This window comes from Triticum dicoccoides, chromosome 3A (genome assembly GCF_002162155.2).
Source record: "Triticum dicoccoides isolate Atlit2015 ecotype Zavitan chromosome 3A, WEW_v2.0, whole genome shotgun sequence".
Lineage (NCBI taxonomy): Eukaryota > Viridiplantae > Streptophyta > Magnoliopsida > Poales > Poaceae > Triticum > Triticum dicoccoides.
The window spans coordinates 217026101-217098189 of NC_041384.1; the positions used below are offsets into that span (position 1 = coordinate 217026101).

The 72089-nt window shown below is 43.4% G+C and overlaps 3 protein-coding genes across 4 annotated transcripts; 2 read left to right on the top strand and 1 right to left on the bottom strand.

Moving 5' to 3' along the window:
* Nucleotides 1–31755: 31755 nt before the first annotated feature.
* On the top strand, nt 31756–33719 carry LOC119267902 (TLC domain-containing protein 5-like). Of its 2 annotated transcripts, XR_005132739.1 has the most exons (5): nt 31967–32185; nt 32311–32571; nt 32706–32801; nt 33004–33211; nt 33417–33719. XR_005132739.1 is itself a non-coding variant. In XM_037549353.1 (4 exons), the coding sequence occupies exons 1-4, from the start codon at nt 31967–31969 to the stop codon at nt 33124–33126; spliced, it is 699 nt and encodes a 232-aa protein (XP_037405250.1). In that variant the 5' UTR covers nt 31756–31966; the 3' UTR covers nt 33127–33719. The 2 variants fall into 2 exon arrangements, 1 of the variants encoding a protein (XP_037405250.1); XM_037549353.1 differs by having other exon boundaries at nt 31756–32185; nt 33004–33719.
* Nucleotides 33720–44551: 10832 nt separating this feature from the next.
* LOC119267904 (TLC domain-containing protein 5-like) lies at nt 44552–47563 on the top strand. Its single transcript, XM_037549355.1, has 5 exons — nt 44552–45007; nt 46575–46715; nt 46844–46963; nt 47078–47173; nt 47273–47563. The coding sequence occupies exons 1-5, from the start codon at nt 44783–44785 to the stop codon at nt 47393–47395; spliced, it is 705 nt and encodes a 234-aa protein (XP_037405252.1). The 5' UTR covers nt 44552–44782; the 3' UTR covers nt 47396–47563.
* Nucleotides 47564–48013: 450 nt separating this feature from the next.
* Nucleotides 48014–53190, bottom strand: LOC119267903. The gene is made up of 7 exons (XM_037549354.1): nt 52869–53190; nt 52324–52466; nt 51386–51657; nt 50938–51092; nt 50561–50823; nt 49044–49106; nt 48014–48693 (listed from the first exon to the last, which is right to left on the bottom strand). Exons 1-7 carry the CDS (start codon nt 53143–53145, stop codon nt 48436–48438), a joined length of 1431 nt encoding a protein of 476 aa, XP_037405251.1. The 5' UTR covers nt 53146–53190; the 3' UTR covers nt 48014–48435.
* Between the last annotated feature and the right edge of the window lie 18899 nt (nt 53191–72089).

Below are 72089 nucleotides of genomic sequence, written 5' to 3' on the forward strand. Positions count from 1 at the left end.
AAGAGATGGCAAAGGAAAGAATGTGGGTGATTCAACAACACCACTTATCTTCAAACCATTTGAATTTTAAGTTCTCAAGAATGAGCTTGTGCTCTAATGCATCAAAAGCCTTTTCAAAGTCAAGTTTGAGAGCAACAATGTCTTTCCTTGATTTTTGACATGTGCGCTGCTACCTCTTGAGCATGCATTGGTTTTCCCTTGAAGAGGAAAGGGTGATGCAGCAAAGTAGTGTAAGTATTTCTCTCAGTTTTTAAGAACCAAGGTATCAATCCAATAGGAGACTACACGCAAGTCGCCTAGTACCTGCACATACAATCAAGAACCTTGCAACCAATGCGATAAAGGGTTGTCAATCCCTTCATGCCACTTGCAAAAGTGAGATCTGATAAAGATAATAACATAAATATTTTTGGTATTTTTGTTGTATAGATTGTAAAATAAAGATTGCAAGATAGTAAACTAGAATTATAGACTGGAAACTTATAAGATGTAAAGTAGACCCGGGGGCCATAGGTTCCACTAGTGGCTTCTCTCATGATAGCATGTATTACGGTGGGTGAACAAATTACTGCCAAGCAATTGATAGAAAAGCGCATAGTTATGAAGATATCTAAGGCAATGATCATGAATATAGGCATCACGTCCGTGTCAAGTAGACCGAAACGATTCTACATCTACTACTATTACTCCACACATCAACCGCTATCCAGCGCGCATCTAGAGTATTAAGTTCATAAGAACAAAGTAATGCATTAGGCAAGATGACATGATGTAGAGGGATAAACTCAAGCAATATGATATAAACCCCATCTTTTTATCCTCGATGGCAACAATACAATACGTGCCTTGCTGCCCCTGCTGTCACTGGGAAAGGACACCGCAAGATTGAACCCAAAGCTAAGCACTTCTCCCATTGCAAGAATGATCAATTTAGTAGGCAAAACTAAACTAATAATTCGAAGAGACTTGCAAAGATATCAAATCATGCATGTAAGAATTTAGAGAAGAACCAAACAATATTCATAGATAATCAAATTCATAAACCCACAATTCATCGGATCTCGGCAAACACACCACAAAAGAGTATTACATCGAATAGATCTCCAAGAACATCGAGGACAACTTTGTATTGAGAACCAAAGAGAGAGAAGAAGTCATCTAGCTAATAACTATGGACCCGAAGGTCTGTGTAAACTACTCACACATCATCGGAGAGGCTATGGCGTTGATGTAGAAGCCCTCCGTGATCGATTCCCCCTCCGGCAGATCGCCGGAAAAGGCCCCCAGATGGGATCTCATGGGTACAGAAGGTTGCTGTGGTGGAAAAGTAGTTTCATGGCTCTCCTGGATGTTTTCAGGGTATAAGAGTATATATAGGCGAAAGAAGTTGGTCGGTGGAGCTCCGTGGGGCCCACGAGGGTAGGGGAGCGCCTACCCCCCTAGGTGCGCCCCCTTGCCTCGTGGAAGCTTCGCAGACTTCCAGACTTGTAATCCAAGTCTCCTGGGTTGCATTTGTTCCAAGAAAGATCCTCGCGAAGGTTTCGTTCCATTTGGATTCCGTTTGATATTCCTTTTCTGTGAAACACTGAAATAGGCAAAAAACTGCAATTTCCACTGGGCCTTCGGTTAATAGGTTAGTCCCAAAAATAATATAAAAGTGCATATTAAAGCCCACTAAACATCCAAAACAGATAATATAATAGCATGGAACAATCAAAAATTATAGATACGTTGAAGACGTATCAAGCATCCCCAAGCTTAATTCCTGCTCGTCCTTGAGTAGGTAAATGATAAAAATAGAATTTTTGATGTGGAATGCTACCTAGCATAATTTTCAATGTAATTCTCTTTATTGTGGCATGAATAATCAGATCCAAAAGATTCAAGACAAAAGTTTAATATTGACATAAAAATAATAATACTTCAAGCATACTAACAAAGTAATCATGTCTTCTCAAAATAACATGGCCAAAGAAAGCTATCCCTACAAAATCATATAGTCTGTCTATGCTCTATCTTCATCACACAAAATATTTAAATCATGCACAACCCTGATGACAAGCCAAGCAATTGTTTCATACTTTTGATGTTCTCAAATATTTTCAATCTTCACGCAATACATGAGCGCGAGCCATGAACATAGCACTATAGGTGGAATAGAATGGTGGTTGTGGAGAAGACAAAAAGGAAAAGATAGTCCCACATCAACTAGGCATATCAACGGGCTATGGAGATGCCCATCAATAGATATTAATGTGAGTGAGTAGGGATTGCCATGCAACAGATGCACTATAGCTATAAGTGTATGAAAGCTCAAAAATAAACTCAGTGGGTGTGCATCCAACTCACTTGCTCACAAAGACCTAGGGCATTTTGAGGAACCCCGTCATTGGAATATACAAGCCAAGTTCTGTAATGAAAAATTCCCACTAGTATATGAAAGTGACAAAATAGGAGACTCTCTATCATGAAGATCATGGCGCTACTTTGAAGCACAATGTGGAAAAAGGATAGTAGCATTGCCCCTTCTCTCTTTTTCTCTCATTTTTTATTTGGGCCTTTTCTCTTTTTTTATGGCCTCTTTTTTTCTTTTATTTTTTTATTTTTCGTCCGGAGTCTCATTCTGACTTGTGGGGGAATCATAGTCTTCATCATCCTTTCCTCACATGGGACAATGCTCTAATAATGATGATCTTCACACTTTTATTTATTTACAACTCAAAAATTACAACTCGATACTTAGAACAAAATATGACTCTATGTGAATGCCTCTGGCAGTGTACCGGGATGTGCAATGATTCAAGAGTGACATGTATGAAATTATGAATTGTGGCTTTGCCACAAATACGATGCCAACTACATGGTCATGCAAAGCAATATGACAATGATGGAGCGTGTCATAATAAATGGAACGATGGAAAGTTGCATGGCAATATATCTCGGAATGGCTATGGAAATGCCATAATAGGTAGGTATGGTGGCTATTTTGAGGAAGGTAAATGGTGGGTTTATGGTACCGGCGAAAGTTGCGCGGTACTAGAGAGGCTAGCAATGGTGGAAGGGTGAGAGTGCCTATAATCCATGGACTCAACATTAGCCATAAAGAACTCACATACTTATTGCAAAATTCTATGAGTTACCGAAACGAAGTACTACGCGCATGCTCCTAGGGGGATAGATTGGTAGAAAAGATCATCGCTCGTCCCCGGCCGCCACTCATAAGGAAGACAATCAAAAATAAATCACGATCCGACTTCATCACATAACGGTTCACCATACGTGCATGCTACAGAAATCACAAACTTTAACACAAGTATCTCTAAAATTCACAACTACTCAACTAGCATGACTCTAATATCGCCATGCTCATATCTCAAAATAATCATCAAGTATCAAACTTCTCATAGAATTCAATGCACTTTATATGAAAGTTTTTATTATACCCATCTTGGATGCCTATCATATTAGGACTAATTTCATAACCCAAGCAAATTACCATGCCATTCTAAAAGACTCTCAAAATAATATAAGTGAAGCATGAGAGATCAATAATTTCTATAACATAAAATCACCACCGTGCTCTAGAAAGATATAAGTGAAGCACTAGAGCAAAATTATCTAGCTCAAAAGATATAAGTGAAGCACATAGAGTATTCTAATAAATTCTGATTCATGTGTGTCTCTCCCAAAAGGTGTGTATAGCAAGTATGATTGTGGTAAACTAAAAGGCAAATACTCAAATCATACAAGACGCTCCAAGCAAAACACATATCATGTGGTGAATAAAAATATAGCCTCAAGTAAAGTTACCGATAGACGAGGACGAAAGAGGGGATGCCTTCCGGGGCATCCCCAAGCTTAGGCTTTTGGTTGTCCTTGAATTTTACCTTGGGGTGCCATGGGCATCCCAAAGCTTAGGCTCTTGCCACTCCTTGTTCCAAAATCCATCAAATCTTTACCCAAAAACTCTTCACAACACAAAACTTAAACAGAAAATCTCATGAGCTCCGTTAGTATAAGAAAATAAATCACCACTTCAAGGTACTGTAATGAATTCATTCTTATTTATATTGGTGTTAAACCTACCATATTCCAACTTCTCTATGGTTCATACCCCCCGATACTAGCCATAGATTCATCAAAATAAGCAAACAACACACGAAAAACAGAATATGTCAAAAATAGAACAGTATGTAGCAATCTGGAAGTTTCGAATACTTCTGGAACTCCACAAATTCTGAAAAATTAGGATGACTTAAATAATTTGTATATTGATCTACTGCAGTTGGAATTCGTATTTTATCGCTCTCTGGTAAAAAATGAAAATTATTCTCGTGAGCACATACTTTTCGTTTTTCAGCAAGATCAAACAACAATCACCCAAGGAGATCCTAAAGGCTTTACTTGGCACAAACACTAACTAAAACATAAAAACACAATCATAACAGAGGATAGATGAATTATTTATTACTAAACAGGAACAAAAAGCAAGGAACAAAAATAAAATTGGGTTGCCTCCCAACAAGCGCTATCGTTTAACGCCCCTAGCTAGGCATAAAAGCAAGAATAGATCTAGGTATTATCATCTTTGATATGAAATTCTTCAATTGAACACTTATAACCCTTAGGAGGTTCTTTATTTTTGCTAATGATCAAACTCCTAGGTAAGAAATCAAGAAATTCATTTGTAGCAAAAGGTTCCTTAATGATATTTAAGAGGTTGGGGTGAACACTTATTGATTTGAGATCTTCATTTTTCTTACTAGAAGATTCACCCTTATTTTTAGGAACATAGATAAATTTGGCAACTTTGGTAGGAGGAGATTTTGAGGTATTTTTAACAGCAGAGAAAGCGGACCCCAAGTTGGTAATAATATCTTCGAGTTTATCAATTCTAGTAGAATCTTGATCTATCTTCTCATTAACTATAGGTTCCTTTTCCTTAAGATTTTTTAGAGTAACTCCTACCTTAGATCCATATTGGGAAATTTGGTTGTGGATCTTTTTATCAAAATTTTCAATTAACTCAACAGTGGCAATTTTATTTTCAATAATATCAAGCCTTTGCATCACATGTTCCAAAGTTAAAATAGTTCCATTGACCAAAAGAGGTGGTGGGCCTAACAAATCTATCATACATTATAAGAATCAAGAGTATGGCTACCCAAGAAATTCCCTCCGGTAATGGTATCAAGAACATATCTATACCAAGGAGTGATGCCTGCGTAAAAATTGCGAAGAAGAACGGAAGTAGATTGCTTTTTAGTAGATCTGTTTTGAGCATTGCAAATTCTATACCAAGCATCTTTTAGATTTTCTCCCTCCCTTTGTTTAAAATTAAGAACTTCATTATCGGGAGTGTTAACAATGATAGGAGAACTACCCATGAGGGCAAATAAACGATCTAACACATGGACACACAAGAGGCAAGCGAAAAGAGGAGAACGGAAAAGGGCGAATAAAATGGCAAAGGTGAAGTGGGGGAGAGGAAAACGAGAGGCAAATGGCAAATAATGTAATGCGAGGGATAAGAGTTTGTGATGGGTACTTGGTATGTCTTGACTTGAGCATAGATCTCCCCGGAAACGGCGCCAGAAATCCTTCTTGCTACCTCTTGAGCATGCGTTGGTTTTCCCTTGAAGAGGAGAGGGTAATGCAGCAAAATAGCGTAAGTATTTCCCTCGGTTTTTGAGAACCAAGGTATCCATCCAGTAGGAGACTACACTCAAGTCGCCTAGTACCTACACAAACAATCAAAAACCATGCAACCAACGCGATAAAGGGGTTGTCAATCCCTTCACGGCCACTTGCAAAAGTGAGACCTGTAAAGATAATAAGATAAATATTTTTGGTATTTTTTGTATAGATTGGAAAATAAAGATTGCAAGATAGTACTCCCTCCGTCCGGGTTTATTAGGCCTAAAGACAACTTCTCTAGACCAAGACACATAGTAATTTGCTCACATTAATTCTTCCATTCCACTCCCAATGCACTCTCTCACATGCATGCAGCCAATGAAAAAGCACACATGAAGTGTATTAACTTTTCAGCCATGGCACCAACAACAATAGCTTTCAATACAACCAATGAAATGGTTGCATGCATGCACCTTTCCAACGCGGGTACTTATAAAAGGGGAGATGCTTGTGATGCTGAGAGGCCTAATAAACCCGGACGGAGGGAGTAAACTAGAATTATAGATTGGAAACTTATAAGATGTAAAGTAGACCCGGGGGCCATAGGTTTCACTAGTGGCTTCTCTCATGATAGCATGTATTATGGTGGGTGAACAAATTACTGCCGAGCAATTGATAGAAAAGAGCATAGTTATGATGATATCTAAGGCAATGATCATGAATATAGGCATCATGTCCGTGTCAAGTAGACCGAAACGATTATGTATCTACTACTATTACTCCACACATCGACCGCTATCCAGCATGAATCTAGAGTATTAAGTTCATAAGAACAGAGTAACGCATTAGGCAAGATGACATGATGTAGAGGGATAAACTCAAGCAATATGATATAAACCCCATCTTTTTATCCTCGATGGCAACAATACAATACGTGCCTTGCTGCCCCTGCTGTCACTGGGAAAGGACACCGCAAGATTGAACCCAAAGCTAAGCACTTCTCCCATTGCAAGAATGATCAATCTAGTAGGCCAAACTAAACCGATAATTCGAAGAGACTTGCAAAGATATCAAATCATGCATATAAGAATTCAGAGAAGAACCAAATAATATTCATAGATAATCAAATTCATAAACCCACAATTCATCGGATCTCGGCAAACACACCGCAAAAGAGTATTACATCAAATAGATCTCCAAGAACATCGAGGAGAACTTTGTATTGAGAACCAAAGAGAGAGAAGAAGCCATCTAGCTAATAACTATGGACCCGAAGGTCTGTGGTAAACTACTCACACATCATCGGAGAGGCTATGGTGTTGATGTAAAAGCCCTCTGTGATCGATTCCCCCTCCGACAAATCGCCGGAAAAGGCCCCCAGATGGGATCTCACGGGTATAGAAGGTTGCGGCGGTGGAAAAGTGGTTTCGTGGCTTACCTGGATGTTTTCAGGGTATAAGAGTATATATAGGCGAAAGAAGTAGGTCGGTGGAGCTCCATGGGGCCCACGAGGGTGGGGGCGCGCCTGTCCCCCTGGGCGCGCCCCTGCCTCATGGAAGCTTCGCGGACTTCTGGACTTGTACTACAAGTCTCCTGGGTTGCGTTCGATCCAAGAAAGATCCTCATGCAGGTTTCGTTCCATTTGGATTCCGTTTGATATTCCTTTTCTACGAAACACTAAAATAGGCAAAAAAAAACAACAATTTGCACTAGGCCTTCGGTTAATAGGTTAGTCCCAAAAATAATATAAAATTGCATATTAAAGCACATTAAACATCCAAAACAGATAATATAATAGTATGGAACAATCAAAAATTATAGATACGTTGGAGACGTATCATGCGCAAGAATTCATAAGTCCATGCAAGATACTCTTGAATATTCCTAGTTTTTTGTAAATCCATATTGGGGTGTGAACCAGGTCCTTAACGATAGATTGCAACCTATTAGCAAGCAACTTAGTGACAAGCTTTAGAGTGCAATTAAGCAAGGAGAAGGTCTATAGGTCTATAATCATTAATTTTAGTAGTAGCATCTTTTGGGGGGATCAATGTAATAAAAAATTGATTATGGTTTGAAGGCATGATGTTCCACTTTGAAATTGGGCACACAAGTCATAAAAATATTTTTTAGGGTATGCCAACATTTCTTGAGGAATTTAATGTTGGAACCAACTGATCCGGGTAATTTTTTACTTGGCAACTCAGCAACAACAACGTCTATTTCCTGCTTCATGAAAGGACTCTCCAAAATATCGAGACCAAGCAACCTTTGAATAATTATAGACATGTCAAAATTATTAGAAGTGGAATTATATTGTCCCAAACTTTTCTTATAACCATCAAGAAAAAGCAAAATAGTAGACTAATATTATCCCAAACTTTTCTTATAACCACCATTAGAAGTGGCCTTGTCCTCATGTTTGGAGTGAATAGCACCATTCATGGGTGAAGGAGGCAGTTGATTTTCTTCCATTTCAAATAGTAGCATTAGAATGGAGAAATATTGTAATTTCACCGCCTAGGGTGACCCACTTAATATTTTCACTTCGTCTCCAGTACATTATTTGTTTTTTAAGCAGAGCTGCAAGATGACCTTTCAAGTCCTTTCTAAAACTGGTCTCCAAGTTGGTCAGAGCCTGGTGTTTCCAATGGCACCAAGGAGAGAAATGACAGCCTTTATGTCCTGAATTTGTATCATTCATACCAGACAGCTTCATCGAACAAGATTTAATGGTTTTCCTAAGAATTTTAAAACTAGCAGTGATTATGTTAGTTTCGTCGGCATAGTGATATGTCTCCAACGTATCTACTTTTCCAAACACTTTTGCCCTTGTTTTGGACTCTAACTTGCATGATTTGAATGGAACTAACCCGGACTGACGATGTTTTCAGCTGAATTGCCATGGTGCTATTTTTGTGCAGAAATAAAAGTTCTTGGAATAACCTGAAAATCCACGGAGACATGTTTTGGAATTAATAAAAAATACTGGCGAAAGAATCAGCATCACGGGGCCCACACCCTGTCCATGAGGGTGCGGGGAGCCCCCCTGGGGCGCCCCCTGTCTCGTGGGCCCCCTGAGACTCCACCAACCTCAACCCCAACTCCATATATTCACTTTCGGGGAGAAAAAACCCAGGAAGAAGGAGTCATCGCGTTTTATGATACGGAGCCGCCGCCAAGCCCTAATCTTCATCGGGAGGGCTGATCTCGAGTCCGTTCGGGGCTCCGGAGAGGGGTATCCGTCGCCATCGTCATCATCAACCTTAATCCATCACCAATTTCATGATGCTCACCGCCGTGTGTGAGTAATCTCACCGTAGGCTTGCTGGACGGTGATGGGTTGGATGAGATTTACCACGTAATCGAGTTAGTTTTGTTAGGGTTTGATCCCTAGTATCCATTATGTTCTAAGATTGATGTTGCTATGACTTTGCTATGCTTAATGCTTGTCACTAGGGCCCGAGTGCCATGATTTCAGATCTGAACCTATTATGTTTTCATGAATATATGTGAGTTCTTGATCCTATCTTGCAAGTCAATGGTCACCTACTATGTGTTACGATCCGGCAACCTTGAAGTGACAATAATCGGGACCACTCCCGGTGATGACAGTAGTTTGAGGAGTTTATGTATTCACTAAGTGTTAATGCTTTGGTCTGGTACTCTATTAAAAGGAGGCCTTAATATCCCTTAGTTTCCAATAGGACGCCGTTGACATGGGATGGTAGGACAAAAGATGTCATGCAAGTTCTTTTACATAAGCATGTATGACTATATTCAGAATACATGCCTACATTACATTAATGAACTGGAGCTAGTTCTGTGTCACCCTATGTTATAATTGTTGCATGAGGAATCGCATCCGACATAGTTATCCATCATTGATCCATTGCCTACGAGCTTTTCACATATTGATCTTTGCTTAGTTACTTTTCTGTTGCCACTGTTAAGATTGCTACAAAAACTACTACTGTTACTTTTGCCACCGTTACCGTTACTTCCATACTACTTTGCTACTAAATACTTTGCTACAGATATTAAGTCTTTCAGGTGTGGTTGAATTGACAACTCAACTGCTAATACTTGAGAATATTCTTTGGCTCCCTTGTGTCGAATCAATAAATTTGGGTTGAATACTCTACCCTCGAAAATTGTTGTCATCCCCTATACTTGTGGGTTATCAATATTATTTTCTGGCGCCATTGCTGGGGAGCATAGCTCTATTCTTTGAGTCACTTGGGAATTATATCTGTTGATCACTGTGAGGAACATGAAAGATGAAAGAACCAAGATTTTTCCCTCAACTATGATAGGAGGTAAGGAACTGCCATCTAGCTCTGCACTTGATTCACGTTCTGTTATGAGTAAATTTGTGACACCTACGCCTGTTATTGATTTTGATATGTCGCATGTTATTGATGATGCCACTTCTGCTATGCATGATGCTTAAAATGAAACTACTTCTATGCTTGATATATTGTGTCATTAGGTGGATTTCTTGATGAACAACTTGCTAGGGTTAGAGAGAATGAAATTATTGAAACATATAATATTGATGAAAGTGATGATGAAGATTCTCCCCCTATATATGAATTTCCTGATGTGCCTGAGGTTTTTTTTATGATCTTAAGAAACTGTTAGCTAAGCTGAAAGAAAATTCTTTGAATGCTAGAATGAAATATGACCCTGCTTTTGCTACTTAACCTATCTGTATTTCTGATAAGGATTATGATTTCTCTGTCAATCCTGAGTTAATTACTTTGGTTGAATCTAATCCTTTTTATGGCTATGAATCTGAAACTGTTGTGGCACATCTTACTAAATTGAATGATATAGCCACCCTATTCACTCATGAGGAAAAAATTCATTACTACTATATCCTTAAGTTATTTCCGTTCTCATTAAAGGGTGATGATAAAACATGGTTTAATTCTCTTGCTCCTGGTTGTGTGTGTAGTCGCCAGGATATGATTTATTACTTCTCTGCTAAATATTTCCCCGCTCATAAGAAACAAGCTGCCTTAAGGGAAATATATTATTTTGTGCAAGTTGAAGAAGAGAGTCTCCCACAAGCTTGGGGGAGGCTTCTTCGATTACTTAATGCTTTGCCTGATCATCCTCTCAAGAAAAATGAAATACTTGATATCTTTCATAATGGACTAACTGATGCTTCCAGAGACCACCTGGATAGTTGTGCTGGTTGTGTTTTTAGGGAAAGAACTGTTGAGCAAGCTGAATTGCTATTGAATAATATATTGAGTAATGATAATGATTGGACACTTCCCGAACCAACTCCTAAGCCAACTACGAAGAAAAGGGGTATTCTATTTCTCAGTCCTGAAGATATGCAAGAGGCAAAGAAATCTATGAAATAAAAGGGTATTAAAGCTGAAGATGTTAAGAATTTACCACCTATTGAAGAAATACGTGGTCTTAATAACCCGACACAGGTAGTAAAGGCAAATTCTCTCTATAGATTTGATGAAGGTGATATTCCTCGTAATAAGTCTGCTAGCCAATGCTTGGGTGAGTTTGATAATTTTATTGTTAAACAAGAAAACTTCAATGCTTATGTTGGTAGACAATTGAAACGTAATGCTTATATGATTGAACACTTGAGTGATTATATGTCTAGAGTTAAAGGTGACCTTAAACTTATTAGTAAACATGCTTCTATGGTTACCACTTAGGTAGAACAAGTGCTTAAAGCGCAAGATGATTTGCTTAATGAATTAAATAATAAGAAAAATGATAATGATGTTAGAGTTATGACTAGAGAGGGTAAAATGACTCAGGAACCTTTATATCCTGAGGGCCACCCTAAGAGAGTTGAGCAAGATTCTTAGAGAACTAATGTTGATGCACCTAGTCCTTCTAAGAAGAAGAAAAAGAAAAATGATAGGACTTCGCATGCTTCTAGTGAACCTGTTGTTGACACACCCGAGAATCCCAATGATGTTTGTATTTCTGATGCTGAAACACAATCTGGTAATGAACATGAACCTAGTGATAATTTTAATGATGATGTTCATGTTGATGCTCAACCTAGCAATAACAATGATGTAGATATTGGACCTGCTGTTGATCTTGATAACCCACAATCAAGGAATCAATGTTATGATAATAGAGACTTCATTGCTAGGAAGCATGGTAAAGGAAGAGAACCATGGGTTTAGAAACACATGCCTTTTCCTCCTAAACCATCCAAGAAAAATGATGATGAGGATTTTGAGCACTTTGCTTAAATGATTAGACCTATCTTTTTGCGTATGCGTTTGACTGATATGCTTAAAATGAATCCTTATGCTAAGTGTATGAAAGATATTGTTACAAATAAAAGAAAGATACCGGAAGCTAAAATTTCCACCATGGTTGCCAATTATACTTTTAAAGGTGAAATACCTAAGAAACTAGGAGATCCAGGAGTACCAACTATACCATGCTCCATTAAAAGAAACTATGTTAAAACTGCTTTATGTGATCTTGGAGCCGGTGTTAGTGCTATGCCTCTCTCTTTATATCGTAGACTTGATTTGAATAAGTTGTCATCTACTGAAATATCTTTGCAAATGGCTGATAAATCAACTGCTATACCTGTCGGTATTTGTGAGGATGTGCCTGTTGTGGTTGCAAACGTTATTATTTTAATGGACTTTGTTATTCTTGATATTCCCGAGGATGATAGTATGTCGGTTATCCTTGGTAGACCCTTTTTGAATACTGCAGGGGCTGTTATTGATTGCAACAAAGGCAATGTCACTTTTCATGTTAATGGTAATGATCATACGGTACACTTTCCGAGGAAACAACCTCAAGTCCGCAGTATCAATTCTATTGGAAAAATTTTAACGATTACTATTGGATGTTTTGAATTCCCTCTTCCTATTGTCAAGAAGAAATATGCTATTCTTATTGTTGGGGACATGCATATCCCCGTTGAGGTAACCTAGTGTTATTCAAAAATTCTCTGGTTTCATGCGATTCGGAAAGAGTTTGTTAACAAGACTTGATCAACCTTGTTACTGGATTCCTTTTGATGAGCACAAGATGGATGAAGTTAGAAAGCACAACTCTCCGTACCCTTCTTTTACTTTCTATTATTTAGATTAAATAAAGCAAAAATAGTATTTTATGTCTATTTTCTAAATTATCCTTGCAATGAAAATACCCCGAAAATAAAAGTTCTCCAACTGTCCTGAAAATGAAATATGTTTTTTTGTAGAATATTTAAGAATTTCTAGAACTGAGAACACACCAGGGGGGCACCATTTGGCCACGAGGGCACAGGGCGCGCCCACCCCCTGGGGCGCGCCCCTGCCTCGTGGGCCCCATGTGGACCCCCTCCATTTATTCCAGCACCCACTCACTTCGTCTTCCTCAGAAAAAAATCCTCCCATAGCTCAAACCCATGTTCTAGCTCATCTTGCTGCCATTTTCGATATCTATGCTCAAAGCTCCATTCACAAAACTGTTTGGGGAGATTGTTCTTCGGTATGTGACTCCTCCAATGGTCCAATTAGTTTTTGTTCTAGTGCTTTATTTGTTGCAAATTTTTGCCGCTAAGGTGGCCCTGTTCTTGAGCTTGCATGTTAAATTTATATGGTCCAAAGTAGTTTTAATGTATGATATAGCCTCTAGGCACTTGTGGGAGTAGTTGCTATCAATCTTGTTTTGACCTGGAAGACTGCAGGGCTTACACCCCACTACTATCAATCTTGTTGAGTTTGGTTCACTTTTATTTCGAGTCACTAAAATTTCAGAAATTTTTCAAAGAAAGAAAAATGCATAGGAAAATGTACCAAGGTGGTTCCTCAAGGAAACAAGGACCAAGGCTCGCGATACGTGAGCTGGATGATGAACCGCCGAGGGAAGCTCAAGTGCGGCCTTGTGAATGGCCGTCAGAGAAGTTTATGGTCCAGGCAGGCATCAAGGATGAATTTGACATGTATGTGCGTAATGCTGATCTTGAGAACTTCGTGTCAGATAAGTGCCTACAGTACCAATACCTAACCGATTCCTTTGTGAGGAGGTTTAAATTTACATCCTCGTACAATTCCCACACTATTTTATTTGATCATTATGATAAATCATATACCATGGACCTAGAAGATTTTAATACTGCTTGTAAACTCCCGCAGTGGGGCAATGTTAGTGAACCTCGCAAATCTGAATATAAAGACTTTCTTACTAATATCACTGTGGGGGAATCTAGAGAAATCACACAAGCTACCATAGGGAGCATTCATTTCCCTTCCATACATTATTTCTCTCTCTTTATAGGTAGATGCATTAATGGTAAAGATGAGGCTTGTCACATGTGCGTTCCAGATCTTTGTGTCCTCAAGAGTGCGGTATTAGGTGATAAACAATATAACTTGGGGGCCATTGTGGCACGAAGGTTGCATCTTAACGGTATAAGTGGAGATTTGTTTCGTGGAATTTATGCAACTCATGTAGCTAATTATCTTGGTATACCCATACATGGAAATGATATGGAGTTGCCTCCTGCTTATCTAGATTATAATGCTATGGTTCGCCATCAGTTTCTTGAGAGGAACGAACAGTTCCTCCAGTACCGACTAATCTTTGACAGACAGCGCATTGTCCATGTTGCCCTCCCTGCTCCTACTTTCTTTAACTTTCAGGGGAAAGGAGATATGTTATAACTAGGGAGGAGGAGAACGAGTATGAGAGGAGGACGGAGGCATCTCACCTCCAAGATGCAGCTCTTCGGGCAGTAGCTACTGCATCTCAGTACAACCCCAGCTACGACTTTGGATATCCGCCAGGCCAGCAGTGGCCACAGACTAACTTAGTCCAAAAGCCTAAGCTTGGGGGAGTACGTATTTCTCACCGACCTTACATTCATGTTCACACACTCATGCCAGTTGTCGGTGCTCATACTTTTTCATTGTACTATCCATGCTAGTTTATTTTCTTTTCTAAGCCTTCTTCTTGTGTGTTTCAAAAACCTTAAGAAAAACAAAAAAAAAGTTAGTTGTAGCTTTTAGCTAGTTTACTTTCCGTGCATGTAGTAGTGGTAATTAAAATAAAAACCCAAAAAGATTTTTCGTTCTTCTTTTGCTTGTTGGGAGCTTTCCCGTGTAAATAGTTTTATTTCTTTTCTTATTCTTTGGGGGTCGAGAGGAGAAGACCATGATGAAAATGTTGAGTGGTTCTCATATGCATTATTGTTGATTTAACCAAGAGCCCAAATTACCTTGTCTTTTCCCTTGTATTAAATGCTTGCAGATTCCAGCTTAGTCCAATGCACGTGCACTATTATTATTATCCACACCGTTCGGTCGTGCGAGTGAAAGGCAATAATGACGATATATGATGGACTGATTGAGATGAGAGAAGCTGGTATGAACTCGACCTATCTTGTTTTTGTAAAAATGATTAGTTCATCGTTCCTGATTCGGCCTATTATGAATGAAACATGTTTGCAATGACAATTAGAGATTATAGTTGCCCATGCCATGCTTAATTAGCTAGGAGTTTATAATGGTTTACCTTGCATGCCAACATGCTATTAAAATGGTTGTGATGTTGTATGATAGGGTGGTATTGTTGGGGAACGTAGTAATTTCAAAATTTTCCTACGCACACGCAAGATCATGGTGATGCATAGAAACGAGAGGGGAGAGTATGATCTGCGTACCCTTGTAGATCGCAACGGAAGCGTTGACACAATGTAGAGGAAGTAGTCGTACGTCTTCTTCCCGATCCGACCGATCCAAGCACCGTTACTCCGGCACCTCCGAGTTCTTAGCACACGTACAGCTCGATGACGCTCCCCGGGCTCCGATCCAGCAAAGCTTTGGGGATGAGTTCCGTTAGCACAACGGCGTGGTGACGATGATGATGTTCCACCGACGCAGGGCTTCGCCTAAGCACTACAACGATATGACCGAGGTGGAATATGGTGGCAGGGGGCACCGCACACGGCTAAGGAACGATCACAAGGATCAACTTGTGTGTCCTAGGGTGCCCCCTGCCCCCGTATATAAAGGAGCAAGGGGGAGGCCGGCCGGCCTATGGGGCGCGCCAAGGGAGGGGGAGTCCTCCTCCTAGTGGGAGTAGGACTCCCCTTTCCTAGTCCAACTAGGAGACTTGGGGGAAGGAAAGAGAGGGAGATGGAGAGGGAAAGGGGGGGCCGCGCCCTCCCCTCCTAGTCCAATTCGGACTCCCTTGAGGGGGGCACGCCACCTCTTGGGCTGCTGCCCTCTCTCTCCCCTCAGGCCCAATAAGGCCCATTACTTCCCCGGGGGGTTCCCATAACCCCTCCGGCACTCCGGTTTTCTCCGAAATCACCCGGAACGCTTCCGGTGTCCGAATATAGCCGTCCAATATATCAATCTTTATGTATCGACCATTTCGAGACTCCTCGTCATGTCCTTTGATCACATCCGGGACTCCAAACTAACTTCGGTACATCAAAAATGCATAAACTCATAATAACTGTCATCGTAACGTTAAGCGTGCGGACCCTACGGTTCGAGAACAATGCAGACATGACTGAGACAAATCTTCGGTCAATAACCAATAGCGGGACCTGGATGCCCATATTGGCTCCTACATATTCTACGAAGATCTTTATCGGTCAGACCGCATAACAAGATACGTTGTTCCTTTTGTCATCGGTATGTTACTTGCCCGAGATTCGATCGTCAGTATCCAATACCTAGTTCAATCTTGTTACCGGCAAGTCTCTTTACTCGTTCCGTAATACATCATCTCGCAACTAACTCATTGGTTGCAATGCTTGCAAGGCTTATGTGATGTGCATCACCGAGAGGGCCCAGAGATACCTCTCCGACAATCGGAGTGACAAAACCTAATCTCGAAATACGCCAACCCAACATGTACCTTTGGAGACACCTGTAGTACTCCTTTATAATCACCCAGTTACGTTGTGATGTTTGGTAGCACCCAAAGTGTTCCTACGGTAAACGGGAGTTGCATAATCTCATAGTTATAGGAACATGTATAAGTCATGAAGAAAGCAATAGCAACATACTAAACGATCGGGTGCTAAGCTAATGGAATGGGTCGTGTCAATCAGATCATTCACTTAATGATGTGATCCCATTAATCAAATAACAACTCATTGTTCATGGTTAGGAAACATAACCATCTTTGATTAACGAGCTAGTCAAGTAGAGGCATACTAGTGACACTTTGTTTGTCTATGTATTCACACATGTATTATGTTTCCGGTTAATACAATTCTAGCATGAATAATAAACATTTATCATGATATATAAGGAAATAAATAATAACTTTATTATTGCCTCTAGGGCATATTTCCTTCAGTCTCCCACTTGCACTAGAGTCAATAATCTAGATTACACAGTAATGATTCTCACACCCATGGAGCCTTGGTGCTGATCATGTTTTGCTCGTGGAAGAGGCTTAGTCAACGGGTCTGCGACATTCAGATCCGTATGTATCTTGCAAATCTCTATGTCTCCCACCTAGACTAGATCCCGGATGGAATTGAAGCGTCTCTTGATGTGCTTGGTTCTCTTGTGAAATCTGGATTCCTTTGCCAAGGCAATTGCACCAGTACTGTCACAAAAGATTTTCATTGGACCCGATGCACTAGGTATGACACCTAGATCGGATATGAACTCCTTCATCCAGACTCCTTCGTTTGCTGCTTCCGAAGCAGCTATGTACTCCGCTTCACATGTAGATCCCGCCACAACGCTTTGTTTAGAACTGCACCAACTGACAGCTCCACCGTTTAATGTAAACACGTATCCGGTTTGCGATTTAGAATCGTCCGGATCAGTGTCAAAGCTTGCATCAACGTAACCGTTTACAATGAGCTCTTTGTCACCTCCATACACGAGAAACATATCCTTTGTCCTTTTTAGGTACTTCAGGATGTTCTTGACCGTTGTCCAGTGATCCACTCCTGGATTACTTTGGTACCTCCCTGCTAGACTTATAGCAAGGCACACATCAGGTCTGGTACACAGCATTTCATACATGATAGAGCCTATGGCTGAAGCATAGGGAACATCTTTCATATTCTCTCTATCTTCTGCAGTGGTCGTGCATTGAGTCTTACTCAACTTCACACCTTGTAACACAGGCAAGAACCCTTTCTTTGCTTGATCCATTTTGAACTTCTTCAAAACCTTGTCAAGGTATGTGCTTTGTGAAAGTCCAATTAAGCGTCTTGATCTATCTCTATAGATCTTAATGCCTAATATGTAAGCAGCTTCACCGAGGTCTTTCATTGAAAAACTCGTATTCAAGTATCCCTTTATGCTATCCAGAAATTCTATATCATTTCCAATTAGTAATATGTCATCTACATATAATATCAGAAATGCTACAGAGCTCCCACTCACTTTCTTGTAAATACAGGCTTCTCCAAAAGTCTGTATAAAACCAAATGCTTTGATCACACTATCAAAACGTTTATTCCAACTCCGAGAGGCTTGCACCAGTCCATAAATGGATCCTGGAGCTTGCACACTTTGTTAGCTCCCTTTGGATCGACAAAACCTTCTGGTTGCATCATATACAACTCTTCTTCCAGAAATCCATTCAGGAATGCAGTTTTGACATCCATCTGCCAAATTTCATAATCATAAAATGCGGCAATTGCTAACATGATTCGGACAGACTTAAGCATCGCTACGGGTGAGAAGGTCTCATCGTAGTCAATCCCTTGAACTTGCCGAAAACCTTTTGCGACAAGTTGAGCTTTGTAGACAGTAATATTACCGTCAGCGTCAGTCTTCTTCTTGAAGATCCATTTATTCTCAATTGCTTGCTGATCATCGGGCAAGTCAACCAAAGTCCATACTTTGTTCTCATACATGGATCCCATCTCAGATTTCATGGCTTCAAGCCATTTTGCGGAATCTGGGCTCACCATCGCTTCTTCATAGTTTGTAGGTTCATCATGATCTAGTAGCATGACTTCCAGAACAGGATTACCGTACCGCTCTGGTGCGGATCTCACTCTGGTTGATCTACGAGGTTCAGTAGTATCTTGATCTAAAGTTTCATGATCATCATCATTAGCTTCCTCACTAACTGGTGTAGGTGTCACTGAAACAGTTTTCTGTGATGTACTACTTTCTAATAAGGGAGCAGGTACAGTTACCTCATCAAGTTCTACCTTTCCTCCCACTCACTTCTTTCGAGAGAAACTTCTTCTCCAGAAAGGATCCATTCTTAGCAACGAATGTCTTGCCTTCTGATCTGTGATAGAAGGTGTACCCAACAGTCTCTTTTGGGTATCCTATGAAGACACATTTCTCCGATTTGGGTTCGAGCTTATCAGGTTGAAGCTTTTTCACATAAGCATCACAGCCCCAAACTTTAAGAAACGACAACTTTGGTTTCTTGCCAAACCATAGTTCATAAGGCGTCGTCTCAACGGATTTTGATGGTGCCCTATTTAACGTGAATGCGGCCGTCTCTAAAGCATAACCCCAAAACGATAGCGGTAAATCAGTAAGAGACATCATAGATCGCACCATATCTAGTAAAGTACGATTACGATGTTCGGATACACCATTACGCTGTGGTGTTCCAGGTGGCGTGAGTTGCGAAACTATTCCGCATTGTTTCAAATGTACACCAAACTCGTAACTCAAATATTCTCCTCCACGATCAGATCGTAGAAATTTTATTTTCTTGTTACGATGATTTTCAACTTCACTCTGAAATTCTTTGAACTTTTCAAATGTTTCATACTTGTGTTTCATTAAGTAGATATACCCATATCTGCTTAAGTCATCTGTGAAGGTGAGAAAATAACGATATCCGCCCCGAGCCTCAATATTCATCGGACCACATACATTTGTATGTATGATTTCCAACAAATCTGTTGCTCTCTCCATAGTACCGGAGAACGGTGTTTTAGTCATCTTGCCCATGAGGCACGGTTCGCAAGTACCAAGTGATTCATAATCAAATGGTTCCAAAAGTCCATCAGTATGGAGTTTCTTCATGCGTTTTACACCGATATGACCTAAACGGCAGTGCCACAAATAAGTTGCACTATCATTATCAACTCTGCATCTTTTGGTTTCAACATTATGAATATGTGTGTTACTACTATCGAGATTCAACAAGAATAGACCACTCTTTAAGGGTGCATGACCATAAAAGATATTACTCATATAAATAGAACAACCATTATTCTCTGATTTAAATGAATAACCATCTCGCATCAAACAAGATCCAGATATAATGTTCATGCTCAACGCTGGCACCAAATAACAATTATTTAGGTCTAATACTAATCCCGAAGGAAGATGTAGAGGTAGCGTGCTGACCGCGATCACATCTACTTTGGAACCGTTTCCCACGTGCATCATCACCTCGTCCTTTGCTAGTGTTCGCTTAATCCGTAGTCCCTGTTTCGAGTTGCAAATATTAGCAACAGAACCAGTATCAAATACCCAGGTGCTACTGCGAGCTCTAGTAAGGTACACATCAATAACATGTATATCACATATACCTTTGTTCACCTTGCCATCCTTCTTATCCGCCAAATACTTGGGGCAGTTCCGCTTCCAGTGACCAGTCTGCTTGCAGTAGAAGCACTCAGTTTCAGGCTTAGGTCCAGACTTGGGTTTCTTCTCTTGAGCAGCAACTTGCTTGCCGTTCTTCTTGAAGTTCCCCTTCTTCTTTCCTTTGCCCTTTTTCTTGAAACTAGTGGTCTTATTGACCATCAACACTTGATGCTCCTTCTTGATTTCTACCTCCGCAGCTTTCAGCATTGCGAAGAGCTCGGGAATAGTCTTGTTCATCCCTTGAATGTTATAGTTCATCACTAAGCTCTTGTAGCTTGGTGGCAGTGATTGGAGAATTCTGTCAATGACACAATCATCTGGAAGATTAACTCCCAATTGAATCAAGTGATTATTACACCCAGACATTTTGAGTATATGCTCACTGACAGAACTGTTCTCCTCCATCTTGCAGCTGTAGAACTTATTGGAGACTTCATATCTATCAATTCGGGCATTTGCTTGAAATATTAACTTCAACTCCTGAAACATCTCATATGCTCCATGACGTTCAAAACGTCGTTGAAGTCCCGATTCTAAGCCGTAAAGCATGGCACACTGAACTATCAAGTAGTCATCAGCTTTGCTCTGCCAGACGTTCATAACATCTGGTGTTGCTCCTGCAGCAGGCCTGGCACCCAGCGGTGCTTCCAGCATGTAATTCTTCTGTGCAGCAATGAGGATAATCCTCAAGTTATGGACCCAGTCCGTGTAATTGCTACCATCATCTTTCAACTTTGCTTTCTCAAGGAACGCATTAAAATTCAACGGAACAACAGCATGGGCCATCTATCTACAATCAAACATACATAAGCAAGATACTATCAGGTACTAAGTTCATGATAAATTTAAGTTCAATTAATCATATTACTTAAGAACTCCCACTTAGATAGACATCCCTCTAATCTTCTAAGTGATCACGTGATCCAAATTAACTAAACCATAACCGATCATCACGTGAAATGGATTAGTTTTCAATGGTGAACATCATTATGTTGATCATATCAACTATATGATTCACGCTCGACCTTTCGGTCTCCGTGTTCCGAGGCCATATCTGCATATGCTAGGCTCGTCAAGTTTAACCTGAGTATTCTGCGTGTGCAAAACTGGCTTGCACCCGTTGTAGATGGACGTAGAGCTTATCACACCCGATCATCACGTGGTGTCTGGGCACGACGAACTTTGGCAACGGTGCATACTCAGGGAGAACACTTCTTGATAATTTAGTGAGAGATCATCTTATAATGCTACTGTCAATCAAAGCAAGATAAGATGCATAAAGGATAAACATCACATGCAATCAATATAAGTGATATGATATGGCCATCATCATCTTGTGCCTGTGATCTTCATCTCCGAAGCACTGTCATGATCATCATCGTCACCGGCGCGACACCTTGATCTCCATCGTAGCATCGTTGTCGTCTCGCCAATCTTATGCTTCCACGACTATCACTACCGTTTAGTAATAAAGTAAAGCATTACATCGCGATTTCATTGCATACAATAAAGTGATAACCATATGGCTCCTGCAGTTGCCGATAACTCGGTTACAAAACATGATCATCTCATACAATAAAATTTAGCATCATGTCTTGGCCATATCACATTACAACATGCCCTGCAAAAACAAGTTAGACGTCCTCTACTTTGTTGTTGCAAGTTTTACGTGGCTGCTACGGGCTTAAGCAAGAACCAATCTCACCTACGCATCAAAACCACAACGATAGTTTGTCAATTTGACTCCGTTTTAACCTTCGCAAGGACCGGGCGTAGCCAAACTTGGTTCAACTAAAGTTGGAGAGACAGTCGCCCGCAAGCCACCTATGTGCAAAGCACGTCGGGAGAACCGGTCTTGCGTAAGCGTACGCGTAATGTTGGTCCGGGTCGTCTCGTCCAACAATGCCGCTGAACCAAAGTATGACATGTTGGTAGGCAGTATGACTTATATCGCCCACAACTCACTTGTGTTCTACTCGTGCAAATAACATCAAACCATAAAACCTAGGCTCGGATCCACTGTTGGGGAACGTAGTAATTTCAAAATTTTCCTACGCACACGCAAGATCATGGTGATGCATAGCAACGAGAGGGGAGAGTATGATCTACGTACCCTTGTAGATTGCAACGGAAGCGTTGACACAATGTAGAGGAAGTAGTCGTACGTCTTCTTCCCGATCCGACCGATCCAAGCACCATTACTCCGGCACCTCCGAGTTCTTAGCACACGTACAGCTCGATGACGCTCCCCGGGCTCCAATCCAGCAAAGCTTCGGGGATGAGTTCCGTCAGCACAACAGCGTGGTGACGATGATGATGTTCCACCGACGCAGGGCTTCGCCTAAGCACTACAACGATATGACTGAGGTGGAATATGGTGGCAGGGGGCACTGCACACGGCTAAGGAACGATCACGAGGATCAACTTGTGTGTCCTAGGGTGCCCCCCTGCCCCCGTATATAAAGGAGCAAGGGGCAGGCCGGCCGGCCTATGGGGCGCGCCAAGGGAGGGGGAGTCCTCCTCCTAGTGGGAGTAGGACTCCCCTTTCCTAGTCCAACTAGGAGACTTGGGGGGGAAGGAAAGAGAGGGAGAGGGAGAGGGAAAGGGGGGGCCGCGCCCTCCCCTCCTAGTCCAATTCAGACTCCCTTGAGGGGGGGCGCGCCACCTCTTGGGCTGCTGCCCTCTCTCTCCCCTCAGGCCCAATAAGGCCCATTACTTCCCCGAGGGGTTCCAGTAACCCCTCCGGCACTCCGGTTTTCTCCGAAATCACCCGGAACGCTTACGATGTCCGAATATAGCCGTCCAATATATCAATCTTTATGTCTCGACCATTTCGAGACTCCTCGTCATGTTCGTTGATCACATCCGGGACTCTGAACTAACTTCGGTACATAAAAAATGCATAAACTCATAATAATTGTCATCATAATGTTAAGCGTGCGGTCCCTACGGTTCGGGAACAATGCAGACATGACTGAGACAAATCTCCGGTCAATAACCAATAGCGGGACCTGGATGCCCATATTGGCTCCTACATATTCTACGAAGATCTTTATCGGTCAGACCGCATAACAACATACGTTGTTCCTTTTGTCATCGGCATGTTACTTGCCCGAGATTCGATCGTCAGTATCCAATACCTAGTTCAATCTCGTTACCGGCAAGTCTCTTTACTCGTTTCGTAATACATCATCTCGCAACTAACTCATTGGTTGCAATGCTTGCAAGGCTTATGTGATGTGCATTACCGAGAGGGCCCAGAGATACCTCTCCGACAATCGGAGTGACAAAACCTAATCTCGAAATACGCCAACCCAACATGTACCTTTGGAGACACCTGTACTACTCCTTTATAATCACCCAGTTATGTTGTGACGTTTGGTAGCACCCAAAGTGTTCCTCCGGTAAACGGGAGTTGCATAATCTCATAGTTATAGGAACATGTATAAGTCATGAAGAAAGCAATAGCAACATACTAAACGATCGGGTGCTAAGCTAATGGAATGGGTCATGTCAATCAGATCATTCACTTAATGATGTGATCCCGTTAATCAAATAACAACTCATTGTTCATGGTTAGGAAACATAACCATCTTTGATTAACGAGCTAGTCAAGTAGAGGCATACTAGTGACACTTTGTTTGTCTATGTATTCACACATGTATTATGTTTCCGGTTAATACAATTCTAGCATGAATAATAAACATTTATCATGATATATAAGGAAATAAATAATAACTTTATTATTGCCTCTAGGGCATATTTCCTTCAGGTATCCTCCTTTGAATGATTCAAGTGGCTTGACTTTGCACATGTTCATGCATGTAGTTGAAACAAAATCAACATAGCCTCCATGATATTTATGTTCATGGTGATTTATATCCTACTCATGCTTGCAGTCATTGTTGATTAATCTTAATGCATGTTCATAACTGTTGTTGCTCTCTAGTTGGTCGCTTCCCAGCCTCTTTCTAGCCTTCACTTGTACTAAGCAGGAATACTGCTTGTGCATCCACTTCCATAAAACCCAACGTTATTTCATATGAGTCCACCATACCTTCCTATAAGCGGTATTTACCTGCCGTCCCAAGTAAATTTGTATGTGCCAAACTCTGAACCTTCAAATGAAATTCTGTTTTGAATGCTCGAATAGCTCATGTATCAACTAGGGTTGTCTATATCTTCCATTCTAGGTGGGTTATTCTCACGATGAGTGGACTCCGCTCATCACTCACAAGAAAATGGTCGGTAACCGGGATGCCCAGTCCCATGCTCAAATCAAAATAATTGCAAACAAAACTCCTGGAGGCACCCGTTGTTTCGGACAAGCCATGTATTGATGTTTGTTGGTGGTGGGGAGTATAAACTTTACCATTCTGTTTGGGAACCGCCTATAATGTGCGTAGTGATACGTCTCTATCGTATCTACTTTTCCAAACACTTTTGCCCTTGTTTTGGACTCTAACTTGCATGATTTGAATGGAACTAACCCGGACTGACGTTGTTTTCAGCAGAATTGCCATGGTATTATTTTTGTGCAGAAATAGAAGTTCTCGAAATGACCTAAAAATCAACGGAGAATTACTTTGGAATATATAAAAAATACTAGAAGGAAGATCCATGTCAGGGGGGCCTCCACCTGTCCACGAGGGTGGGGGCGCGCGCTACCCCCTGGGCGCGCCCCTGCCTCGTGGGCCCCCTGACGCTCCACCGACCTCAACCCTGACTCCATATATTCACTTTCGGGGAAAAAAACTAGGGAGAAGGATTCATCGCGTTTTACGATACGGAGCCGCCGCCAAGCCCTAAACTCTCTCGGGAGGGCTGATCTGGAGTCTGTTCGGGGCTCTGGAGAGGGGAATCCGTCCCATCGTCATCATCAACCATCCTCCATCACCAATTTCATGATGCTCACCACCGTGTGTGAGTAATTCCATTGTAGTCTTGCTGGATGGTGATGGGTTGGATGAGATTTATCATGTAATCGAGTTAGTTTTGTTAGGGTTTGATCCAAAGTATAAACTATGTTCTGAGATTGATGTTGCTATGACTTTGCTATGCTTAATGCTTGTCACTAGGGCCCGAGTGCCATGATTTCAGATCTGAACCTATTATGTTTTCATCAATATATGAGAGTTCTTGATCCTATCTTGCAAGTCTATAGTCACCTACTATGTGTTATGATCCGGCAACCCCGAAGTGACAATAATCGGGACCACTCCCGGTGATGACCGTAGTTTGAGGAGTTCATGTATTCACTATGTGTTAATGCTTTGGTCCGGTACTCTATTAAAAGGAGGCCTTAATATCCCTTAGTTTCCAATAGGACCCTGCTGACATGGGAGGGTAGGACAAAAGATGGCATGCAAGTTCATTTCCATAAGCACGTATGACTATATTCGGAATACATGCCTACATTACATTGATGAACTGGAGCTAGTTCTGTGTCACCCTAGGTTATGACTGTTACATGATGAACCGCATCCGGCATAATTCTCTATCACCGATCCATTGCCTACGAGCTTTCCATATATTGTTCTTCGCTTATTTACTTTTCCGTTGCTATTGTTATCATCACTATAGAACACCAAAAATATTACTTTTGCTACCGTTACCTTTTGCTACCGTTACCACTACTATCATATTACTTTGCTACTAAACACTTTGCTGCAGATATTAAGTTTCCAGGTGTGGTTGAATTGACAACTCAGCTGCTAATACTTGAGAATATTCGTTGGCTCCCCTTGTGTCGAATCAATAAATTTGGGTTGAATACTCTACCCTCGAAAACTGTTGTGATCCCCTATACTTGTGGGTTATCATGTAGAATGGAAGATATCGAGATCTCTTGGTTGTTATGTTGATAATGAAAGTATGCCACTCAAAATATTATTTATCTCTGTTTCAAAACTCAAGCTATGGCACCTCTACAAATCCCTACTTCCCTATGCCAAGGGCCTATCTATTTACTTTTATGTTGAGTCATCATCCTCTTTTTAAAAAGCACCAGTTGGAGAGCACCGCTATCATTCGCATGCATTGCTATCAATTTACATGAAGTATGACTGTGACTGGATCTCTTTTACCATGAATTACAATGTCTAGTCAGTGCTTGATCTTCAGGGGTGCTTTGCATTTATGTTTTGCGGTCTCAGAAAGGGTTAGCAAGATACCATCTTGTTATATCATGTTATGATTGTTTTGAGGAAGTGTTGTCATCTGAGATTTATTATTATTGCTTGCTAGTTGATTATGCCATAGATATGAATAAATGTGAGACCTAAATGTTATTGTTATTATGGTTTGAAGGCATGATGTTCCACTTTGAAATTGGGCACACAAGTCAAAAAAATATTTTTTTTAGGGTATGCCAACATTTCTTGAGGAATTTAATATTGGAACCACCTGATCCGGGTAATTTTTTACTTGGCAACTCAGCAGCAACAACATCTATTTCCTGCTTCATGAAAGGGCTCTCCAAAATATCGATACCAAGCAACCTTTGAATAATTATAGACATGTCAACATTATAAGAAGTGGAATTATATTTCCCAAACTTTGCTTATAACCATCAAGAAAAAGCAAAATAGTAGACTAATATTGTCCCAAACTTTGCTTATAACCACCATTAGAAGTGGCCTTGTCCTCATGTTTGGAGTGAATAGCACCATTCATGGGTGAAGGAGGCAGTGGAGTTTCTTCTATTTCAAATAGTAGCATTAGAATGGAGAAATATTGTATTTTCACCACCTAGGGTGACCAACTTAATATTTTCACTCCGTCTCTAGTACATTTTTTTGTTTTTTAAGCAAAGCTACAAGATGACCTTTCAAGTCCTTTCTAAAAGTGGTCTCCAAGTTGGTCAGAGCCCTGGTGTTTCCAATGGCACCAAGGAAAGAAATGACAATGTTTATGTCCTGAATTTGTATCATTCATACTAGACAACTTCGTAGAATAAGATTTAATGGTTTTCCTAAGAATTTTAAAACTGGCAGTGATTATGTTGGTTCCATCGGCATAGTGATACGTCTTCAACGTATCTACTTTTCCAAACACTTTTTCCCTTGTTTTGGACTCTAACTTGCATGATTTGAATGGAACTAATCCGGACTGACGCTGTTTTCAGCAGAATTGCCATGGTGTTATTTTTGTGCAGAAATAAAAGTTCTCGGAATGACCTGAAAATCCACGGAGACACGTTTTGGAATTAATAAAAATTACTGACGAAAGAATCAGCATCAGGGGGCCCACACCCTGTCCACGAGGGTGCAGGGAGCCCCCCTGGGGCGCGCCCCTGCCTCATGGGCCCCCTGAGACTCCACCGACCTCAACCCCAACTCCATATATTCACTTTCAGGGAGAGAAAAAAGAAGAAGGATTCATCTTGTTTTACGATACAGAGCCGCCGCCAAGCCCTAATCTTCATCGGGAGGGCTGATCTGGAGTCCGTTTGGGGCCCCGGAGAGGGGAATCCGTCGCCATCATCATCATCAACCTTCCTCCATCACCAATTTCATGATGCTCACCGCCGTGCGTGAGTAATCTCATCGTAGGCTTGCTGGACGGTGATGGGTTGGATGAGATTTACCATGTAATCGAGTTAGTTTTGTTAGGGTTTGATCCCTAGTATCCATTATGTTCTAAGATTGATGTTGCTATGACTTTGCTATGCTTAATGCTTGTCACTAGGGCCCGAGTGCCATGATTTCATATCTGAACCTATTATGTTTTCATGAATATATGTGAGTTCTTGATCCTATCTTCCAAGTCAATAGTCACCTACTATGTGTTATGATCCGGCAACCCCGAAGTGACAATAATCGGGACCACTCCTGGTGATGACCGTAGTTTGAGGAGTTCATGTATTCACTAAGTGTTAATGCTTTGGTCTGGTACTCTATTAAAAGGAGGCCTTAATATCCCTTAGTTTCCAATAGGACCCCGCTGCCACGGAAGGGTAGGACAAAAGATGTCATGCAAGTTCTTTTCCATAAGCATGTATGACTATATTCGGAATACATGCCTACATTACATTGATGAACTGGAGCTAGTTCCGTGTCACCCTATGTTATAATTGTTGCATGAGGAATCACATCCGACATAATTATCCATCATTGATCCATTTCCCACGAGCTTTTCACATATTGATCTTTGCTTAGTTACTTTTCCGTTGCCACTGTTACGATTGCTACAAAAACTACTACTGTTACTTTTGCCACCGTTACCGTTACTTTCATACTACTTTGCTACTGCATAGTAAATTGAATTTTCCAAGTGTGACCCACAAATGGCAAGAACTCATCATGTTCCATCCAAGCATTTTGAAACCTAAATATATTAGACTTAGGCATCATAGTTTCAACTGAGATGAGACATGGCACATGGTCAGAGGTTGTCATGGCCATGGTAGACCAGAGCATATGGATAATTAATTAACTGTCCGATAAAGGGAATAAAAAATCAATCAAACTTTTGGAGTTCACGAGGGGTATGCATATTGCTCGAAGTGTACTTTCTGACTTTGAGAGGTACATAAATGAGCGCAAAATGAGAAATTACTAAAGAATGAATTATCTCATTAATACTACCCCCCATGTTTATTCCTATCATCTGGCCTCCTTATGAGGTTGAAATCACCAACCATGATCCAATTAACATCATATGCAATTTAGACATTACAAAGACACAGAATTAATTCCAATTTATTGCCATCTTAACATGGAGCATAGTTATTTGTTGAAGTCCAAACATTACAACATCTTGTAGATTGCATTAGGGCAGAGAGAACATACTCATTCTGGAACTCTACTATGACCAGAGAAAACAACACCATCCCAAATAGTGAGGACAACCCCTCATCTGGCAATAGGAGTTATATATTACAAATGAAACAAATCTTCTAGGGCAAAATTGTGTGATATAATCTAAATCAATGTGCTCTGTTTCAGTTTCTGAAAACATGTAAGACAACAAGAACCTTCCTCGTTTTTATTATGTATTATCAATCATTTATCATGGGAGTTCAACCCTCTTATGTTCCAATTTAATATTTTCTAGGCCTGCTTATTCATTGGTAGGGCAAAGAAAATACATCCTTATTAAGCAACCAAAACTAGATTGTTGCAAGAGGGGCCAGATGGTAGGAGTGCTTTTATTTATATTATTTCATAGTCGCTATAATTTTTGGATGTTGAAGTTCTAAAAGAACTCATAATTTCTTGAAACTCTAGGGGAAGTACCCTAAGGAGATCAAATGCACCTCACACTAGATGAGCCTTTCCCTTGCCGCCAAAGGTTGTTTCATCACTAAAAGTTTTGAAACATCTTTTTTGTGAAAAAGGACACGGGTCAATTATAAAGGTTCATAATAAGTAAAAAAAATACCCTCAAACATGATAAAAATTACATCAAGGATTCTGCACCATCGAACGACCACTACCGCCGATAGGACGCCCCACGGGCATGCCGTTGTCGCCACTCCCATGTCGGAGACGGCTTGAATTTGTCGATGATGGCCATGAATTCTTTGTACATGTGCCCCTATGGACCAACGTTTAGAGTCGTAAATGTCATCATTGAACCCTTGAATCGATCTAAAGCACATGAGACCAAATATCGCCATCATGCATGTACGCACGGTGAGAAACCCTAACCTCGCCTCCTAAGTAGACAGATGGAATCTATGTCGGAGCTAGCTCTTCCAAACTCAAGGAGGATACCAACTTGAAGATGAAGTGTCTCCATAGTAAGCCCCTGCGAGGAAAACACATAAGTTAAACTATTGGTCGGAGCCGAGGCACCGAAATCCCCCTTCTCGACATTGGCCACCTGGGTGCGGGCAAAGAGGAGGTGGATACCTGGGCTTAGTGATGATGCTTTAAAGGGATGAGTACCCTACCGATTGCATGCAAGAGGGAAAGATAAACCATAACCAAGGGATGCATTTTTCGTTTATTGTTTCAAACATGTTCTTAGTGATGCAATTATCTAGAAAGCTGGTAAGGGGGTAGGTATTAAAATCATTTAAACCTTTTCGGGCATAAATTTAAGTTTCACACAGGGCCTTAGTTTCTTAGAGCATTTGCACCTGAACCGCCCTAATCTGGTCCCCTAAGAATCCGCGGACGCGCCCATGCGCGTAAGCGGCTATTGACGAGTCACCCCTCATCTGTTCACATCCACAGCCAGGTGCCTCATTAGCAAATCTTCAAATCCATAGAATCGCATGCAATGTAAACTTAACTCACGTAATAAATCTCGATCCCACACATAGCGTCCAACTACTTCATTATGCATGTCATCACTCCGTCAAAAACTGGCATGCTCTACTACATCGTACATGCCATCGGACTACCAAAATTTGGCATGTTCTACATACTAAAGCTATTGAGAAAGTTCATCAATAGCTACCCTTGCCCTTGTTGTTGCTCTTGTAGTCTTTGTTGCAAAAGTAGTGGTCAAAGATGCAAAATGGATCGAGCTAGATCTTCTCACAGCTGGAGTTGTCTGACCCGTCACTAGCTTCCTCGTTCTCCTCTTTGGACGGCAGTCCGGCTATGGCAGGGACCGCCCAATTTTGCTCCTTGGTGAGGGTGCACGTCGTCCTCCTTTGCTACTTATTGAGGATGCAGCCACGGAGGGCTTCCTCATCCAAGGTCGTGTGTGACTCCGCCTTTGCTTCCTTGGCCTCGAGAGCTACCACGGCTTCCTGGACCCTATGCCTTGCATGGAAGGCATGTCGTGCGTCCATAGCGGACGGCCCCTGACGCGTGCTGGTGTTTACCTCTGACTTGGATCCCGACGCCGCGGGGATGAGGGGCCACCGAAGGGGTTGCACCGTGACCCCGGAGTTGGGGCGCCAGACGGTGGTCACTGCGTCCGGTGAGGCCACGGTTACATGCTTGGAGCCACTAGGCTCGGCCGATCTGAGTGTCATTTCTGCCGACGCAATGGATTTCTGTAGGGTCGACTCCAATCGCAGTTAGGCGCACTCCTCTCGGGAGCGGTGGAGAGCCATGCGGTTGGCCATCTCCTCCTCTTCCCTGCATGGGTCGAGGTCCCAGACGGCGGATCAGGAGATCTCTAAGTCGAATCCGCTGTCCGCCATGTCAGAGAATGCCGGATATCGTTGGAACGGAGCTTAGGGGCGGAGTGGCTAGGGTTTTGTCCGGGATATGAATAGGGACGAATATATGTGGGGCTGAAGTGGCTAGGATTTTGTCCGCGATTTTATGACATGTCATGGATCGGACCGTCTGCCCAGATAAACAAGGGATGTTTGAGTAGTCCGGCTGTAGATACTCGTCCTGATGACACCTCCAACAATGGTGTGTCATAGGAAACATGTCAAAACTGGTTGCGTTTGGAGAAGGAGAACACAAACCGCACGGGTGCTACAGTGCCACTCATCATCAGAGTCAGGAACGAATTAATCAGGCGGCGCTTTAAGTGCGCATCAAATTATTTCTCACACGGTACATATGCCCAGCGGATTGGAGTTAGACCCGTATCCGTCCCCAACCGCCCCCATTGAAACCTCTTCCTCTTAAACGAAAAAGCTCAATCGCAACAGTATTCTACTCCGACTCCGCACCTGTCACTCACGCTGCCTCCGTGACCTCCTCGCTCCCTCTGCCCCTATATACTCCCGTCGCCGATTGCTCGACACCATTGTTGTTTCTTCCTCCTTCCGCCAATCGATCGTCCCTCTATATCATATAATCGTCCAAGTCAGGTCTCCGCGCCGCCGCGCTGGGTGGGGACGTATCGAAACGATGGAGGACTTCGTGCTGAGCTACGTGGTGACCGGGCTGGCCTTCTGGTCGACGGCGTTCCTGGTGATGCGGGCGCTGATGCCGAAGCGCTCCTACGAGTTCTGCAACCGCGCCGTCTCCACCATGCACGCCGTCGCCGCCGTCTGCATGGCCTGCTTCTCCGTCCAGGAGTGGTCGTGCCCCGTCTGCCCCCTCAACGCCCCCTCCTCGCCGCGCCAGGTACGCACCGCCACCGCCACCGCCACCGCACACCGCTGCGCTCGCTGATCCGTGATACACGCGCGCGCATGCACTGACTCCGTCCTCTTTCCTCGCTGTACGTACGTGTGTCCATCGATAAACAGATGAAGTCCCTGGCGGTGACGCTGTCGTACATGATCTACGACGCGGCGTGCTGCCACCTCAACGGCGACGTGCGGCTCGACAACACCGTGCACCACCTGGTGAGCATCGTCGGCATCGGCGCCGGCCTGGCCTACCAGAGGTGCGGCACGGAGATGATGGCCTGCATGTTCATCACGGAGATCTCCAGCCCGCTGCTGCACCTCAGGGAGATGCTCAAGGAGCTCGGCGTCAAGGACACGGACCTCAACCTCCTCGTCGATGTACACAGACAGACCTCAACCTCTTCTTCTCCCTCTCTCTCTCTCTCTCTCTCTCTCTCTCTCTCTCTCTCTCGTCTGCTGTGAACAGTGCTATAATTAACTATATGTCTCTCTTCTCCCCCGCGTACGTGCAGATTCTGTTTGCGGCGACCTTTTCGGTGGGACGGATGGTTGGTGGACCGTACCTCACCTACGTGACCTTGACAACAGACTACCCCATCCTTATCAAGGTATTTTGTAACCATATAAGCCCAGAAGAACCAAACAAATATTCCGCCGTTCCGCTCCTTATCGGTCTCGAACCCAAATCTCAACTTCACCTTTCTCTTTTTTGCCAAAAAAAGAAAACCGTACCTATTTCAAACGCCAACTTTTTCCGTATGTAGTGCTTACTAATTTCCTTTTCTGTGATGTTATTTTCCGATTCGCCAGGCGATGGCTGCGGGTTTGCAACTGGTGAGCGCCTACTGGTTCTTGAGGATACTCAGGATGGTCAGGTACAAGCTCGGGAAGAAGAGGCCGGCGGCGGCGGCGGCCAAGGTCAATGCCAAGTGATACATCCATGTACATACACATCTTGCTTGCAACCTTGAGCAAATTACTTGCTTTCTGGCGGGATGAGATCCATCGATCGTTTGTATGTACAAACAGTGGCGGAGCCAGGAAAATATTATCAGGGGGGCCGAGGCTGTTAGAACTGGTTGGAGAGGACCAAATCATTGGATAGTAGGTTTTTAGCAGCAAATACTCACTAATTACCCACTGTTCATTAGCTAATTAGCTGCAAATATTGGATGTTAGGGGGGGCCAGGGCCCCTGCTGGTCCCCCCCTGTCTCCGCCACTGTGTACAAAACCCGCCGTGTTTGCCCGATTCTGGCTAAGAAAAAAGGATTGTTCATGTAGCATATCAATTGTTCCACAGGCAAGCATCTTCCGAACAAAGGATGCATATATACACACTGTAGCAATTCAACTCTTGTGCAGAAATACTTTCCGAGCACTACCGCTTGCCTCCTTACTGTTTGTAGTTGTAGAGGATTTTAAGCTTCTCTTCTTGCTGCTTACACAGTTGTTAGATTGGATTATTCTTGTTAATGCCGTTTTGGTGTATAATTTGAATGTGTAGATTGTACCTGCATTTTTTATACATGCATGACGTGCCCTCTGTTGATGCGCGTAGCTCCTGGTGTTTTGCGTTGTCCCATTACAGTCCTTTTGAACTCCTAGTTTTGTTGTCAGTAATCTGCTAGCAATAGGCGCCAGAACGAACTCCCTTCTATTTTTTGGTTTGTATATGCACTGGGAGTCTGGGATGGGATGCTTTGTTATGTTGTTCGGTTATTAGAAATTCTGATAGTGAAACCTGGTCCATATTGGATCGTATGATAAAGAAAGTTCCTCAATTGGCAAGGACAAAATAGGTGCACCAAGGGCAAGGCAGGCATATTGGAGCTCATCTTCACTGCAACAGTGTCATCAATCAACAGTAAAAGATAGTAATGATTTGCTAATGATCTTTATAAACATCTAATGTTGGGTTGAGCTCAATCCAACTCGCAAGTCTTGGCCCCGCCCTTCCTTGACCTTGTGCCAGTGGGTGAACAGGTTAAACAATGAAACAAGAAGATTTGCTAATGAATTTTCAAATCTATATGTTGGGTTTAGCCTTTTTTTAGGCAAACTCGCAAAGCTTTATTTAAATCGTCATGATATTCCAAGATAAAAGATCCCTCGGTTGACCTAACCAAGCATGGCGGTCAACATCTAGAGCTCCTAAACTCTATGCTACAGGTAGAAAAGGACTTTGGCCATTCTCTGATCTCTTTGGTAATGACTCTGTGGCTTCGACAGGAAAAATTCTCCAATCTCTATAAAACCGAGTAAATAGGAAAAACAGGGAAAGAGAAAAAACAGGTGAAGGAAGCTTCTAGGATGTTCCTCAAACCGGAAAAACCACACTGTTGTGTTCCCCCGCTATATGGGTCGGACCGTTTAAGAAGCATTCAGTAATCCCTATGTGCTTTCTACGAGCAAGGACGAAAATGGCCGGGCATCCTATTTGGCGCGCCGCGCGCATCCCCTACGTCCAGTTGCGTACATTTCGGCCGGCCAAATTGGCTCGTTTTCGTTTTCGGTTTTTGGTTTTCGGTTTTCTTTTTCATTTCATTTTTCTCCTTTTTTTCGTTTTCCCTTTTCTTTATTTTAAAATTTTTCCTTGATTTTTCCCGGTTCTTATTTACTTCAGAACAATTTTAAATTCGTGATTTTTTTTCTAAATTGTAATTTTTAATGGAAACCTGCATATTTTCCAAATTTATGAACATTTCTTAACATTGTAAAAAACATATTCATGAATTAGTTTTTGAATCAGCGAACATTTTCTAAAATTTTGAACATTATTTTGAGTCAAGGAATATTTTTTGAATCAATGAACATTCTTAGAAATTTCGGTATAAATTTTATACATTCTCAAACATTTTTTGAATTTTTCAGAAAAAAATAATCATGAACATTTTGTAATTTACAAATAATTTTTTAATACGTGCAAATTTTATTTTGACGGATATTTCCTACACTACTGTGAACATTGTTTAAATATGAAATCGCTTGTTAAAATTCATGAACTTTTTTTAACCTCATGAACAATTTTTTAATATGTGAACATTTTTTAAAATCATGAAAAAAATTGAATCCATGAACATTTTATGATTTTTTAACAGTTTTTTAAATCACAACAATTTATAATTTTGAAACTTTTTTAAATCCAGAATTATTTAAATAGTAATAAAAAAGTCAAAAAAAGGAAAAGAAAAAAGCTGGGGAGCGGGGGGTCCAGCTCCGCAAATGGGTTGGAAACGCGTTTTTTTTCTGCTTCGCGAGATGCACGGATTTGTTTACGCGAAAGGCATGATCGTGCCCCTAAGAAACAAAAAAAAAATATGTTCCTTTTTTTTTCTTTCGTGAGCGGCAAAGATTTGCTTCCACAAGAGGCGCGGATTTGCTTCTGCGAGAAGCGTGGTCGTGCCTCTCAGAAATGTAAAAAATATATATGTTTTTTCCTTTCGCTAGAGGCATAGTTTTGCATCCACGGGACGTGCCTCTCGAAAATGAAAAAAAAATCTTCTTTTTTCGCGAGAGGCACGGCCGTGCCTCTCGAAAACGAAAAAAAACTTGTTTTCTTTTTCTTTTTCGTTCCGCGAGAGGCATGGCCTTGCCTCTCGTAAACGAAAAAACGTGTTTTTTTTCTTTTTCCTTCCATGAGAGGCGTGGATTTACTTCTCGTAGATGCACAGATTTGCTTCCGCGAGAGGTACAGTCATGCCTCTTTCGGAAAGGAAAAAAAAGACGTGCTTTTGGTTCGGTTTTTTCATTCAATTTTTTAAAGTTCGCCACCCTGTCAGCATGGAATCTAGTTTTGAATATCTCGACACGGGGAATTCAAGGTGAAAACAGTTCGAGATTTGAACGCACAGTTCAAGTGATAAAACGTTTTGAAGACATTCAACATACCCTTGATCCCGCAGTGCCCGACATGCAAAGTTGGTTTGGAAGACATTCAACATTGTCTGTTCACATGTGATAGAGCAACGCAACTGTGGTCATCACTAGGGTTAACTGAGGAGATCGACAGAGCAGTTGTGCAGGACCGATCTGGGTCTATCACTTTGGACATTATGATCCGCCTGCATATGACTACACATGATATTCCCACTACCGAGCTCATCCTGATGGCCATGTGGTTTATATGGTGGCAAAGGAGGCAAGTTGCGAAGGGGGAGACTGTCCCAACTCCAGAGCAATCAGCAATCTCAATTCGGGTACTTGCTACCAATTTTGTTCGTGTAAATACTCCAAACCAGCCCATCCGCAAGAATGAACAAGTGTGGAAGAAGCCAAGTAGGGGAGTTATAAAGGTGAATGTTGATGCATCATTTCATGAGGAGAACCTCAGTGGAGCTTGTGGAGTTGTCGCCCGTGACGATTAGGGCAAATTTCTGGGAGCGGCAACATTAGCATTACCTCATGTCTCAAGCGCGGGATCAGCTGAGCTAATGGCCATCCGTTCTGGACTATACTTGGCAGCGAATCTGGGATGCACAAATCTCATCATTGAGTCGGATTTTTTGAACGCTTTGGAAGCTATATCTGACCCGGATGCTTATATGGGAGTGGATGTTCCTGTGGTGGCAGAGTGCTCCCTCTTGGCAATGGAGTTTGCACGTATTAGCTATGAGTTCTGTAGCAGAGAGGCAAATATGCTAGCGGATGGATTAGCAAAGCATTGTTTTAGCAATAGTACTTCTGAGTTTTGGAAGACTTTCGTCCCTGATTTTATTCTTCACAACTATGTAAATGACCTTGCTATTATCTGAGGAATAAAGTTATTACGATAAAAAAACGTTTTGAATAAACTGATCTATGAAAAAGGGATATAGGAGTGAACTTTGAAAAGATTGCTCCCTAATTAGTGATTTCATCGAAAACAGCGCCATAAGCGTCGAATTGCAAATGCACAGCGGTGGTCCAATAATGTGCTATGGGCCAAGCCCAATAGCATCACTCATCTTGCTTCGCTCTTTTTTTCCTCGCGCTTGCTCTTGAAAGAAGATACTAGCGGCTTACTAATAAGTTTCTCAAAATAAAAACTGCTTACAAATAAAAGAGACTTTGGGTTTTAATAGAATTTGAAAATTCACAAAATTGAAAATATTTTCATAAAAATAAAAAAGGTGTTCATAAATTTATCAAAGAATTACCAAAATTTTAAAAAGTTGACGCATTTGAAAATTCTTCATGGATTTAATTTTGTTCATTAAAAAATTATTTGTAAATTTACAAACTGTTCATGAACTTAAAAATGTTCGTACACTCACCAGCCCAGAAACCAACTCCAGCGCCCGCCCATTGACGCACCCTGACACTTTGCCTAATCGAAATTCTCTATTTAAAGGCGGTCACACCAAGCTCACAACACACCTACTCTCCATCTTTCTTCCATGCACCACATCCGCCATGACCGCGAGTGGGAACGCTTTGTGAGAGAGCCTCTCGACCTAGCAGAAGCACGAGGTGGCCGCCCTTGCGACCGCCTGGCAGGGCCACCATGCCAGGTGGGTCGCCGGCCAGCTCCCCCAAGGTCTCCTACGACGACCCTACGATGAAGACGGAGTTCGACTACGACTCAGCACCGGAACCTGCGACGGTGCATGCCGACTTGACAATGGAGCTGGTGAAGGCGCACTTCACCATCGCCCAAACGGAGGAGCAGTACCTGCTGGCGCAGGGGAATCTACTGTGAGCACGTGCGAGGTGGTTGTGATGGCCATGGCCGCAATGAGCCGCGGCGAACCCTAAGTTCATGGCCGAGCAGTGGGCACTCTACGAGGCCGTGCGTGCTCAAGCAGCCGGTTATAACACAGAGCCGGTGCAGCCATACGTGGATGCGGCATAGGTGATCGAGGATAAGAACGTCGTCAGATGTGTGTCCTACACGCCGTCACCGATCTTTCAAGGGCACATGTGGCAGGAGGCAGTGTCGACCCGTCCACGTCCATCATCGACCTCATGTCCACCGGCGACGGACATGGCGCAAACTTCGACGAGGATGATGGGAGGCGGCGGGGCCTTGAGTCCCATGTGGGCAGGTCCGTCTTCCATGTTCTACTGTTCCTCGACGGCAACCACACCTTCACTTCGTTGGTCTTATCCCCACCGCTCATGGAGATGGAAGATGGAGGACATGGTCGCTGAAAGGGAACGACAAGGACTTGGACGACGAGCGTTGTTGTACGCTAGCTTAAGTCCGGTCTTTTGTAATGAAAATTTTCCAAAATGTAATGAATTACATCAGTTTGTATAAAAATCATCCGGCTTGCATGTAACTTGTCTGGTTTATTAAAAAAATATGACTTGAATTGTATGCAGATAGCTTTGGATGGCCAGCATCTACTTCAATGTCCATGGACTGGTCTCCCTCATTTCACGGATGAATGCGATGTTGGGTTTGCGGGTCGGTCATTGAAGATGCCGTTACAATAGTAAATCCTAACACACATACACAATGATGTGTGCAACTAAGGACATGTATAATGGTGCTATTTTAGAAATGCCATGTAGGATAAATGATGAGGTAGAGGAAAGATAACTCATAAGAAAAGGCTCGTCTTCTCTTATCTAAGAGAAAACAAGAGATGATCTCTTATCACAATACATCTCACCATATTTTTAGGAATAACTAGTTATTAAAGATAAGGCTAAGAGATAACCCACTATAAGTATTTTTTTGGTCATCTCTAAATTATATGCAAGATTTAAGATAAGACTATCTTATCAACCATTGTACATGCCCTAACTAGACCTACTCATATAGCTAGTTACCGATGTGTACAATATTCCACTTTTGGAAAGGTTCTAACTCCGGCTTTCTCGGGATTAGGAAACTTCTAGAAGGTTATTGTCAGGTGTTTTATTTTCTTTTTATTGTTTTCTCTACTAGTTTTGGCAGGGTTTTTCCTTTTCTTTTCAAAAACTTTCTAAAATTCAAAATATGTTCTAATAAATTAAAAAAAATCACCAATTAAAAATGTTCATGAATTATAATAAATATTCAGTATTCCAAAAAATTGTCAACTTTTAAATAAATTTGTACGTATGTTTTGTAAAAGATATCACTCTAAAAATATTTAAATATTCATGTTTTCTCTATACCAAAATAATAAACCAATTGGAACCTAGTAAAAGAAAAAAGAAAAATAACTAGAGGAATATATTGCTACAGAGTGAGTGCTCGATGGGTGGGCCCGCCCAAGAGGTACCTATTTTTTAATGATGCCCAAGAGGTATCTTTTTTTTAGGATTTCCCAAGAGGTACCTATGCGAAAGGTCGACTACTTGACATAGATAGGATCTGTAAATGATATATATCACCTTTTTGAGCAACTGCTAGATATCACCTAATGTGAAACAGAACAAAGGCTTAGGCTCAAACGATCATTCTAATGGCCAGTCCAACAAAATGTGTGCGAGGAGTCTGCAGCCGGATTTAGGAACCATCTTTGCTACAGTGTGGATTTGTTTTATAAACCTTTCGCCTGGTTTTCGAAAGGTTTCATACATTTTTTTGCTGTGTTTTTCTTTACTCATTTTTATGTTTTACTTTCATTTATTTATTTATATTTTTACTTATTTATTCTATTTTCAAATGCATGCCAACTTATTTTGAATATACCTCGAAAAAAAATTATACAGGTTCAACATTTTCCAAATTCTCGCTTAACATTTATTCGAATACATGTTCCAAATTTGTAAAATGCACATTAAATAGTTTAATTCATAGTGAAAAAATTTAAACATACTGCCATGACCATTTTTTAATATACAAACAGTTTTCTCAACTGTTTATGAAGATTTTTTCAAATGACATTACATTTTTTTTCTATGTGTTATGATGTTTTTAAAACAATTGTGCGAACAATTTTTACATTTCATGAACATATTTATAAACGCGCGAGAAATTTTGAGTTTCAATAAATAAATTTTTGAATGTATGAATACTGTTTACAATATACGAACTTTTTTTGGACATTTTCATGAACATCTAAAGAAATGTCATGAACATATTTTTAAACATGTGAACATTTTATTCAATGGTATGAACATTCTTTAAAATTGCATGAACAAATTATTATGCTTCATGGAAATTTTCTAGTGCATGGTAGAAGTTTTAAAAAAATTATGTCATGTAATTTTTGAGGTATATCTATAATAGGAGTATTTAGAAATATAAAGAATATTAAAAAGTAAAACATAACATATGAAACAAACAATCAAACAAAACACAACATGTGCTTCTGCTGCATCCTGAAGAGGGGAAAACACAACTGTGCATACCCAAAAAAAATTGAGAAAGCACAAGTGTGCTTTCGGGTTCTGGTTTTTTAGGCTTCTTTTTTTTCTTGTGGTTTGTGGCCTTTTTGTTTTCATCTTTTTTGGTTTTCGGTTTCATTCCCTGTTTTCTCAGTTTGGTTTTAGTTTATTATTTTGGTTTTATGAAAAATATATTTATTGTAATCTATTAACATGGGATCTAGTTTCGAAAATCTCGACACAAGAAATCCAACGGTGATAACGATTCGTGATTTGAAAGCACAATTCAAGAGGTAAAAGAATTAAAAAACGGATTTGCAAAAGAAAAAATAACTTTCAGTTGCGACAAATAACGCACATGCAATGTGTCACTTGCCGACACCAGAAAAGGTGGGGAGTGACCTTTTACAAGAGTAACAAAGTGTACCTCTTAATTAATGATTTCATAGGACATCCCTTTTACAATAGCCTAGGCAAAGGATTTGCTTCCTTCCCTTTGTAGTTGTGTGTGCTCAAAATCTAGAGGTCTGACAGATGATGGGCTGAGAGTGTTTCAGTTGGCCAATCATTCCATCGTCAACCAAGGCCCTGTTTAGATCCATGGGTTAGAGTTAGTTTGGACTCAACCAACCCAAAAATATCCAAATAGAAGGGTTAGTCTGGGTTAGATGCATCTAACCCATTCAAAAAATCTAACCCACCCAAGAGGTGTTTATTTGGGTTAGTTCTTCTCGGGACCACTATAAAAACACCTTTTTCTCTCACTCTCACCGCAGCAAATCCCTCCCCACTTCCTCGAAGCTTCTCGTCATCTCCCTCCCTCCCTCTCGCACTTCCCGTGAAGGCGCCTCGCTGTATCCGTGCTCCATCTAACTCTGCCATCCAAGCACCTCTTTGGTTAGAGTTAATTTAGAGTTAGTTCAGGGTTAGAATCTAACTCTAACCTTTAACTGAGTTAGAGTATCCAAACAAGGCCCAAATCAGACTTGGCCTAGGATAGACATTCGCTCAAATAAGAAATACTGGGTTGAAGGCCTCGCGCAGCACGCCCGAGTGGCCCTGTCGAGGGAGAGGGGACGCGCCAAATACCCCATGCCAGCACTTTGTTAGAACCTTTCTGGGAGCATCAACAGTTTTTTTCAAGAGCATTTCTGGCCCAACTATACTCGGAGCACTTGCTATTAAAGAAGTCATGGACCTTTGTGATGATCTCTATATTCAGCAGATTCGGTGCTTGCGATTGCATGGTGGTGGTTGATGTTGTAGAGCAAGGAAGTTTTGCGAGCTACCGAGCAATCATTCATGAGATCATTGACCATTCATCGGTTTTTATATTTTCTATAATATAGTTCATGAATTTAAAAGCTTAAATTTTAAAACTCGCAACCTAATGAAGCATGCTTTATTTTTAGGGGCTGATCGTCAATTTTAATTAGATCAGCCCGATGATCTTTCTTTCGTTCATATAAATATTATGACAATTTAATAGAAGCTTCACGAGAATGTAAAAGAAAACACTTTGCTTCACGAATCAGTCGCTTTCCGGAGTGTCTTCTCCTCCACGGGTGCAGCTAGGGCAGCTAGTGCCAGGTCCCCGTCGCTCGACGGCAGCCGTCAACACGCAGCAACAAACGACAATGTTCATGCTTAAATACGGTGGGGTGTCGCCACCAAACGAAATTAGTATGGTTCAACTTTGCCACAACCACTCGTACGTGTACCTGATGCAAAATCGAATTTACTCACTCAGTTTGATCAGATTGCACGATTCATAATCGAACTCCCATTATCAGTGGTCAACGTTTTCTGTATTACTTCACCTCATTAAAAAAAAGTCTCATTCCTTCTTCCGCAGGCGCCGGCGCCAATCTGCCCCACCTTCAATAGTCTTTGAGCCGTGGAGATGCAGTGGATCTTGGCGCCATGCCGGCGGGAGGAACACGTTCTTGTTTTTTGTTAGGCTCAACGTTTTAGTAGGGGCTGTGTGACGGTAGTGATGTCCCTCGGTAGGAATAATGTCTCTTACGTTCTATTCCTACCCTGATGATGCAAATAGTGTCATCGAAGGATGTGTGGAGGTGTGTCTCTGTCGGATCTTGCGGAATTCGGTGCTGATCTTCGATGGTCTATTTGATGAAGACATCAATACTACAATTACACCCACGACTCATGCAGCTACATATACTGGACCAATTACTAGAGCTCATGTATGCCAATTAATTATCAGGTACTTTCGTTTCTTGATAAATAATCTAATGTTCATGAGAATATGATGCTGCCTAAATTGTACATATTTTTTTTGCTTACAAATGAGGGGCCTAACTTGAAAAAGAAGGATGAACGTTGGAGCAAGATCAAGCATGGAGATTATGGCATGGACAAGGGGAATAATAAATAGTTTCAAGTGATGATTTCAGGACTTTGAAACCACTATAATGAGTGCATGAAGGCTCGGAAGAAATATACAAGATGCTATTTCACAAATTTCGTCCAAAGGCTATTATAGGTGCCGCGTCACCTTATTATTGGGCCAGACCCATGTAATTTTAAAATACTTGAGTATATAGGCTATTTTTAGAGTTCGTATGTGTGGTAAAGCAGAGTTAGGGTTGGTCTAGGACCCCTCCTCCAAGGGGTCACGAATTTTCCCATATTCCTCCATATACATAGCCCTTAGGGCATTATTTAGACTTTTGGTTTTGTTTAGATTAAAGTTCACTATAGCTACAACTCGCGTACTTTGTTTATATTCAACGACCAGATAAGGACGTCACAGAACTCCACTTTCATCAATAAAGCTTTTCTTTTATATTCGCAATATCCATATTACAATCTCAGGTTTGTTTGCTCGCAGGAAATAGACCTTCGTGGTCAGATTGATCGTGCTTCGGCGTGGTCAATAACCCTCGGAAGTTGGTTTAGCGATTGCTAAGGCACGACGTCTCGCACGTTCGTAGTCGGATCGTCAAAGTCGACTCACACAGAAAATGATAGCTATCTCATCGAAACATCGAGACACCTTCGCCTCTATCACTATTTGGATTCAATTTTTGTTTATTTGTTCGTGTGGTTACAGGTTTGATTTTTTTCGATCTACTACCTCCATCCTGGTTTATAAGTTTCCTTTGTAATTTGTGCCAAATTCTAACCATGGATTTAACTAATAAAATATCAATGTATGTCACGAAAAATTATATTGTTGCATTCGTATCTGAACATAGTTTTCAATTATATTATTTTTTGCGACATTATTAATATTTTGTTGCTTAACTTTAAGATCAAACATTAGCATATAGAATACAAAAGGAACTAATAAATCAGGACGGGTGTAGTACTACTCTTTTCAACGTTGATGGTTGCTGCTCCGATGTGTTGGTCCTTTGGAGCCTTAACACAACGACTTCCTGACTGTCTATAATAATAAGGTTTGTCCGGCTCCGATAAAGGAGGATGGTTTATAGATCTGGCTGTAATTTTTATTATCTCTAGTGTTCTCTGTACTGTCATGATTGATGAATAGATCTTGAAAAAAAAACCTCCCATTATCGGTGTTATCCTATCTGAAGCTTTATTAATCAGCCGACCCGTGTGAGATTTTGCAAGATTCTTTCCAGAGCAGCAAGCGTCCAAAGGCAGACAAGTCTGGTATTACGATGTTGGTAATTGCTCCTGCTTTTTCGAAAAGGACCTCGGTACTCCCTCCTTTCATCTATATAGGGCCTAATGCGTTTTTTGAGACTAACTTTGACCAAATGTTAGAGCAATAATATATGACATGCAACTTAAACAAAGCACGCCGTCAAATTCGTAAGTGAAAGGAGCTTTCAATGATATAATTTTCACATTATGCATGTCATGTACTATTAATCTTGTCAATAGTCAAGAGCGGTCTTGAAAAACGCATTAGGCCCTATATAGATGGAATGAGGGGTACGTTTTTTAGGACCTCCGTACTATTAGTAATTACTTTTAGAAATTATTAGTAGTCCTACTCCTACTGTTTTCAGAAAGGACCAAGTCACTGCGGCCTGGAACTGGACGGATCCCGCATTAATTTCCCAACCATCCTCCTTGAAACCTCCATGATGGTTAATAATGAGGCGGCACACCAATACTCCGCCTATACTGCTGCACATGGCCAACCTCGTGCAGGCTGCGCCCTCTCTTCCCCCCTGCCTCCCACCCTCCTACAGCTAGCCGCACTACATCTTCCTTCGCAGACTGCCTACTCGGCCGGCGGCCATACTTCTCTAGTTTATACTACCCCGGATCCCCTTGCTTTGCGCGCGCTAGTAGGAGTACGCCGCCTGCCGCCATCTCCGTTAGACTAGTCGCCAGCGCCATATGGAGGACTACGGCGGCGTGGCGAGCCTGGTGGCGTCCGGGGTGGTGTTGTGGTCGACGGCGTTCCTGCTGCTGCGGGCGCTGCTCCCCAAGCGCTCCTACGACTTCTGCAACCGCGCGGTCTCCACCATGCACGCCGTCGCCGGCGTCGCCCTCGGCTGCCTCTCCGTGCAGGACTGGGCCTCCCCCGTCTCCCCCGTCGCCTCACCCTCCTCGCCAAGCCAGGTACGCACGCCACGCGCATTATTCGCTGCCTGCTTAACTAATTCTGTTGCTGGTAGTTAGCGCCGTCCTCCCACTCGTCCGACTGTCCGAGTATATATATGATTTGTTAAGCTCAATACGCCGCTTAGTCAAAAAAATGTTGGTCGGGCTGAGAATGTTGACGGATTAGTGATGTCTGTGTGGTGTATAGATTTAAATTCAAAGGCACAAACCGTTGACGCATTATATAACCTTTCATTACAAAGGGAACTTCTAGCAATCCTACCTAGTTCATGTGCAACCAGATTCGGCTTTATGGGGCAATTCGTCTCATAATATAAAAATGTGTTTGACACCGTGTGTCAAAAATGTTTTTATATTATAAAATGAAGGAAGTACTTAAAAATAGGGCCCGCTCACTCTCTCTGATTTCATTAACCTAAAAACTTTCTCATTTGAAAGTGATATATTACATAAGGTTATGGTCTGCATTTATGTTCTGGGACAAAGTTATGTCGTCATGAATTTTTTAGATCAGATTTAGGTCTTAGGGCATCTCCAATGCCATATCCTAAATCGGATTATCTATCCATCCATGGACACGAATATAGGAGTCGGTCATTTGCAGGAATATAGGGCACGTCGGTCTGGATGTTTGCGAGAATTATAGGAAACGGTGTCGGTGATGCCCTGGCATCCTTCGGACACCCTATCATGAAAAAAAAAATCCTTTGAACCATATCATGAAAGAAAAACAAATATATAAACCATTTAGTACTCATATAAGGAGTATATCTAAATATTAGGCCCACCATTTGGTGAAATCTGTATCACTCATTGCGCCTACTTCTAGCGCATGTCCTCCATTCGTTTCAGTTTACATTACATTGTGCATTATAGTACTATCTTTTTTAGTTTTTACGTTGCGTGTACTAGACGCTTGATTAGGTCCTGAGTTTTACTCCGTCCACACGTATAGAAGGTTACTCTCCGAATCTCTGAAATCCAAAGACACAAGGACAAGGTCAGGACCGTGCACTGCATCTGCATGCAGAAGTTAATTCACAGAGTAAATGCCATGTATATGTCAGACTTAATTACTCTATCCACTGAAATTTGAACGTGGTAGTCATAGTCATGAAGTACGTGCAGACAAATATAAAAAAAGGAAATGCTATCCGGCTGACCTTTGCTGGAAAAGGGATGGCAAACAAATTTAGTTGCAACGCGAGATGAAACTATGAAAGTTTATGCTCGTGTTTCCTCAAAAATTCCTTCGTGTTGTTGTGAAGAACGTGTCAACCTTAAATAACTAAAACTGTCATCAAAATGTTCGTAAATGTCACATTCTCGCAGCGAACGCTCGTGAGATAAGAGGGTTCTAGAAGCAAGTACTATGCTACGCATTACAGCTAGCTAGCCCATGCACATGCGGTACAATTACAACCACGACCGTATACATACCACGTACTCCGTCCAGCGAACAGAACACTCGAGTAAAATTTTCATTTCTGCTCCCCGTGAATGAGAAATAGAATCCCAGTGATTAGTGCTTAATCGATTAATAACTGCATGTGCCGATTGTCAGATGAGGGCGCTGGCGGTGACGCTGTCCTACATGATCTACGACGGGGCGTGCTGCCACCTGAGCGGCGACGCGCGGCTGGACAACGCCTTGCACCACCTCATCAGCATCGTCGGCCTCGCCGCCGGCCTCGCCTACCAGAGGGTACCACCTTAACTTGAGTATTTCTTCTTCTTCTTCTCTATCGTCTAGCCCTGTGTTCGGTGTATGTCCGTGGGTGGCTAATCTGATGAACGGAGCGGTTAATCTTGGGCGGCGTACGTGGCGTGCAGTGTGGGACGGAGCTGGTGGCGTGCCTGCTCGTCACGGAGATATCCAGCCCGCTGCTGCACCTCAGGGAGATGCTCAAGGAGCTCGGCGTCAAGGACACGGACCTCAACCTCCTCGTCGACGTACGTATAGATATACAGTAGCACCTCATGATCCTGTTCCCCCTCCCTCTGCCCCTCTCTCTCTGGCGGTGAAGTAATTACGTACTGCTTTCTGGCCCATGCATGGGTACGTAGATCCTGTTCGCGGTGACCTTCTCGGTGGCACGGATGGTTTGCGGGACGTACGTCACCTACCGCACTGTCACGGCTGACAACCCCATCCTCATCAAGGTACGTACGTACGTCGTACAACCTTCCAATCCGGCCCAACCATTTCCATTTCTTGATGCATATGTACTTATTTCCATTTACTAATTCAATTATCTGAAGGCGATGGCGACGAGCTTGCTGCTGGTGAGCGCCTACTGGTTCTTGAGGATCCTCAGGATGGTCAGGCACAAGATTGGGAAGAAGAGGCTGGCGTCCAAAGCCGCCGGCAAGGAATCTATGTGATGCCACAAGTGGTGTCTCGCCGCAATTATTGTTGAAAATGCACGTTATGTAGTAGTACTACTATCTAGCGCATTAATCGTGTGGTGGGTAAAGGATGATGTCCCAAGCATGAGATGCATGTATTCTGGTCATTTCCATTTTATTAATGTGCATGAACTGTTAATGTCACAAGCATGAGCTGTTTCGCTGATTGACTGGCAGTAGAAAAACTCATATCTTCTATGCTTACATCTTCTACTCCCTTCGTCCCATAATAGTGTCAAAAACGTTCTTATATTATGAGACAAAGGAAGTAGTTATTCGGCTCATCAATGATTCAAGGCTGACAAACAAGAGACACAAAATAGCAACATACTACCCGTGAACCGAAACACCAATATATAGAGGGGACACCATGATGAAGCTGGAGCCCCTTCGCTACCACTGCTCTTCATAACTATGAACACGGCCTTCAACTTTTCAAACAGCACTGGTTGCTTCGCTAACAGCAACACTAGCAGGTTCAGTAACGAAGCAGTCCCTCTGAATAGTTTACCAAGCACCATGATGGTTCATACATATGACTATGAGCCACAGGTTTTAGGAGCCGGTCAAGAGTTAAAAATGCCAGGACAAAGCTGTTTGAAGATTGAAACATTTAGTTTGGCGTGCAAATCATTTCATACTAGTAATAAGCAGCACCTGGGGGGCCTGGCCCTTGGCACATGCGTACAAATACACAATTGGGCATGATTCTTCTGTTTGCCCGGTCCTATTCATCACTAACCTTCTAATTTCTGCTTCTGCTGCAGTACCTCTTTCGATCTACGTCTTGTCGCTTCCTCTGCCATACATGCCCGGAGGAACACGTTTAAGCACACCATTTTAGGTCTGCGTTGCTGTCTAGGTGCTTGGGTTGCTCCTATACAACCTTCCTCAGAATTCAGCTGAAATCTTCAACAGACCCGTGAACCGAAACATCAGTAACTTGTTAAAAATTTGGATCTAGTACATGTTAGCGCCAGAAACCGACGATGCTCTAGGACACCATGAGAGGAAACTCAGGAATGAGGATGCTGCTGAGACTTGTGTAGAACTTCCTTCAGCACCACAGCAATGCGTTCGGCCATGTGGTGCTCCATGAACCTCTCCTTCACCCTGGCATAGCCCTTGTTTCCCATGGAGACCCTCTGCTCAACATGGCTCGCAAGCCTTACCATGTTCTTGGCGAGAGGCGTGACGCCCTCCTTTCCAGCAGGGTGCAGAAGGCCAGTTGAACCATCCAAGACGATTTCGGTGGTCCCTCCGGCAGCCGTGCCCTGATATTGCAGTGCCATTAAAACTAAGTCAATGAATTGGCTTATGGAAGCATCAAGCACTCTACAGAAAATGCAGGCTAAGAAACAGTAGATGGAGGGGACCCAAGAGGTGTAGGAACTTGAATTTCCCACAGTAAACCCAGCCTCATGACTGTCAACAATAACTCTAGATTCAGAGAAATACTGGCCCATGTTCCAGCCATTGCAGTAAAGGTTGATTGCCTGGCGGATAGACTGATGGCATAACTCACATGTGCACATGCATCCGTATCTAGACAAATCTAAGACAACTAAATCGGGACCGAGGGAGTATTTGTGAACAGAGGGAGTAGTAGAGAGGAGAATATTACCAGCACTGGCAACTTGAACGCCATTGCTTCTATCGTTATCCTTCCAAAACATTCTCCACGGGCCTGTGCAGAAAGAACATATTACTGATTGTGTTTAGCAGATACATGTCTTATGAATAACCTTTTTCATACTAGCTGTATAGATCTGATATACCCCGAAGTAACAAGTTTATACAACATTAGAAAGAAATCAGACAAAATCAACAGACTTTTGCCCTGTCCCGCTGATATACCCTAAAGTAACTAAACAAAGTGGTTAAAGTAGAGAAGCAAACAAACAAACAAACAAACTACAGTTAGCAATCCTCATTGTACCCAGCATGCTGAAAAATGATGCACTCTGATATGAGGTGGCGTGTGTCAGTTTCTGGTTAGAGTTGTAGAAATGTATTACTACCTCCGTCCCTAAATAGATGGCATATAATTTCAGTCAAAAAGTCAATGCTTCCTAAGTTCTGACCATGTATATATAGAAAAATATGAAGATAAAAAAATTCCAAATCAATATCAAACATATCCATCATTAGATCTATTTTCATAATCTATTTATTCAATATAGTTGTTGATATTTTCTTCTATATATTTGGTCAAACTTAGAGAGAATCACTTTTTGACAGAACTTATACGCCATCTATTTGAGGACAGAGGGAGTATTCTAGAATAAATGGTATGTTTCGACAAGCAGAGTGAGCTCTAGTGAAAATCAGTCTACAAAATAATCAATTGGATTAACAGAACCTATCATGGAAAATGTTAGCACTCAAGTGTGGAAAAGCTTTATCACTCATGAACAAATCTTTCTTAGCTATAGCCACATTGAATGTAATGTTTTCTCTACGTAACCTAAGTACTAGTGCCCTGGAAGTGACGACCGTTTAATTATTATTTTCACAAATACACAAGATTGTGTACAATTTCATTGATAGGTAGAGAGTGAAACTCGCAAAACCACGTACACATTCTTAGCAGCATAATAAGTAATAAACTAATAACCAACATGGGTCAACATTACTGATAGGTTTGACTACTAACACTGATACATGGTAAGCTACGCCTACAAGAAAGGCTATTACAGAACAACTTTAAAGAACGAATAAAGGAGATGTTTGTTTAAATGATACTCTCACATAAGGAATGTCCAATAGCATTTCTTTGCATGCGTGGACCCTGGGTAATGCAACTTCTATATGTAAAAACTGGTTAAGCAACATAAGCATGCTCCGAGAATAAACATAGGTTGCAGAAATATTGTCCACACAAATAATGTGGACGGACTAGACTAAAGAATCTCATTGACTGATCCCCTGGACCCTAAAAAATTAGCATGGATGGAGTCAACCTATAAGAGTGCTGTTGTTCCCAGATTAAAATAAATGCTTATGAGAGGCATTTCAATGCTCTGCCCAAGTGGGAAAAATGCAAACAACGATGTAAACATACATAGTGCATACAGTTCCATCGTAGCATACCATTGAAATGGGGACACAAGAGAAAAATATATCCATACTATGACTCACCTGAGAGTTCTGGACAAGCACATCAATTGCAGCCAAATAAGGTGCCACTGCCAACGTCTTGTTTATAAAGTGAACACTGTCATGGATCCCATTCTTCGCCACAAAATCACGTAACTGTGTCTCATACTTCGTCTGAGCACTCATATCACTTCCGACAACTACAGCATGCACTTTAGGCGCTTTTAACTTCTGATGTTGGATGAGTTGCAGGCTCTGATGAAATGCTTGAAGAAATAAGTCTTGTCCTTTTCCCCGTGAAACACCTGGATTACAAGATATTTATCAAGGACAATAACATATAAGAGCATAAATCGGAGAGAATGATTGGTCCAACAAATATATAGTTTGGAAGTATGACTTTGGCAAACAAAACATACTGTTTATCATAGCAAATAGGAGATCTTCACTCCTAACTCCAAGGGACTCGCGTATATGTTCACGTAAGACTCTTCTTGCGACATTATCTTCGGCAACTTCTGTTAACTCTTTACTATTCCCGAGGTGAACAGCAAAAGTTTGTGGCATCTGTATACTTTATGCACAAGAACATTAGAAGTATATAGTACGAAGTAGGAATAAAGAAGCTGAAAGCATGCAACAAACAAAATGATCATTGCCTTTGTGGAGTAAAAGCTCATACATAGGCATATAGCACAAGAAAAACATTTTAGCTAGTAAAATTTGGAACTAAGTCACCACATACACAAGGGCCAGAGAGAGAAATATCCACTGGACTAGTAATTCACATCAAGCGCAAGAGTCCAAAAGCACAAATGGTAGCATGGTACTCATAATGTAATGTACACAGAAGGAAGCTGCACATACTTTAGACGGTCATGAGTCCTGGTCTTCCAATATTCAACTGTTATGTGAGAATCGATCATGGCTCCAGCAACCAAAGGAAGATGTTTCACATACTCAAGCTTAAAGTAATGTCCTCGCATTTCATGGATCCACCACAAAATCTTCGGAAGGACTTGAGGAACATTATCTTTTAGAACAGCATCAAGCCACTTGCCAGCAACAGCGGTGTTCAAGATAACCAGGTCAGCCTTAAGAGCAGTCTCAACTGCCTCCTGTCCCCTAGCAGGTAAAACCTGTGAAGCGACCATGTAAGTCAATGTGACTTCCTCTAAAATTATAAATTAGTTCCCTAGCATAAGTAAAATATTGCATTAGAGTAGATTAAGTTCTTAATTTGGACATGCTTTATTGTCTTCAACCATGACTTATTCCATGACACTTCGAAATAGCAGTTTAGTACAATCACGCCGAATAAGATGAAACATGAACTTCATCACTTTCATATTTTGGATATGCTTTTTTCTACAACCTCAGGTATGGTGCTTCAACTATAATTTTTTTCCACGACACTTTGATATAGAAATTCACTACTATCATGCCAAACAAGATGAAACATGAACTTTTGATCATGTGAAACATAGACGTGACAGAGATGACAGGCAAGACGAGCTTTGCTAAAAAAAGGCTATATCCATGTAAAAATTGCAACAGTGGAACAGGCACATACAAACCTTTCATCTTTAACCAGTGATATTTTTTCAAACATTTCTTGGTCACATAAAAGTAATACATGTAAACTCATCACAAGATTTATGTTCATATTTTACACATTTATATATTTTACAATACATTGTGATATTGCTTCCTGGAGACCTGGACATCGTAGAATGTACAAAACATCCGGAGTTTGTGACGGTAAGGTGTGATTTGCAAAAACAAATGTGGGAGCCGGACCATACCTGCACTCCATGGTTCAACATCTTATGCTCCAAGCTATATGAAACATCTTTTGTTCCTTCGGGTCGCTGGTTTGTTATCCATACCACTTGGCAACCAACCTGCCGAAGAAGAAACGCCAACTCCATCAGTAATAACGGTCCACCTGCACAAAACAGAAGTATCTCCAATAACACTGGTTTATAAACAAAATAATGGCAATAGCACAACAATTTAGAGATCCCTGCCGATGAAATGCGGCAAATCTCATAAAGACTCGAAGGCTCCACTCTTCAAACTTATGAGCAACTAGACCAGAGTGAAATATTCAGCAACATTTGTTTTCAGGGATCTTGAGTTAGCCTTGAACATTCCAAGTAAAAATTTCACTAACCTATCTTCGTTTCTCTGCTTATTACCTGGAAATATACACAATTCCTATTATCCCGAATCGCTGGGGCACCGCAGTGAACTTTAATTCATGTACAAATCTCGCGATGGTACCATGGTACAGCATTTGCTCAAACTAACACGGAAGGGAAAAGTGAAGCACACCGCGATTAGTTACCGGAGAGGGAGAGTTCGTGGGAGACAAGCAGCACGAGCTTGGACTTCATGAACCCGAGGGGGCTCGAGGCAGCACCGCCAGCTCGGGCGGCAACGACGTCTACAGGATCCCCTCGGGTATCGCATGGGCCGACAGGGCCGCCGCGGAGGACATAACCAGCGGTGAAGGCGGAGGCAGCCACGGCTACGAGGAGCAGGAGGAGGAGGCGGGTCCGGTGGTGGGCAGGGCCGCGGCCGCCGGCGGCCGACGCCGCCGCGGATGGAGGAGGTTTCGCCATCGCCGCCAGGAGAGAACGGGGCGGCCGCGAGATTAGATTGAACGAACGGTCTTGATTTGGCGATCGGTCTTTAACAATATTTCGAGAAATTGAACAAAACGTTTTGACATCGCCACATTTTGTGCAACAACAGGATAGTAACGTGCAATAACAGGACAAAATTCAAATATGCAACTATTCTGTAAAATACTTCAGCGAGTTGCATAAAAGGTCATTTTGCGGGAAGTTACAACAATTTGATTTTTTTACATCTATTAAAGTGAGAAGAAGCTAGAAAGGCAAGTACATTTACAACCACGTGTCGCTGGATTATACACGTGTCTTTGCCATGTCCACACTAAGCAATAGAGATAGGCTATATTACATGGCTAACCACCCACTCAACATATCCAAAAAGAAAGCACACTGATCGCCCTGAAGGAGTCCTGCACACATCCAAGTATTCCCCTCTTGTTTGATGTTGGAGAGCACTGTCATGACCCGAGGGGTTTACTCCATCAAACACCACAATATTTCGATGCTTCCATATTTCTCAAATTATGAAGGTTAGGATGGACCGCATGTTTCTTATATCTTGCCAGGTGCATCCTTGGAGATAAACTAGGTGAGTATAGTGTCATTTCGCATAGGAGTCCAACTATGTTAGCTCCGAGCAGAGAGTTGTGTGCCACACCTGCCTAGTCGCAACACGTGTGAAAAGAAGATGATTGATGGTCTATTGCTCCCGATCGTACATAGGGCACATAGGTTGGTGTGGCAATCCATGGCGCACAAGCTTGTCAGAGGTCCAACGGCGGTTCCGCATGGCCAGCTAGGTGAAGAAACTAAAGGAAATATGCCCTAAAGGCAATAATAAAGTTATTATTTATTTCCTTATATCATGATAAATGTTTATTATTCATGCTAGAATTGTATTAACCGAAAACATAATACATGTGTGAATACATAGACAAACAGTATGTCACTAGTATGCCTCTACTTGACTAGCTCGTTGATCAAAGATGGTTAAGTTTCCTAGCTATTGACATGGGTTGTCAATTGATTAACGGGATCACATCATTAGGAGAATGATGTGAGTGACTTGACCCATTCCGTTAGCTTAGCACCCGATCGTTCAGTATGTTGCTATTGCTTTCTTCATGACTTATACATGTCCCTGTGACTATGAGATTATGCAACTCCCATTTATCGGAGGAACACTTTGTGTGCTACCAAACGTCACAACATAACTGGATGATTATAAAGGTGCTCTACAGGTGTCTCCGAAGGTACTTGTTGGGGCGTATTTCGAGATTAGGATTTGTCACTCCGATTGTCGGAGAGGTATCTCTGGGCCCTCTCGGTAATGCACATCACTTAAGCCTTGCAAGCATTGCAACTAATGAGTTAGTTGCGGGATGATGTATTACGGAACGAGTAAAGAGACTTGCCGGTAACGAGATTGAACTAGGTATTGAGATACCGACGATCGAATCTCGGGCAAGTAACATACCGATGACAAAGGGAACAACCTATGTTGTTATGTGGTCTGACCGATAAAGATCTTTGTCGGTGTCAAAACCGACGGATCTCGGGTAGGGGGTCCCGAACTGTGCGTCTAGGCCGGATGGTAACAGGAGACAAGGGACACGAAGTTTTACCCAGGTTCGGGCCCTCTCGATGGAGGTAAAACCCTACGTCCTGCTTGATTAATATTGATGATATGGGTAGTACAAGAGTAGATCTACCACGAGATCGAGGAGGCTAAACCCTAGAAGCTAGCCTATGGTATGATTGTTCATGTGTACGTTGTCCTATGGACTAAAACCCTCCGGTTTATATAGACACCGGATAGGGTTAGGGTTACATAGAGTCGGTTACAATGGTAGGAGATCTTCATATCCGTATCGCCAAGCTTGCCTTCCACGCCAAGGAAAGTCCCTTCCGGACACGGGACGGAGTCTTCAATCTTGTATCTTCATAGTCCAGGAGTCCGGCTGAAGGTATAGTCTGGCTATCCGAACACCCCCTAATCCAGGACTCCCTCGGTAGCCCCCGAACCAGGCTTCAATGACGATGAGTCCGGCGCGCAGATTGTCTTCGACATTGCAAGGCGGGTTCTCCTCCAAATTCTGTGTACCTGTTTGAATAAAGTTCGGTTTCTTGTAGATGTTGCGCTCCTTGGCTTCTACGCCCAATAATGGTCGCTTCCCACGTGTCAAATGAATATGAAAAGTCTGAGTGTTTTTACATTCACACCCCTAGCCACGTAAATGAGCTGCCCTATTTAAGGGGACGAGGATTTAGATCCAATCCACACCTTCTCCCCTCCGTGAGTGTTCATCAGAGCGCATCCGGCAAAGGTCCATTCCACCATGGCCAGCCATCGCAACTCCTCCCCTCGCCCTTCCAGCCCTAAGCCTGGATATTGGGAGAGATGTTCCACCCCGCATAGCGAGCTAGTGACGCTCCAGACCAAGGGATTTCCCCCCCGGCCTATATGGTCCCGGTTCGAGCCGGTCTTGCCATCTACAACGGCGGAGAGCAAGCAGAGAATGCCCCTAATCCCTCCAAAGGAGAGCGGGTGTGCCTTGTCCCTTACTTAATAAGGGGGCTCGGATTTCCAATCCACCTATTTCTCCGGGGGCTGCTGGAGTTCTACGGCCTCCAGCTACATCATCTCACGCCTGCCTCAGTATTGCATATCGCGGGCTTTGTAGCCCTCAGCGAGCTGTTCTTGGGTGTTGAAGCTCATTTCGGACTATGGAAGGAGCTATTTTGCCTCGTGCCCCGTTCCAAGAAGGGGTCAATGTATCAAGTGGGCGGAGCCAAAGTGTGGCGCATCGCCGGGATCGGATATCTGTCCGGAACCCCAAAGACGGCGTCCGAAGACTGGCCCTCGGAATGGTTCTATATAGAAGACATCCCGCTTCCGGATCCTGTCCGGATCGGCCTCCCTGAATTCAATAGTGCTCCCTTAAAGAAGCGCCTAAGCTGGCGCCCACGGAGCCCTCAGAGGGAAAGTGACAGGGACATCATTTACCTGATGGGCCGAATAAGATTGTTAGCCCATTCCGGACTAACCATGATCGGGGTTATGGCTGAATGCATTATGCGGGGGGTGCAGCCGCTTCAGTATAGAAGCCACCCCATGTGGGACTTCAACGGGGAGGACGACGCCACCCGCTATGGTCGTAAGGGGCCGGATTCAGCTGCCGCTCTACTAAAGATCTTGTCCACTTTGTATAAGGGAGAAGAGGAGGAATTTCTCTGCGTCAACCCTCAGGGTGGATTCTCCATGCACAATCCCCCGAGCTGGGTAAGCGGCCGTATTTACTTGTCCATCTGTTTTGTATTCCCATTGTTAAATATTCAGTCTGACGACTTTAACACGGGAACTGCGCCGGGCTGTTAAGGAAATAAACAGCCCTCCTCCACAACCCGAGGACCCAGGACGGTCCCTCGACCTGATCTCTCAAGAGGATCCGGACATATCTGTGGAGCTGATTGATGGAGTGTTCCATCAATTGAGCGAGGACAACGCCTTGGTGGCCATTACGGCCGATTACCCAGGGCTAATCCTGACGCCCCAGGCACCTGAGATCAAAGTCCTAGTACCCCGAATAGGTGTTCGCCCACTCTTGTTCAGTTTCCTGATTGCAACCGAACTTTACAGGGGAGGTTTTTAAGGCGGAAGGCCGAACCTGCGGCGACAAGCCAACAAGGGGCCGTAGGGCCCCGTGGGCTGAAAAGAAGTGCAGTCCGGACCGAGGCGTCAGCGCAAAGGTATGGCACGCCCCCTTATCCCAGGTGTTATACCTTCGAGGCACATTGACACTCGTGCTCTCTTCAGGACAAAGAGACCTCGCCGGACTATACCCGGAGAGGCTGCCAATCGCGCTTCCACCAGCCAGGCTCCAAAGCCTGGTCCGGAGGCGGAGGCGAATGCAAGGCGCGCGCCAGAGGCTCCTCCGACGGAGGATGTGGACGGGTTTTCAGCCACCAACTCTGAGGTGGAGAGTGCCATGAACCACAGGCGTCGCCGGACAATTCTTCGCGACGCTTGTTTCTCCCAAGGGGCGTTAGATGCCTTCAACTTGGGAGATGCGCACCTCCGTGCCGCTCAAAATGGTCTAGCCAGAGCCACGGAGCAATATGTAAAAGACATACGGGTAAGAAATTTTTGGTAATTGTATATATAGCAGTAGCCCCCGAGACTTGAAACAGTTAGAATAACTGATTTAAGGATCATTTGATATGCAGGTTCTTACAGAAAAGAATTCCCTACTGTCCAAGGAGCTGGAAGAGTGCAAAGCCCAACTGGAGGCCGCACTAGCCGCGGCAGGGGAGCCTAAGGAGACCCCCTCTGGTAATATACACTTCGAAAGATAAGTATTTTGCGAAGCACGGCTTTGGTGCGAATCTGACAAATGAAATTGTAGATGGCGCCGGATTGAATCCGGAAAGGCAACACCTCCTACGCCAGCTAAAGGCTGGTGAGAGGGTGCTATTAAAGGTGATGGGGGAGAAGAACGATCTCCAAGATGCCAACACCAGGCTGGGCGTCGAGCTGAAAGATGTTCGTGCCCAGCTATCAGACTCCGTGAAGGAGAATCAGCGGCTTCGGCGCGACATATTTAGTAAGTGCTTGAACGAACCTTTTGAAAGAAAGTTCGGCGGGGAAGTCGACTAACAGAGCAATGTCTGTACGTGTGCTAATAGGTCGTCCTGCAGAGGAGATGCCCGGTTCTACGGGTGACCTTCTTCCCGAGCTCTCGCAACTGCTCGATCGAGTTCGACAGGCGATGCGAGGCGTCGCCCAGGCCCTGTGGCCATCCATCTCCATGCCCGAAGGTCTTGGAGAGCTTGCAGAGAAGCTAAAGGGAGCACGGCGGCGCTTCCGATTGTGGAAGATATCAGCCTGCCGTCAAGGCGCTAGGAAGGCCTGGGCCATGGTGAAGACGCAGTACGCAAAGGCTGACCCCAACCACATGGCCGAGGTCGGTCCTGTAGGGCCCGATGGGAAGGAGATCCCTGTAAGCTTAGTATACGGCCAAGTAGAGTTGTCCGCAAAGTATTCCCAGCAGGACTGTAAATTAGACAGCCTGTTAGATGGTATTGAAGAGGAATACAACCAGTCAAAATGACTATGTAATTTAATTGACATTTATAATGCCTTCTAGCCGGATTGTAGATCATTTGTCATGGCCGACCTTTTCGCTTCAGCCTCGGGACCTGACGGTCCGGAGTGTGTCCGAATTCCCATGCGGTTATATAGGAACCGGGGAATGCATGGAGACCAGGCGTAGGGGTCATTAGGGCGTGAACAGACAAGTGCCCGACTAGGTATGTTATATTACATGGTTAGTAAGAAACATCTTCCAGGGAGAATAGTTCCGTTAGGGGTTCCTTTCCCTGAGAGGCATGCCCTAAGGTGCATGTCCATGCTACGAAAAGAAACGCAGGAAAAACATCTGGGGGCGTATAGATAAAAAAAGATTATCTTTAGTTCACCGACCGAATAATCCCTTAAGAACGCTAGTTTCGGCTTCACCCAGTCTGAGGTACACGTCCGGCTGACCCGGCAGTAAGTCGCAGAGGTGCTCCCCTTTACCGCCTAGCCAAACAATCGGGAACATAGGGGTAAGCACAGGAGCCAGGCAACCCAGCTTGGCCAAAACTTAAGTCATATCGATGCATATAATGGTGAATAAAAGGTACATGCGGAAGTGTGACACATGTGTTGGGCATGAAGCCCGCATGAATAAGCTTTTGTTTAAAGAAGCCCCCAGGTTTAATGAGCGCAGATAGCGCGTCACTTTATGAGCCTTTAGAGGCTATAAGAGAGAGAGAGAGAGAGAAGAAGAGAAATGTAAGACAGAAAATATAAAAAATGGACAGAGGAAGGAGACGAACACAGAGTCTGACGCTAGGCATAGAATCTTCGGAGACGGGCTGCGTTCCATGGGTTTGGCTCGAGTCGGTTATCCGATGCATCCCACAGGCGGTACGCTCCACCAGTCAGGACTTGGTCAATTATGAAGGGACCTTCCCACTTGGGCTTGAGTTTGTCCTTTTTCTTGTCCGGTAGTCGTAGAACTAATTCGCCAACGTTGTAATTTTTGGCCCGTACTTCTCTGCTTTGATATCTTCGAGCCTGCTGTTGATAGAATGCGGAACGGGCTTTTGCCACGTCACACTCCTCCTCCAATGCATCCAAGCTGTCCTGCCGATCGAGCTCGGCTTCTCTTTCTTCGTACATGCGCACTCGAGGTGAGTCATGAATGATGTCGCAAGGCAAAACTGCCTCTGCACCGTACACCATAAAGAATGGTGTGTATCAGGTGGTGCGATTCGGCGTGGTCCGCAGCCCCTAGAGTATGGAGTCGACCTCCTCTACCCAGTGCGTGTTAGATTCCTTGAGGGACCGCACTAATCTGGGTTTTGATGCCGCTCATGACAAGACCATTTGCACGTTCGACCTGGCCGTTAGTTTGTGGGTGATAGACGGAAGCATAATCGAGTTTGATGCCCATGTTTTTGCACCAGAGTTTTACCTCGTCGGCCGTGAAGTTCGTGCCGTTATCAGTGATGATGCTGTGGGGGACGCCGTAACGGTGTACAATCCCGGATATAAAGTCTATCACCGGTCCGGATTCGGCCATCTTAACAGGCTTGGCTTCTATCCATTTGGTGAACTTATCCACCATGACCAGTAAGTATTTTTGTTTGTGGGTTCCGCCTTTAAGGGGTCCAACCATGTCAGGCCCCCAAACCGCGAAGGGCCAAGTAATGGGGATGGTTTGGAGGGCAGTGGGTGGCATATGGCTTTGGTTTGCAAAGAGCTGGCAACCGGTGCATCATTGGACCAAGTCCTGAGCGTCTGCCCGGGCCGTCGGCCAATAAAAGCCTGTACGGAAGGCCTTGCTTACAAGGGACCGGGCTGCAGCGTGATGACCACCGAGTCCGGCATGAATTTCAGCCAGGAGATTCCGCCCTTCCTCTTCGGAGATGCACCTTTGAAGGACTCCAGTAGTGCTTTTCTTATAAAGCTCTCCCTCATGAACTCTGTAGGCTTTGGATCGCCGCACTATGCAGCGTGCCTCATTTTGGTCCTCGGGGAGTTCCTGCCTAGTAAGGTAGGCGAGGAATGGTTCTGTCCACGGGGCGATGACGGCCATTATTACGTGGGCTGAAGGTGTTATTTCATTGGCAGAGCCTCCGATTGTGTCAGAATGTTCGATGTCGGGCAGTGCGGTTGAGTCCGGGCTGTTATTGTTTGGCTCCCCTTCCCATGCTACGGATGGCTTGAACAACCTTTCCAAGAAGATGTTGGGGGGACTACATCGCGTTTTGCGCCGATGCGTGCCAAGACATCTGCCGCCTGATTATTTTCCCGGGCTATATGGTGAAATTCAAGCCCCTCGAACCGAGCTGACATTTTTAGGACGGCGTTGCGGTAAGCTGCCATTTTTGGATCCTTGGCATCAAAGTCTCCATTTATTTGGGATATTGCGAGGTTCGAGTCCCTGCGCACCTCTAGGCGTTGGATTTCCATGGATACTGCCATCCGGAGACCATGTAAAAGGGCCTCATATTCGGCTGCATTGTTGGAGTCCGTGCACATAATCTGTAGTACGTATTGAACTATGTCTCCTGTGGGGGACGTCAAAACGACGCCAGCCCCCAGTCCGGCCAATATCTTGGAGCCGTCGAAATGCATGATCCAATTTGAATATGTGTCGTACTCTTTAGGGAGTTCGGCCTCCGTCCATTCTGCGACGAAGTCGGCCAAGACTTGTGACTTGATGGCTCGTCGTGGCTTATAAGTTATGTCGAACGGGAGGAGCTCGATGGCCCATTTCGCAATCCGGCCTGTTGCGTCACGGTTGTTTATAATATCGTTAAGTGGTACTTCCGAGGCTACTGTTATTGAACACTCTTGAAAGTAGTGTCGTAGCTTCCGGGATGCCATGAATACCGCGTACGCAATCTTTTGATAATGCGGGTACCGTGATTTGCAGGGAGTGAGGACAGTGGACACATAATAGACCGACTTTTGAAGGGGGAATTTGTGTCCGTCTGCTTCTCGTTCGACGACGAGCACTGCGCTTACAACCTGATGTGTTGCTGCAATATATAATAGCATTGGTTCGCCAATGTTTGGCGCGGCCAGGACTGGGTTTGTTGCCATTATGGCTTTTATTTCGTCGAGTCCGGCCGTGGCTGCGTCCGTCCATTTGAAGTGTTCGGTGCGTCGAAGGAGGCGGTAAAGGGGTAGGGCCTTTTCTCCCAAGCGGGAGATGAAGCGGCTTAGAGCCGCCACGCATCCGGTTAACTTTTGTATTTGTCTGAGGTCCTTTGGGATATCCAGTTGCGACAGAGCTCGGATCTTGGCTGGATTTGCTTCAATTCCTCTATCTGATACAATGAAGCCCAAGAGCTTTCCGGCTGGAACGCCGAAAACGCATTTTTCCGGGTTGAGCTTGATGTCGTATGTTCGGAGGTTATCAAATGTGAGCCTCAAGTCGTCTACTAGAGATTCAACATGTCTTGTTTTTATGACCACATCATCTACATATGCCTCTACTGTTTTGCCGATCTGGCTTGCCAGACATGTCTGAATCATGCGCTGATATATTGCGCCGGCGTTTTTGAGCCCGAAGGGCATCGTGTTGAAGAAGAATGGCCCGTATGGTGTGATAAATGCCGTTGCGGCTTGGTCTGGTTCTGCCATCTTGATTTGATGGTAGCCAGAATATGCATCGAGGAAACACAACGAATCGTGTCATGCGGTAGCGTCGATAATTTGATCGATGCGGGGGAGGGGGAAGGGATCCTTTGGGCAAGCCTTGTTAAGGTCTTTAAAATCAACACACAGGCGCCAGGATTTGTCCTTCTTTGGTACCATCACCAGGTTTGCTAGCCAGTCCGGATGTTTTATATCTCTGATGAATCCGGCCTCCAATAGCTTTGCTAGCTCCTCTCCCATGGCCTGTCTCTTAGGTTCGGAAAAACGCCGAAGAGCCTGTTTGACAGGTTTGAATCCTGTTTGGATATTTAAGCTGTGCTCGGCCAGCCTGCGTGGGATTCCTGGCATGTCTGAAGGGTGCCAGGCGAAAATGTTCCAGTTCTCTCGTAGGAGCTCTCGCAATGCGGCATCGACATCAGGGTTTAACTTTGCCCCGATGGAAGCTGTTTTATTGGGGTCCGTTGGATGGACTTGAAATTTGACTATTTCGTCCGCCGGTCTAAAGGAGGTGGACTTGGATCTTTTGTCGAGTACCACGTCGTCCCTATTCACCGTAGAGTGCAGCGCAGTCAGCTCCTCAGCCGCTAGGGCTTCGGATAGTGCCTCGAGGGCCAGTGCGGTTGTCTTGTTTTCGGCGCGGAGTGCTATGTCCGGATCACTAGCGAGAGTGATGATCCCGTTAGGCCCGGGCATCTTGAGCTTCATGTACCCGTAATGGGGTATTGCTTGGAAGATTGTAAACGCTTCCCGCCCTAGCAGAGCGTGATAACCGCTGCTGAACGGAGCCACCTGGAACGTGACCTCTTCGGACCTGTAATTATCCGGCGTGCCGAACACCACATCTAGTGTGATTTTTCCTGTACAGCACGCTTCCCGACTGGGGATTATTCCTCTAAAGGTTGTGCTGCTTCGCTCAATGCGGTTCCAGTCTATTTCCATTTTTTGAAGAGTCTCCTCGTAAATGAGGTTCAATCCGCTGCCGCCGTCCATGAGTATCTTGGTAAGACGAAAGCCGTCCACTATTGGACTGAGGACCAATGCGGCTGGTGCTCGGGCTGTTCGGAATTTAGGTTCATCATTGGCGTTAAAGGTAATAGCCGTGTCACTCCATGGGTTTATTGTTGCTACTTGGTAGACTTCGGCAAGGCTGCGGAGTGTCCTTTTTCGCATATTATTTGATGCGAAAGTCTCGAAGACTGTTAATACCGTATTGGTGTCTCTGGGGTGGCTTTCTGTGGCCTCCGTAATTAGGAGATTTTCGCCAATTTTGGCCACCTACCTGAGTATCCAGCATGCTCTGAGGTTGTGAGTTGGTGTGGCGTCCTCTGTACTGTGAATTTTACAGGGTCCATTAAGCCACCCTTCCAGTACGGTTCCATGCCCTGTAGAGGGTTTTTGCTTTTTAGTGCTTGACCCGGGTGACTGGTGATGATGCACCCTTTTATTTCGGACTGGGTTTGCATTCAGGGCCGGATTGTCCCAAAATTTTATTTTGGTTTTCCAGGCGCTTTCCATCGCACAGTACTTTCGTACAATGGACGCCAAGTCAGCGAAGCATGTAATATCACGGCGACTTATGGCGTTGAGTATTCCCTTGTTTGTGCAGTTTTTGCAGAAACTTGAGATTGCGTCTTCCTCGCGCCAGTCCCTTAGCTTGTTCTTAACCAGGAGGAATCTGGCCCAGTAATGATGTACTGTTTCATCGGGTTCTTGCCTGATTTTGGATAGATCGCTTATGTTGGGGTGGGTGGGTGGAATTAAATTCGAAGCCTCACCCCATCTAAGGCTTAGAGGCCGAGGAATTTCTGAACTCGAAAATTTGGATTCCTGGATGTTGTCTAATGAATCCAGCCCGTCGCCTGACTCTAAGTTCAGGTCTTGCATGATATCCTCCCCTCCGCGGGTATCCGGCTTGGAGGGATCGGGAATCCGGACGTAGCGAGTCCTTAAGATAGATGAAGGGTCGCCGCACTATCCCTCTACCACGGCAACGTGATGGGTGACTTGGGGAGAGTTAATCTCTCTCAGATTGGTTTTAGGCCCAATCTGGTCGTAATCCGTAGCGACTCCCAGGGCGGCGAAGCGATCCAAGAGCTCGTTTATGGAGGAAAGCTCTATTGGATCTAACTGCTCGGCGAGTTCCGAGTTGACATGAAGATTGTTTTTGATGGCTCGAGAGGTCATTGTCGGCGCAGAAGCCGAACAGGCGGTCATAAGAAAGCCACCTAACCGGAGGGTTTGGCCGACAGCCAAAGCTTCCTTAGCAACGGTGCCGTCTTTAAAGACGGGGCGAGGCATCCTTCCTGATGGCGACGACACAGAGGAACTCTCAATGAAAGCACCAATGTCGGTGTCAAAACCGGCGAATCTCGGGTAGGGGGTCCCGAACTGTGCGTCTAGGCCGGATGGTAATAGGAGACAAGGGACACGAAGTTTTACCCAGGTTCGGGCCCTCTCGATGGAGGTAAAATCCTACGTCCTGCTTGATTAATATTGATGATATGGGTAGTACAAGAGTAGATCTACCACGAGATCGAGGAGGCTAAACCCTAGAAGCAAGCCTATGGTATGATTGTTGATGTGTATGTTATCCTACGGACTAAAACCCTCCGGTTTATATAGACACCGGATAGGGTTAGGGTTACATAGAGTCGGTTACAATGGTAGGAGATCTTCATATCTATATCGCCAAGCTTGCCTTCCACGCCAAGGAAAGTCCCTTCCGGACACGGGACAGAGTCTTCAATCTTGTATCTTCATAGTCCAGGAGTCCGGCTAAAGGTATAGTCCGGCTATCCGAATACCCCCTAATCCAGGACTCCCTCAATCTTCATAGAATATGTGGGAGCCAATATGAGCATCCAGGTTCCACTATTGGTTATTGACCGGAGACGTGTCTCGGTCATGTCTACATAGTTCTCGAACCCGTAGGGTCCGCACGCTTAACGTTTTGATGACAGTTATATTATGAGTTTATATGTTTTGATGTACTGAAGGTTGTTTGGAGTCCCGGATGTGATCACGGACATGACGAGGAGTCTCGAAATGGTCGAGACATGAAGATTGATATATTGGAAGCCTATGTTTGGATATCGGAAGTGTTCCGGGTGAAATCGGGATTTTACCGGAGTACCGGGAGGTTACCGGAACACCCCGAGGACTTAATGGTCCTTAGTGGGCCTTGGTGGAAGAGAGGAGAGGCGGCCAGGGCAAGGGCCGCGCCCTCTCCCCCCTAGTCCGAATAGGACAAGGAGAGGGGGGCGGCGCCCTCCCTTCCTTCTTCTCCTCCACCTCTTTCCCCTCTCTCTCCTAGTCCAACAAGGAAAAGGGGGGAGTCCTACTCCCGGTAGGAGTAGGATTCCTCCTGGCGCGCCCCTCTCTAGGCCGGCCGCACCCCCCTTGATCCTTTATATACGGGGGCAATAGGGCACCCCAGAGACACAACAATTGATCGCTTGATATTTTAGCCGTGTGCGGTGCCCCCCTATACCATAGTCCACCTCGATAATACTGTAGCGGTGCTTAGGCGAAGCCCTGCATCGCTAGAACATCATCATCGTCACCACGCCGTCGTGCTGATGAAACTCTCCCTCAACACTCGGCTGGATCGGAGTTCGAGGGACGTCATCGGGCTGAACGTGTGCTGAACTCGGAGGTGTCGTGCGTTCGGTACTTGATCGATCGGATCATGAAGACGTACGACTACATCAACCACGTTGTGCTAATGCTTCCGCTTTCGGTCTACGAGGGTACGTGGACAACACTCTCCCCTCTCGTTGCTATGCATCACCATGATCTTGCGTGTGCGTAGGAATTTTTTGAAATTACTACGTTACCCAACAGTGGCATCCGAGCCTGGTTTTATGCGTAGATGTCATATGTACGAGTAGAACACAAGTGAGTTGTGGGTGATATAAGTCATACTGCTTACCAGCATGTCATACTTTGGTTCGGCGGTATTGTTGGATGAAGTGGCCCGGACCGACATTACGCGTACACTTACGCGAGACTGGTTCTACCGACGTGCTTTGCACATAGGTGGCTGGCGGGTGTCAGTTTCTCCAACTTTAGTTGAACTAGGTGTGGCTACGCCCGGTCCTTGCGAAGGTTAAAACAGCACCAACTTGACAAACTATCGTTGTGGTTTTGATGCGTAGGTAAGAACGGTTCTTGCTAAGCCCGTAGCAGCCACGTAAAATTTGCAACAACAAAGTAGAGGACGTCTAACTTGTTTTTGCAGGGCATGTTGTGATGTGATATGGTCAAGACATGATGCTAAATTTTATTGTATGAGATGATCATGTTTTGTAACCGAGTTATCGGCAACTGGCAGGAGCCATATGGTTGTCGCTTTATTGTATGCAATGCAATCGCCCTGTAATGCTTTACTTTATCACTAAGCGGTAGCGATAGTCGTAGAAGCATAAGATTGGCGAGACGACAACGATGCTACGATGGAGATCAAGGTGTCGCGCCGGAGACGATAGTGATCATGACGGTGCTTCAGAGATGGAGATCACAAGCACAAGATGATGATGGCCATATCATATCACTTATATTGATTGCATGTGATGTTTATCTTTTATGCATCTTATCTTGCTTTGATTGACGGTAGCATTATAAGATGATCCCTCACTAAATTATCAAAGTATAAGTGTTCTCCCTGAGTATGCACCGTTGCGAAAGTTCTTCGTGCTGAGACACCACGTGATGATCGGGTGTGATAGGCTCTACGTTCAAATACAACGGGTGCAAAATAGTTGCACACGCGGAATACTTAGGTTAAACTTGACGAGCCTAGCATATAACAGATATAGCCTCGGAACACGGAGACCGAACGGTCGAGAGTGAATCATATAGTAGATATGATCAACATAGTGATGTTCACCATTGAAACTACTCCATCTCATGTGATGATCGGACATGGTTTAGTTGATATGGATCACGTAATCACTTAGAGGATTAGATGGATGTCTATCTAAGTGGGAGTGCTTAAGTAATATGATTAATTGAACTTAAATTTATCATGAACTTAGTACCTGATAGTATCTTGCTTGTCTATATTGATTGTAGATAGATGGCCCGTGCTGTTGTTCCGTTGAATTTTAATGCGTTCCTTGAGAAAGCAAAGTTGAAAGATGATGGTAGCAATTACACAGACTGGGTTCGTAACTTGAGGATTATCCTCATTGCTGCACAAAAAAGTTACGTCCTGGAAGCACCGCTAGGTGTACCACCTGCGCCAGCAACTGCAGACATTGTGAATACTCGATAGTTCAGTGTGCCATGCTTTACGGCTTAGAACCGGGACCTCAACGACGTTTTGAATGTCATGGAGCATATGCGATGTTCCAGGAGTTGAAGTTAATATTTCAAAAGAATGCCCGTATTGAGAGATATGAAGTCTCCAATAAGTTCTACAATTACAAGATGGAGGAGAATAGTTCTGTCAGTGAACATATACTCAAGATGTCTGGGTACTGCAATCACTTGATTCAACTGGGAGTTAATCTTCCGGATGATAGCGTCATCGACAGAATTCTTCAATCACTGCCACCAAGCTACAAGAGCTTCGTGATGAACTATAACATGCAAGGGATGGATAAGATGATTCCCGAGCTCTTCGCAATGCTAAAAGCTGCGGAGGTAGAAATCAAAAAGGAGCATCAAGTGTTGATGGTCAATAAGACCACCAATTTCAAGAAAAAGGGCAAAGGGAAGAAGAAGGGGAACTTCTAGAAGAACAACAAGCAAGTTGCTGCTCAGGAGAAGAAACCGAAGTCTGGACCTAAGCCTGAGACTGAGTGCTTCTACTGCAAGTAGACTGGTCACTAGAAGCTGAACTGCCCCAAGTATTTGGCGGATAAGAAGGATGGCAAGGTGAACAAAGGTATATGTGATATACATGTTATTGATGTGTACCTTACTAATGCTCGCAGTAGCACCTGGCTATTTGATACTGGTTCTGTTGCTAATATTTGCAACTCGAAACAGGGGCTACGGATTAAGCGAAGATTGGATAAGGACGAGGTGACGATGCGCATGGGAAATGGTTCCAAAGTTGATGTGATCGCAGTCGGCACGCTACCTCTACATCTACCTTCGGGATTAGTATTAGACCTAAATAATTGTTATTTGGTGCCAGTGTTGAGCATGAACATTATATCTGGATCTTGTTTGATGCGAGACGGTTATTCATTTAAATCAGAGAATAATGGTTCTTCTATTTATATGAGTAATATCTTTTATGGTCATGCACCCTTGAAGAGTGGTCTATTTTTGTTGAATCTCGATAGTAGTGATACACATATTCATAATATTGAGGCCAAAAGATACAGAGTTGATAATGATAGTGCAACTTATTTGTGGCACTGCCGTTTAGGTCATATCGGTGTAAAGTGCATGAAGAAACTCCATACTGATGGACTTTTGGAACCACTTGATTATGAATCACTTGGTACTTGCGAACCGTGCCTCATGGGCAAGATGACTAAAACGCCGTTCTCCCGTACTATGGAGAGAGCAACAGATTTGTTGGAGATCATACATACAGATGTATGTGGTCCGATGAATGTTGAGGCTCATGGCAGATATCGTTATTTTCTCACCTTCACAGATGATTTAAGCAGATATGGGTATATCTACTTAATGAAACATAAGTCTGAAACGTTTGAAAAGTTTAAAGAATTTCAGAGTGAAGTTGAAAATCATCATAACAAGAAAATAAAGTTTCTACGATCTGATCATGGAGGAGAATATTTGAGTTATGAGTTTGGTCTTCATTTGAAACAATGTGGAATAGTTTCGCAACTCACGCCACCCGGAACACCACAGCATAATGGTGTGTCCGAACGTCGTAATCGTACTTTACTAGATATGGTACGACCTATGATGTCCCTTACTGATTTACCGCTATCATTTTGGGGTTATGCTTTAGAGACGGCCGCATTCACGTTAAATAGGGCACCATCGAAATCCGTTGAGATGCCGCCTTATGAACTATGGTTTGGCAAAGTTGTCATTTCTGAAAGTTTGGGGTTGCAATGCTTATGTGAAAAAGCTTCAACCTGATAAGCTCGAACCCAAATCGGAGAAATGTGTCTTCATAGGATACCCAAAGGAGACGTTGGATACACCTTCTATCACAGATCCGAAGGCAAGACTTTTGTTGCTAAATTCGGAGTTTTTCTAGAGAAGGAGTTTCTCTTGAAAGAAGTGAGTGGGAGGAAAGTAGAACTTGATGAGGTAATTGTACCTGCTCCCTTATTGGAAAGTAGTTCATCACAGAAACCGGTTTCTGCGACACCTACACCCATTAGTGAGGAAGTTAATGATGATGATCATGAAACTTCAGATCAAGTTGTTGCTAAACCTCGTAGGTCAGCCAGAGTAAGATCCACACCAGAGTGGTATGGTAATCCTATTCTAGAAGTTATGTTACTAGACCATGATGAACCTACAAACTATGAAGAAGCGATGGTGAGCCCAGATTCCGCGAAATGGCTTGAGGCCATGAAATCTGAGATGGGATCCATGTATGAGAACAAAGTGTGGACTTTGGTTGACTTGCCCGATGATCGGCAAGCAATTGAGAATAAATGGATCTTCAAGAAGAAGACTAACACTGACGGTAATGTTACTATCTATAAAGCTCGACTTGTTGCGAAAGGTTTTCGACAAGTTCAAGGGATTGACTACGATGAGACCTTCTCACCCGTAGCGATGCTTAAGTCTGTCCGAATCATGTTAGCAATTGCCGCATTTTATGATTATGAAATTTGGCAAATGGATGTCAAAACTGCATTCCTGAATGGATTTCTGGAAGAAGAGTTGTATATGATGCAATCGAAAGGTTTTGTCAATCAAAAGGGAGCTAACAAAGTGTGCAAGCTCCAGCGATCCATTTATGGACTGGTGCAAGCCTCTTGGAGTTGGAATAAACGCTTTGATAGTGTGATCAAAGCATTTGGTTTTGTACAAACTTTTGGAGAAGCCTGTATTTACAAGAAAGTGAGTGGGAGCTATGTAGCATTTCTAATATTATATGTGGATGACATATTGTTGATTGGAAATGGTATAGAATTTCTGGATAGCATAAAGGGATACTTGAATAAGAGTTTTTCAATGAAAGACCTCGGTGAAGCTGCTTATATATTGGGCATCAAGATGTATAGAGATAGATCAAGACGCTTAATTGGACTTTCACAAAGCACATACCTTGACAAAGTTTTGAAGAAGTTCAAAATGGATCAAGCAAAGAAGGGTTCTTGCCTGTGTTACAAGCTGTGAAGTTGAGTAAGACTCAATGCCCGACCACTTCAGAAGATAGAGAGAAAATGAAAGATGTTCCTTATGCTTCAGCCATAGGCTCTATCATGTATGCAATGCTGTGTACCAGACCTGATGTGTGCCTTGCTATAAGTCTAGCAGGGAGGTACCAAAGTAATCCAGGAGTGGATCACTGGACAGCGGTCAAGAACATCCTGAAATACCTGAAAAGGACTAAGGATATGTTTCTCGTTTATGGAGGTGAGAAAGAGCTCACCGTAAATGGTTATGTTGATGCAAGCTTTGACACTGATCCGACGATTCTAAATCGCAAACCGGATACGTGTTTACATTGAATGGTGGAGCTGTCAGTTGGTGCAGTTCTAAACAAAGCGTCGTGGCGGGATCTACGTGTGAAGCAGAGTACATAGCTGCTTCGGAAGCAGCAAATGAAGGAGTCTGGATGAAGGAGTTCATATCCGATCTAGGTGTCATACCTAGTGCATCGGGTCCAATGAAAATCTTTTGTGACAATACTGGTGCAATTGCCTTGGCGAAGGAATCCAGATTTCACAACAGAACCAAGCACATCAAGAGACACTTCAATTCCATCCAGGATCTAGTCCAGGTGGGAGACATAGAAATTTGCAAGATACATACGGATCTGTGTTGTAGACCCGTTGACTAAGCCTCTTCCACGAGAAAAACATGATCAACACCAAGGCTCCATGGGTGTTAGAATCATTACTGTGTAATCTAGATTATTGACTCTAGTGCAAGTGGGAGGCTGAAGGAAATATGCCCTAGAGGCAATAATAAAGCTATTATTTATTTCCTTATATCATGATAAATGTTTATTATTCATGCTAGAATTGTATTAACCGAAAACATAATACATGTGTGAATACATAGACAAACAGTATGTCACTAGTATGCATCTACTTGACTAGCTCGTTGATCAAAGATGGTTAAGTTTCCTAGCCATTGACATGGGTCACATCATTAGGAGAATGATGTGATTGACTTGACCCATTCCATTAGCTTAGCACCCGATCATTTAGTATGTTGCTATTGCTTCATGACTTATACATGTTCCTATGACTATGAGATTATGCAACTCCCGTTTACCGGAGGAACACTTTGTGTGCTACCAAACGTCACAACGTAACTGGGTGATTATAAAGGTGTTCTATAGGTGTCTCCGAAGGTACTTGTTGGGTTGGCGTATTTCGAGATTAGGATTTGTCACTCCGATTGTCGGAGAGGTATCTGTGGGCCCTCTCTGTAATGCACATCACTTAAGCCTTGCAAGCATTGCAACTAATGAGTTAGTTGCGGGATGATGTATTACAGAATGAGTAAAGAGACTTGCCGGTAATGAGATTGAACTAGGTATTGAGATACCGACGATCGAATCTCGGGCAAGTAACATACCGATGACAAAGGGAACAACGTATGTTGTTATGCGGTCTGAACGATAAAGATCTTCGTAGAATATGTGGGAGCCAATATGAGCATCCAGGTTCCGCTATTGGTTATTGATCGGAGACGTGTCTCGGTCATGTCTACATAGTTCTCGAACCCGTAGGGTCCGCACGCTTAACGTTTCGATGGCAGTTATATTATGAGTTTATATGTTTTGATGTACCGAAGGTTGTTCGGAGTCCCGGATGTGATCACGGACATGACGAGGAGTCTCAAAATGGTCGAGACATGAAGATTGATATATTGGAAGCCTATGTTTGGATATCGGAAGTGTTCCGGGTGAAATCGGGATTTTACCGGAGTACCAGGAGGTTACCGGAACCCCCCGGGGACTTAATGGGCCTTAGTGGGTGTTGGTGGAAGAGAGGAGAGGCGGCCAGGGCAAGGGCCGCACCCCCTCCCCCTAGTCCGAATAGGACAAGGAGAGGGGGGCGGCGCCCTCCCTTCCTTCTTCTCCTCC

Bases quoted from the DNA above. Each gene is read 5' to 3' on its own strand.
- LOC119267902 (XM_037549353.1), top strand. From the start codon at position 31,967: ATGGAGGACTTCGTGCTGAGCTACGTGGTGACCGGGCTGGCCTTCTGG. The intron at 32,572-32,705 runs GTACACAGACAG...GCGTACGTGCAG, and splicing joins ACCTCAACCTCCTCGTCGAT to ATTCTGTTTGCGGCGACCTT. The intron at 32,802-33,003 runs GTATTTTGTAAC...CCGATTCGCCAG, and splicing joins ACTACCCCATCCTTATCAAG to GCGATGGCTGCGGGTTTGCA.
- LOC119267904 (XM_037549355.1), top strand. From the start codon at position 44,783: ATGGAGGACTACGGCGGCGTGGCGAGCCTGGTGGCGTCCGGGGTGGTG. The intron at 46,716-46,843 runs GTACCACCTTAA...CGTGGCGTGCAG, and splicing joins CCGGCCTCGCCTACCAGAGG to TGTGGGACGGAGCTGGTGGC. The intron at 47,174-47,272 runs GTACGTACGTAC...AATTATCTGAAG, and splicing joins ACAACCCCATCCTCATCAAG to GCGATGGCGACGAGCTTGCT.
- LOC119267903 (XM_037549354.1), bottom strand. From the start codon at position 53,145: ATGGCGAAACCTCCTCCATCCGCGGCGGCGTCGGCCGCCGGCGGCCGC. The intron at 50,824-50,937 runs GTATGTTTTGTT...CTTGTAATCCAG, and splicing joins CCTATTTGCTATGATAAACA to GTGTTTCACGGGGAAAAGGA. The intron at 48,694-49,043 runs GTAATATTCTCC...CTGCAATATCAG, and splicing joins CGTTCAAGTTGCCAGTGCTG to GGCACGGCTGCCGGAGGGAC.